The sequence below is a fragment of the Nicotiana tomentosiformis genome, chromosome 4, assembly GCF_000390325.3.
Source record: "Nicotiana tomentosiformis chromosome 4, ASM39032v3, whole genome shotgun sequence".
Classification (NCBI taxonomy): Eukaryota; Viridiplantae; Streptophyta; class Magnoliopsida; order Solanales; family Solanaceae; genus Nicotiana; species Nicotiana tomentosiformis.
Window position 1 is genome coordinate 126,320,854 of NC_090815.1, and position 67,314 is coordinate 126,388,167.

Sequence of the window (67,314 nt, forward strand, 5' to 3'; positions counted from 1 at the left end):
CTCGAATTAACTAATGGTAACTACTGGTAACAAGTAGAATAAGTAACTTGAAAATAAAACAATCTACTATAACAGATTAAATTAAACTATTGATAAGGGAAGTTGATTTTCTCTGTTTAGTGTACAATAAGTTAAATAATTAACCACGTCAACCTCCATTTTAGTCATTGACCAAAGTTCAAACTAACCATGGTTAGTAAAATAGCTCTTTTCCTTATTCCCCTATTTGTCTCACTTCTTTTTTCTTCCTTACTCTTTGTTTCCACCTTATTATTTCGTCCCTTCTCTGCTAAACAGCTGGTCCAGCCAATTATAATTCGTACTATTTTGTAGTATTATATATTATAGTTTCTTTTCTAATAAAATTGTTTTCCATGTTGGCAGCAAGAGGGAAAAAAAAATTGAATGAATAGATAAGCCAAGAAAAAAGAAAAAGGAAAAATTTGCTAGGTAGCTTCTAATATTTCATATATTTATATACTGTAATTGACTCTTGTTTTCTATTTCAACTGAAGTCTCTTTCTCTCTCTATGGTTTTGTATGTATGAAAAGATAGAAAGTTCTGCTTTTGTGTGGATTGATTCATAGCACCACAAAGAGCTAAGCTACATATGATTTATTTCTTATGATTATTGGCTCTAGCTTCTCAGAAAAGTAAGTTATTCATTTCTTTACTTTTTATTTAATTTTTTGCTATTGGTATGTTGTGTCTTCATGTTATGGTTTATTGGGTATTGGGGGGGGGGGGGGTGTTGTTTTATAAGGGTATATAGATATATGCAAAGCACCAGACACCTTAAAGATTTGATTTTTATTTCTGGGTAGTTGTGAAATTTGGATTTTGCTATCATATATTATAAGGCTATATAGATATATGCAAAAGAGAGCACTAGATACCTTAAAAGTTTGAATATTTCTCCCTTGGTAGTTTTCAAGATTAGAAGTGGAGTATTGGCGTCACGGGTAAATTGATGCCCGTGACCACGAGGTTACTAGTTAGAGCCGGTAAAATAGCCTCTCGCAGAAAGGCATGTTAAGATTGCGTACAATAGACTTTTGTGATCCGGCTCTTTTTCGGACCCGTGCATAGCAAAAACCTAGTGAACCGAGCTTTGGTAGTTTTCAAGATTGGATTTTGATATCATATGTTTATATAGATATATTTATGCAAAAGAGAGCACCAGAAACATTAAAGATTGGATTTTTATTTTTTGGGTAATTTTAAGAATTGGATTTTGTTTATCATATAAGTTTTTTTAAAGACTGAAATAGCTTAGTGGGTTGTGAAAAGATTGATGGGAAAGAAGAAAATTTTGAAGAAGACAAAGGAGTTATCAGTAGCAATAGCAGAATCATCAGCAATGAGTGGAGACTCTCAACAACAACAACAACAGATTACTCCTAGAAAAAGAGGAAGACCAAGGAAAATTATTGTAAAAGATGAAGAAGAGGCTACTGGAGAAATAAAGAAACTCAAAATAAATGAAGGTGAAGAATTAGAAAATAAAGAAGCAGCAGAAGGAGAAAAGAAAGAAGCAGAAGAACAATCTGAAGAGGAAAAAAATTTACAGCCACAAAAGCAGCAACCTGTAGCAAAGAGCAGAGCTAGAAGAAAAAGCAAGCCAAGAAAAAGCTGCTAAAAATCACTTTCAAAAATCTCCTTTTTCTTTGTAGGTAATTTTTGAAACAAAGGGAAGTATCAACGCCGAACGTTCTCTGGAAACAACCTCTCTATCTTTACGAGGTAGGGAGGGGTAAGGTCTGCATGCATACTACCCTTAGATTTCATTTGTGGGAATACACCGGGTATGTTGTTGTCTTAAATGAAAGTATCAAAGATGAACAAGTTTATTCATCTATTGGTTTTGTTCCTTTCCTGTTAGTTTTTTGGTTTTAGTATGTCCATTTTAATTGTGAGAAACATTTTGTTAGGAAGGGCAATGGTTAGCTATTATACTCTGGATTGAATTGTGATATTGACTGTAATGACTTTTGTGTAAAGTGTGCTCAATTCAAGAAAGTTGGATAAACACTCTGTATCGACAAAATTTCATGCAGTTTGGCACTTTTGATTAGGATGTGCTCTTCTTTGAAAAAGAATGAGAAAAGAAAAGAAAAAAAGGCAAAATAAGTTGCATGATCAGGATTATCAAGAGTTTAATTTTTATATATATTTCGTGAATAAAAGAATTTTTACACTATACCATTTATAATAAGTGGAGTAACAAGCTGAAAGCGAGACAGGTAATTTGTTATAGATTTGCGCAACTTTTTTTTTACCATCAGCATATATATACTATATAGTAAATCATTTTGGTATATTATACATAGCTTGCACTCTAGTACTTATTTAGCTAATTCTTAATTAAAGAAGATGTTAAAAACTTTGTCCGTTACAATTTATGTGATGTATGTTTTTCGACAAAAAATAATTTTTTCTAAGCACCAAGTCAAACAGTACCACATAAAGTAAGACGGAGGGAGTAAGAACTTTCCTTTTATTGGTTGCAGCTTTTGCTAAAGAGCAATTTGTGGGGATTTTGTCAAAAAAATGTAATGCTTTGTTTTTTATATGATTTGTGGCTCCTTTTCGTTTTGGCAGACGTGAAGCATCTTCCTTCTCTGCATTCTGCAGTGATAAGCTGATCATTTATTGTGTCTGCAATATGAGGCTGTCTCAATTCTCATGTAGCGATATGGTTTCATTCATATTTTTACACAGAATCAGACTTAATCAAATGTGAATTTTTTCTGCATCCAAATTTTTTTCTAAAGTTATTCTAGTCTCTTTTGTTTAGTCTATTTTATGTGATATTGTAGTATTAACTGTATTATACGTACCAATGAAGTTTACAATGAGTGCTAAGGGGTCGTTTGGTACGATGAATAAGTAAAAATAATCTTTGGATAAAAATTTAATACTGCCTTATTCTTTGTTTGGTTACTAATCTTGAGATAAGTTAATCCAGGATTAAAAATAGTACCGGGATAACTTATACTTGCCAGAGGGTGGAATAGTAATCGCACGATAAAGTATCCTAGAATAAAGTAATAAAATTGACAATTCATGATTAATACAACATATCAAATGGTCAAATAAGAAATAATACCAGAATAACTAATTACAATATAACTAATCTCAACATAACTAATCCCAGCATAACTTGTATTCAAACCAATCGATCCCTAAATTCTTTTCCTGTCAATATTGATGAAGGTGCTAACCAGCCTTGCCTCTGAGTATCAAGTGTTCATAGGAGGATAGAATAGATTATACATGTCTGAAATTTCTGATTTATACTTTCATCTCATATCATATCTTATCTTGCTTATTTCTTGATCAATTGATGTCAATAACCTGTCCCCATTCATATTTTTTAAATGGTTTATTTTCTATACAATTTTTTTTTTTTTAATGGTAAGCATTTCAATTTCCATAAGACTGGTTAGAATATTTTTGCTTTTGCAATACTAAAACAAGGGAATATATTTCTCTAAATTTCATTTGGTAAAACAAGTTATTTATGTGAAATGATAATGGTTACTCCTTTATCTAACATTTTATAGGAAATCATCAATAAACACAAAGTTATAACCTTAAAGAGTAATATCGATGTTATCCAACTGCATAGAACGAAAGCAAAAAATGAAAAACCGAACCATATTTATTTTGGTATGATATTGGTATAACATTTTTAAGACTGAACCCAAAATACCAAACGACCGATGACCACCACTAATACAAGCTGGCTCTTTCAAGGAGAAATGCAAGGAAAGCAAAATCTAACTCTGTGAAACAAAATTGTAAGCCATCAGAGGTAAAGAAAACTGCTTTGCACTTTCAAGAACCATTTTCTTTACGAGATGATTTGTGGTGTCGCTCTTTTTTATAACGCAATTGCTCTGGATCAAACCCGCCTTCCTCAGCTCCATAGACGGCCCAAGATGGTGTAGGCGCCATGTAATCCTTACTAGTAAAGGGTTTTCCAGACGCGACCTGTGGCACCATAGGTTTAAAAAACATTGATTACGCAAAAGGAAATGGGAATGTTATAGCTATAACCCATGTACTGAAAAGCTTGAACAAGAGAAGTAACCAACCAGGTCATGGAACTTCTCGTAGTCTATCCACGTGTACCACTGACCGTCTATCTTAAACTTATCGACTTTAGCCAGAAGAACACAGCAAGAATGCACGTGTTCACAAGCAACCTCATACCCTCCATTACTCTTTTTAGCCAAGGCCTCAGAGAATTCCTTCACATCAGAGTGCCAAGGGACATTCTCCATTGTCAACTTTGATGTAGCCGACCTGTGTAAAATCCTCCTGATTACTTAACTGAATTCACATGCACTGAGTTCTATAATCAAATCAACCTAGCAGAAGAGGGGGAAAAGAAAAAAAAGAAAAGAGGGAGAACTTACGATCCACAGTAAGTGACACCTTTGATTTCAATGAAATCAGGTTTTCCGATGCTGAACAGGCTAAAATATGCATCCACTTCTTCTGCATTCCACCCTTTAACAAGTGTCAAACGATACACAGTTCTTTGCTCCTTCTCCTTGAGAGCTTTCAAGGAATCCTAACAAAATCAGAATAACAGAAAATAAATATTGAGCCAGTCTGAATTGTCGCACACAAATAAGAAAAAACAGAAAATATGGTTTGTTTCCTGTGGCAGCCGAGTCTTTTTAAGCACTGATGTAAAAGTAAGCATTTTAAACTTTCCACTCACTGGTATATCACAAACTACAGTTTGATGCAGATTGCTATGGTTTACTAGAGTGCAGCTGACAACTTTAACTGTGTTTTCGGACTCTGCTTTCTCCTTCCTTTTCGATAGGGTCTGTTTTCCCCTTCCTTTTCGACATCCGTTAACTTAATGGATATTCCTCACATTTCTAGTTTAAATCAGACAAATATATGATACTTACAAGAAAACGCTCCCAGAAGTCTCCAAATAGTGGTCTGTCAATTGCTTTTAAGCTGTCCTTTGTACCAGCATCTACGCTAACATACAACTGTACATTTAAAGATGAAGCGAGATTTAGATATGGAACTCGGATGTTGACATACTTGAGAGATTGATAAAGAAGGACAATAGTACAGCCTTGCAGACCTGTGTGATTGGTTTCAACAACTTAATCTTGTCAGGGAACTGCGCATTAGTTACTAGAAAAGTCGAAATCCGCCTCTTGTGCAGCTCATCTACAAGTGAATTTATTTCTGGATACATAATAGGCTCGCCAACCAGTGACAAGGCGCAATGCCTAGGAGAAAGACCCTCAGACAAACGCTCAGCTTTAACACCTGCAAGGGTGGAATATTCTGGTCAATATCTAAGACGTCCTGAACAGAAAAGTTGATAAAATTATTAATTTAAAGATAATAGCTGATATGGTTCTAAAAGTTTTCAGCTTACTTCATATTTGGAGGGCCAAACAAGCAAAAAGGGTGGAAGGTAGAGGTGGAGTCAATATTTGAAGCTTATTCAGCTCCTTCTAAGTTATTGGATTCTAAATTAATAATTTGTACATATTCAATGAATATTTTTTGACAAGAATGGGTTGCTCTAGTGGTGAGCACCCTCCACTTCCAATCAAGAGGTTGTGAGTTCGAGTCACCCCAAGAGCAAGGTGGGGAGTTCTTGGAGGGAGGGAGCCGAGGGTCTATCGGAAACAGCCTCTCTACCCCAGGGTAGGGGTAAGGTCTGCGTACACACTACCCTCCCCAGACCCCACTAGTGGGATTATACTGGGTTGTTGTTGTTGTTGTATTCAATGAATATTTAAAACAAATACAGGATTTGGACTAAAACTACTGGGTTCGGCTGAACCCGCAACCGAAGCTCTAGCTCCGCCTCTGGTGGAAGGGCATCTGTTTTATCGAGGCAGATTAAGCAATTGAGAAAATTCTGTATCCACTTCTACATTTCATGTCCTTAGGGAGTAGGGTAAGTTAAGGAAGATGCAGATGAGGAAGCAAATGGAGAACCAGCAGTTAACTGTATCAGTTTTACCATTTTTTATTTGGAAATAAGAAGGCCTTGCCAAAAAAACACAACTCAACCAAGGTACAATTTCTTGGGTGGACACAACAAATTGAACCAACAGTCATGTTAAATACAATCACCAAAGGATTTCAACCAAACACATTATTTCTCATATGGCTTTACTCAACTTTCCAACATATAAGTGCATGTGCACCAAAAAACAAACCTGGAACGCCTTTCATCTGTTTTATCATTTTGGTATGCAAATCTATAGCTGTGTCCACAATCTCAATGGGGTCATCCATCTTCCACCTCCAGCTCTTCCCAACAGGGTTTGTGTGATGTCTCCAACAAAAAACACATTTGTTCGCACATGCTAAACTAGGAGTTGCTTCCATGCACCTATGCAACAGGCAAAAATGCAAATTCAGCTTTAGAATCAGCATACAGGATAGGAAGTCGATAGATATTGAGCTTACTATATGGGGCACAACATGTCAGTGCAATCGAAACTGATCATGTTTTGTACTTTTTGTTTCTCTTTTGAGGGTTCACTCAGCTACTTCACAGTAGATTTTCTACTGAGGCCCTGTTTGGGACAATTTAAACTGTCATATCATTTTATAGTTTATCCAATCAAGTTACATGCTTTATATGCACAATTCATTTTCCATTCTACTCCTATTCCATATAACAGACTTGTCTAACAACACTTTTTTTTGGGATAAGCACATGCAAACATAATCGCAAAATTTCATTCTCTTATTCACTGCATGCTTCATCAATGCTATAGTAAAGATGATCACATCCACCTGTGACCACAGAGCTGCAACTTGGACACAACGAGAATATTGTTGAAAGCTAAAATGCAATCCAGTCAACCGATGACCAAAGAACCAGTACACAACTCATAGATAGAATATAGTAAAAATGTACACGCTATAAACAATCACCTGTGACTCTCAATGCCATAAAACGAGTGCTTATAGCAACCTCCACGCCCTCTAAGTTGTGATTTTGTCCATCTACAAAGTTTCACACCACTATGTGAACCAATTATTTTATAGCCCTGCAATTTCATCACAAAATAAACTATATTAACTTAAATTATCCATCAGAATAATTAAACTAATTAATTTGATAACGACAGAAGTTAGTTATTTGACCACAATACCTGTTTCACCAAACTCGCCCTAATAACTGGAGTTACCATTTCTTTCTCTCCATTCACAATATCACCATTCAACTTCCCATTAACTAATTTATCTCCAACTCCTTTCTTTCTCGAAGGCCCTTTACCCGCAATATCCTCAAGATCAAGAATTTCTGACCCCTCGTCATTTTCTTCGAATTCATCATCATCATCATCATCATCATCATCATCATCGCCCTCACTCACAACTTCATCTTCATTACCATCACCAACTCCATTCACCATATACCCTCCATTTTGCCCTAAATTACTCAAAACCCCAACAACCCTCTTGCTCCACTTACCAAACACCTCATCCAAATTACCTTCATCCACATCACCCTCACCCACCTCTAAAACCTCAACCCCACCAAGTTGCCTCAATTTCTTCGAAAAATCACGCGCCACGGCATTAAATGTTTCACCATAAGAACCACTACCAACTCCAAAGATTGCAAATTTACACTTACTAAGCAATAAAGAACCAACCCTAAAATCATCAACACTCTCATTTAACCAATCAATAAAAAACCCAGCATTTGAAGGGGGTTTCCCGTTTTCCCAAGTGGAAGCTATAATTAATACAAAGCTTTCTTTGTGCAAATCCTCAGGCTCGTAATCTTTTGGGTCAACGAGGTCAAAGTCAAACCCATTGAGGTTTAACAAACTGTGAAGATTTTTTGCTAGGGTTTTAGAAGTGCCAGTTTGGGATATGAAAAAGAGTTTGCCTTTAGGGGTTTTAGGGTTAGGGTTTAAGGATATGAGGCGTTTGAAGAGATGACGGCGGGATTTGTAGAAGAAGTAGACTGTGGTGGCGGAGAGGAGCGTGAGGATGGCGAGGCGCGTGGGGTAAGAAGACAGGGATGGGGACATGGCGGGTATTTTCTGTTTTGTTCTAACAACGTAAAGTAAAAAAGGAGCTTTGATCTGTCCGATGTTACATCTCTGTGTATCAATGGCGGCACATGTTTTTGAGGAAAAAACGCTCTCTTTTGAGCTTCCCTTTCTTTTTTTTGGATGAATAAATAAAATATTTTCTTCTTTAATGGTTATCGAAATTAATTACCAAGCAGGAATACAGTTTAATAAACAAAAAAAAAATAAAAAAATTACCGGGTTAGTAATTTAGCTATCTATTTTCAAGAGTAACCTATTGAAACATAGTAATCCTAGTTCTCTCTCTTTTGTTTTATTATCATAATCATATACCCTATGTTTCAATTTAGATAATATATTTTTTTTATTAGTCCGTTAAAAAAAATAATATATTTTTATAATTGGAAATAATTCAACTTTAAACTCTTCATTTTACCCTTGATGAGAAGTTTTTCTAACCACATAAATGTCGCCCCACAAAATTTTTAACTCTTAAGCTTTTAAGACCACAAATTTCAAAATTCTTCATTTTTTTCTTAAATTCCGTGCCGAGTCAAATTAGCTTATCTAGATTGAAACGGAGTAAGTATTTGCATCATGAATTTGAGATGTTTAGTTAAGGACGAAAGAATCTCATTCCTCCCACATTTTTCTTTTTTCCTATTCACGTGTCAGGTTCATCCGCTATTTTTACTCTTTTCTTAAAGCAACTCCAACCTTGCCTCAAAAATGAAGAAATTTCACTCCAAACCTCCCCCATTTTTTGTCCCCAAAATGGGGAGTGAATAGTGTCTCCCCAAATTTGAGGATACACTATTCATCTCCTCATTTACTATTCTTCATTAAAATATTATTATTTTTATTATTTAATCTTTTAATTTATCTTTTTATATATACTTAATTATGTTTATATAATATATTTACCTAATTAATTTTTTATTTTAACTTTGACATATAATTTTGAAAAATTAACTATCGTGCATCTATTTTTTTTATGTAAAATTGGTAGTTAATTTTATTATGAGTTATAATTGTATGAAAAAGATATAACCATCACAAAAAATGAAAGGTGCAAATATAAAATATTTGATGTTGCTACATGATATAATGACTATATGTATTATACTGTACAACATGATAGTCCAGAATGAGCGTGATCTTAATGCACCAATTCAAGATGATTTGGAAGGTCCACCTCCAACAGTAGAAATGACAGTAGATGAAAATCAACGATTTCAAGAATTTTTAGCTCGACATAGAAGAATTAAGGACAAAGATGCTCATTTTGCACTTCGTAATGCATTAATAGATCATTTATGGGAGAATACCAGAGGTTGAAGTTGAATATTTATGTAGTATTTCGAATGAATTTTATCGTTATGTAATATGTATTTAATTAATCTTGTATCGCAATGATTTCACTTTTATTTAAATTAATAGTTAATCTATAATAATTGCTTACAAATTATATTATTTAAAATTTTATGGAATTGTTTTAATGGAAATTACAAATTAATGAAAATAAAAGATGGAATTTGTTTAATGAAAATTAAAAAATAAAATTGAAATGAAAGATAATAATATAATATAGAAGAGAGAGAGAAGAATATAAAAAGAATATTCTCTTTTAGGAGAAAAAATGGGGGAATGGTTGGAGTAAGTTGTTCCCAAAATGGGGGTAAAAGTTGGAGATGCCCTCAGGAGAATTGAACTCAATTAAATATTTTTTTGACATAATAAATTTGAGATTCCTTTCCCCAACTAATTCTTGAAAAGATATTAAATTTCATTTTAAACAAAACGAATATAAATTTTTAATTTAATAACTTTACTTGGAAATAGTTATTTCAAAATTATCAATATTTTTTTTGCAAATTGGAAATTTGTTGAGTTTTTGACTAAAATTATCCCTTATCTATAAGAACATGTCTATTTTTGTCCTCCAAATATAACTTAGAGCATTTTTAATCTCTTAACTTTGCTAAAGTAGAGCATCTTTGGTTTCACTAATAGACCCATGTTAAAAACTAACGGGTGATTCCCCTCTAGGTTATGCCTTCTTCATTTTCTTCCTGCCTTATTCGTTTCTTAGGATATGGTTAAACAAATTTGACCTTTATATCAATAGTCAAATAAACCATTCAAGCGTATGATTGGTTCATATAAATAGCAGTTAATTCAGGTGCATAACTTGTTAGAATCCATAATCAAGCAAACCATTAGTTGATACAGCAAAAGAAAAACCAGAGTTATATTCTTGTTCCCGTCAATAAAGCTTTCTCCAGATGGGCTTAGGGCTTTTGGTAAAGGGTTTATTTGGGGAAAATCAAGAATAGATTTGGGGGAATCAGGAATGGAGTTAGTCTTGCACCGTGGGTTCAGTGTTTTACAGTCACGTGAGAGCAGCGTTAGTTTTCAACATGGGTCTGTTAGTAAGACCAAAGATGCTCTATTTTAGCAAAATTAAAGGATTAAAGATGCTCAGAGTTATATTTGGGGAATTACGAACACTTGGCCAGTAACCTCTGACTCCTTAAAATGACCAAATTTTCTTTAAACCTTTGTCAATGACTGCTAATACCTATACCGACATTCTTGGTAGAGGATTCATTTCATGCAAATTCTCAGGTGATCAACTAATCATTTATTCATTAACAATGCAACAAAATAAGTAAAGAAACCACATCATAGTATAAGGTTCATATAATACTCTAACAACAGACATGAGGTTGGAACAAAAACATACTTAAAATTTATGCACAAATGTTCGATTCAATCAATGGTAAGAGCAAAAATAGATTACTCGCGCACCAGTTGCTACAAGACACTGTTACTTTTCCAGTATGTAAAGAGTGAGGCCAAGAAATTGGTACAAGAAATTACCATGTTAGCAATAATGACATTGTGTTACTCAACGAGGTATAGACAATCTCGAACAGATAAACAGCAGATCTTGCAAAGAATGATTGTAAGACTGGAACCATATGTGGTATCCTTCTTTGCTTATCCAAATAATCAAATGAATTGCCTCGATACTTCTGCAGGGAAGATCTGGAAAATGGAAAGCGAAAGACTAGCTCCATTAATCAAGGTCTCCACATGGTTTTTTGTGCACAAAGGATGCCTTCCTTATCTTTCGCGAATGTCATTCGTATCTCCCAATGCAAGCTTCTCAATATACTCTCTAGCGGATCAAGTATTTCGACCTTGTCACGTATAATTGCCCAACCACCGGGCCGCAATATGCGGTCCATCTCAACCACAATCACTATGGGATGCTTGCACCTGCAATGAAAGATCATGAGATCAAACCACGTCAGCTCTGCAGAAAAATTTAGTCTGGAAATGGAAAGTTTCGAGCTTTATTCCCACTTCTGCTTTCAGAGAAGGTTGTAACTTCAGATGCAGAAGTAATTCTAAAAGCTTGAAATGTTTATTTACCATTATCATACTTTAGCAAGCTAACACAAAGTTAAACCTATAGAAATTATGTAACTGAATAGTATAACTGATTTAATTTCTTGAGTGTTCCAAAATAGCAAGTGCGTAGAACATCAAGAAAAATGACAAGCAGAATCATATTCTATGGTTAGACTCTGCAAAATCCTATGGCATTCGAGGAAATATCCAGTACAATTAGTGTATGGCGGGATTCCGAAAAAGATTTTGGGTGTGATTCCTCTTCTCTCCTACAGATACTCGATGAGAGAATAAATAAAGGAGTCAAGGGAACAACAACAATTTTGAATAATACTTATCCTAGCTAGTCACCTTTACTCATCTACAATTGACAACGTATCCCTTTCCCTAAAAGCAAATGGATCTCTCTAAATAGTAGAACTTCATTCAGGTGAACATGGAAAACTAGTTCAGTAATACACCTTGAAATTTAGTGACGGCAGACCAAAAGTTTTCTCCTGGGGCAGAGCAAAAGGAGATCCATTGAAATTAGACATAATCAGCAATTACCACTTTTTTTCTGCATCAGGGATAATTACCATATAGTACGTTGCACTACTGAACCCATCTCGAGAAAAAAATATTATGATAATGAGGATGAATGGCTTTGAAAATGGGGAGGGTGCCATGCGATGCAGCCCCCTTGCATCTGCTTGAGTGTGAATCTCCTATCGCGTTAGTTATGATGACTAGGAATGAAATAGTCCATAAGCCTCGTGGATTTAATCCAAACATCAAGAAGTAAGTCGTCTTTAGTATTGCCAACAAACGTTCAATAGAGTAAACAAAATAGTGTCCGGCGAAAATTATAAGCCTTTATGCCAAATATAACCATGTATGCCGAGGCCATTAACAATCATTTCACAGTTTAACTGAAATGACCTACTGCGAACCACATTGATGTCCCAATGATACAGTTAAAGGAACAACTACTTGTGCACTAGGATTGGTGAAAAGAGGAAGGATCCATATAAATAAGTGGAAAACTGAACCAAGTGAGCAAATAAAGGGTAAAATGTCATGCTAACCTGTTCTTAAGCCTTGAGAAGAGATGATCTGCATGTAGAAGGTCATATGATCTTGGATAAGTACCAAAAGCCTCGCACCAATCGTGGTACGCGCCAACAAGTCCTCGTTCAAAGACTATAGGAAGGGTATTTGGTGCATGTACAGGGATCACATTCATCACCCACACCTTCTGCTGCGCAAGCGCAGCTGCGAATCTGTGTATTTTTACTCAGTTGTTAGCATTCTTGTTGTGGCACTAGAATGCAGTGTAATATTACAATCAGAACAAGTGGAAAACCAAAAGCATATTATTGGATAGGAAATGTTTCTTCCTCTTTCATCAGATGAATCAAGCCAGAAGACTTACCCTCCATTGATGGCTTTCATATCCATAACATTCCGAATGTTGGACCAATCAATACCCAAGCCAACTAGATAAGAATTGTTAACAATAGCGTTCCAGTGCTCACTGTCCGCGATCAATTTCTCTCTATTGTTCATCCAGTCTGGAAAAGTTTCAAGTCTCTTTGGCCATTCCTCAGGCCATTCTGTTCCTCGTTGTTCTATGGATTCAGGAATTGTATGCAAGCAAGATTTTATTGGCACGTACCTGTTCCGGGCAAATCAATTAAAATTTAACATTTGAGAGTATTAAGAAAGACGTACAGGAACAGTGATGAGTTGTGCACTTATTTTGCCAAGATCACTCGTCTATATGCAGTAGTGGAAGTATGTGAGAAGGAAAGTAACATTGACCAAAGAGCGCAAAAGAGAGACAAGTATTGCAACACAGGCTTTTGCAGCTCACCAGGAAGCATCTGGGTTCTCGTTCGCTTTGCATAGAGGTGGAACTTTTTTCCTTCTCAATTGATACATGTCATTTGCATGTGGTTTTTGGTACAACTTAATCCTGATATCACTGATTTCATCAGTTTTATCAGCAAGGATATTCCAACAAATTGAAGCTGTCAGTGTTGACATAGCTGGAGAAGAAGGTAAATATTATGAGAATGAGTCCTCCACAAAATGGGCTATCTTAAATACATGCTTAGAAAAAGTAGAGCACGCAAAATTGAAAAACTTACAAGGATGAACTATACCATAGATCACACAATGAAGGTTCATCTTTCAAGTTTCACACACGGAAAAAAGAATATCAGAAAGTTATTATTAGCAAGACAAGAAGCTTGAGATTGAATGTGAAAATGGAGGGGAGGATTTCATGCTTCGACAAAAGTATCCCGTGACAGTGGAGGGCAAGTGTCCACTGCAAAATGGGTTTTCTGTAGGAAAATACGGTGAGCTAAGGGCATGGTCACCATTCAAGAAGGAAGGTATTTACTCGTTGGACTAAAACGTGCAAAAATGTAATTAAATAGCCTTTAACTAACCCAGAAAAAAAAAACAGAAAAGAAAAAGCTGTTCTCCCTGACATAAATAGAGGACAAACCTTCTTCAACTTCAATGCTACTGTGCTTTGAAGACAAAATAAAATAACCTCCAGGCCTCAAAATTCTGTTCATCTCTATAAGATGCTTTCCCCCTGAAAGTAAACTAAGTTAAACCACCGGATATTATGGATAGAAGAAACAGAAACAGGAAAAAAAAGAAGCTCTAGCCTAATAACTTTAACACTAACCATTAGAATGCCAAGAAGCACGGCAGTCACTACAGTGAATAGCATCAAAGACGCCACTAGGAAAGGGAAGCCTCCGAGTTCCGAATGGGGTAACTACTGCTGGAAACCCACGCCCAAGCGCAACTTGTGCTAGGTCCACTAGGTCATCTTTTAAGCCTAGAGTAAGTGTTAATACACCTTTCTCAAGTACAGAAGCCGAAAAGCTTGAATCTTTACATCCAATATCCAGCACTACACGGATGTTCTTCCCCCATTCAATGTCTGGTACCATCTACCAATCTCCAATATCAGTTCACATATCAAACACAAGTAGAGATTTTGCAATTAAAATTTCAACTGACATCTAAATTAGTAAATAATCATACAACAGATAACAATATTATCTCAAACCACCCAGAAATACACCTTGATTCTGAATCTAGCAACTTCAACAGAAGAAAAATAATTAACAAAGATTTAATTACACATGGTCAAGGGAAGTTATCTTTATCTTCCCAATTAAGGGAAAAACATCATAACAAGAGAGTAAAGCACCAAACTCCTCTTTTTCAACTGTAGTATGAAATTCCATAGACAATGTGGACTCTGTCACTTCAATCATAAGCATGGATTTTGTTGTATAAGATAATCATGAGATCTTTGAGCACCAGAACTACTACAGATACATGAGTCGACAAAATGCTCACCTCTTCTATGAAATCTAGATAATGTTGAATTCCACCTTTGGGCATAGATTGGTTCAATGGAAAAGTGAGATATTCGCCAGACTCCACCACCCAGTTTTCTGTCTTAACAAACGCCGCTAATTTCGGGTGTGCCACATTTTTATATAGTATCTGTAAATATTATGAACTTAACACAAGCAAGAAAGAAAGAAAGAAAGAAAGAAAGAATTAAGCAGTATTTAATGAAGATGGGCTTGAGTTCTCATACCTTTGACTTACTTTCAGGCCAGCTTACTGGAGTCTCATAACCGTCAGGAGGAAGGGGAACAAGACACATTTGAGGTGCTTTAGGACAACTTCTTTCGTGATGCCGAAAATTACGCAACTTTCCACTGACACTTTCAATGTCAATGCAAGGAATGTAATTGTGCTTGCTTCTAGTACTACAGAAATTCCAAGTATAATGTGCTTTGGGATCAAATATTGGTCCTAAATTCTTCTTCATTTTCTTCTCAGTATCTCTAGATTTCTCATCCTCATCTTCCACTTTCTCAGCAACCTCTTGATCCAACTGCTCAGAATTAGTCAATTCACCATTACCTTCCCTTTCCTCATTATCATCTCCTCCTCCTTCTTCATCTTCTTTATTAGTTTCTGTTTCCTCTTTCTCTTTACCATTTCCTACTTCTTCTTCTTCTCCTTCTTGTTTATAATTTTTTGATTTTTCTTTAACATTCTCTTTACCCTCAACTACTTCTTTTTCTTCTTCTTGTTTCTTGTTTTCTATTTTCTCTTCCTCATTCTCTTTCTCCAACTCCTCAGTTTCAGATCCTTCCAAAAATTGATCTTTTACCTCATCAACTTTTTTGGGTAATTTCAGATCCTCACCCTTTCTTTTTCTGTCAACTCCACTTTTCTCATTTTTATGCCAACTACTACCAGATTTTGAAGGCAAAGAACCATCAAGTTTTTTCTTTTTTTCACCTGAACTTGATCTATGTTTCAATTTCTTATCTTCTTTATTAACTACATGACCTTTATGGGGTTCTGATTTTTTGGTAGAAGGAACTAAAGAAGTGACCTTTTTTCTATTTGCAGCTGAAATGGGTTCTCTAATATCATCAAAGTTTTCTCTTTGATAAGTTATTGAATAAGAAGAAGGTGAAAAAACAGACCAAATGAAAACAAAACAAAGACCCAAGATTACTACTGCAGCTAACTTTACACCTAGTCCATAAGATTGATATGAACCCCTTACCTTACGCCCAAATCTTGTTAAAGTTGTGTGCTGCTTCCTCATTGAAGTCGATGGAAATTCAGAGACATTCCCAGAATTTTAGCATATTTGCAGGAGTTGAAAAAACAAGAAAAGAAACAATCTTTTTCTGACCCAAACAAATCTTGGAAGCTGAAGAGAGAAATGATAGTGAAGTTCTAACTAGAAACTGCAGTTAAGTGAAGTAAAAGCAAGATTCATTAGTAGATAAAAAAATGTTTTTCTTTTGTTTGGAATTAGAAGAGCAGTCATTTTTGGGAACAGTCAGTATCTTGGTAAAAGGATAAGTTTAAACATAGAGTAATATTACCCTAGTTCACAATGTAATTAATGTTTATCATGCTGAAAAAAGATGGTCTTTAACTCTTTATATGGAATTGTTACTATTTGTTGGTTCTGTTATTATGTAGTATGGGATTGTCATTTACTTAGTTAAAGAACAAAATCTTTTTGGGTTTCAATATTTTTGCTAGTTAAAAAGAGAGGGGGACGGAGTTTTATTAGTTTGTCGGAGTCCCACATGTGACGACATATTGCCAAATCGAGAGTGTCGTTCAAATTATTATTTCTTCCGTTTAGTTTTATTTGTTCACTGTATTAAATATATATTCTTACTTTTATTTGTCTACTAAATAAAAAATAATAATTTTTTTTTCTGTTTTACCCTTATCATTAATTATTCATTTTCAAACTTATTTTTCAAGACTTTTTGAAAGGCTATTATTAGGGTATGAGTGTATGGTAAAATACATACTATATTTATTATTTTTTAAGGGGCGTGAAAGATTCAAAGTAGACAAGTAAAAGTGAACGGAGGGAGTATTTTTTTTGTTGATGTCAGTTTAAGGAGTTAATTATTTTTTTATACAAATTTTAAAAGGGTAAAAGATGATAATTTACTACGTATTTTTTACATAAAATTTTAGTACATAAATTTCGGGAAGAGATGAAGACAATGTATAAATTTAAACTTACAAATATTGTCTCTTGTAAAAAAAAATCCCCGTTATTTTTTAGGAGTTGTTTTGGTATGATGGATAAGCAAAAATAATCTTAGTATAAAAATTTAGTACCGTTTTATCCCTTGTTTGGTTACTAATTCTGAGATAAGTTATTCCAGGATTAAAAATAGTGTCGGGATAATTTATACCTAGCGGAAGGTGGAATAGTAATACCAGAATAAGTTATCCCAGGATAAAACAGTAAAATTGACAATCTCGAGATTAATACAACATACCAAACAATCAATAAGAAATAATACCAGGATATAATCTCAATATAACTAATCACATCATAATTAATCTCAGTATAACTTGTCTTCAAACCAAACGACACCTTAGGATAAAAAAAATACAGTAATAAAAACCTGTAAATCATTTTGCTTTAAAGTAGCGTAGAATCGAGTATATTGACCTCAAATGACTCGTTTTCCGAGCTAGGTTAATATAGTTTATAAGAAATTGCTGTCAAAAGATGCAAATTTTGAATGAATTTTGACTTGTTCTATTAATGTCAAAGCTACCAAGTACCAGCCATTATTTCTCTTATACAGAGTTAAATTAATCATTTCATCAACATCTCTGGCTACAATGTGAAATTTTCTGCAAAACCAACTTTAAATTTTAAATAAAGAAAAAGAGAATAACAAGCTTTTAAGGTTTAGAGATCCAAGAGGTAGGCATTTACCACTTCCTTCCTTTTCTTATTTTGGATGTATAGGTAGGCATATGTCACTATGTCTAACTAATGTATTCTGGCAACAGTTTCCCCTTAAATGAAGTCATTCTAAAAATTTAATCACATTAATAGAAATAAACAAGAAGTCATTAATAAGCTGTTTATTTTAGATATAGTAGATAGAAACAACACAAACCAACTTTCACACAACTCTCAAGATTCATTCATCTTTTACTACTCTCAAGATTCATTCATCTTGTACTAAGCTTACGCTATGCGTGAGGTCCAGAGAAAGGCCTGACCATAAGGGTCTATTGTATGCAAGTCTTACCCTGCATTTCTGCAAGAGGTTGTTTCCACATCTCGAATCTGTACCTCCTGGTCACATGACAACAATCTTACCAGTTACGCCAAGGCTCCCCTTCAAAGGCATCTCTTCCAAGTGCAGATTAATTTGTATTGGATCATAAATTATCACATTATTGTAAACAAGCGCCTAATGATATTGTGAGGAATTCAACTTCTAAAAAAGTTCATCAAATGACACACACATGGAAACTGATTAGGTTCTCAGTAATTGAACTTTGTATGTCTCAAAACTCTAGCAGTACACTGCATTACAATCCAAATCAATTTTCTTGTTGAATTGGCAGCCTCTTCCTCTGTATAGGACTATACTATCTATCTGCATTCGCGCTCTGTAGGACCAATCTAATCTAAGTTAAAATAATCATACAAAAATACAGGAATAAGGAACTGCTATAGTAGATTTTTCTCAACAAGTTTACATTGGAAACTATACATGTAACATGTTGCTATACTTGAGGTAGCTATTGAGAGATAGTGATTGAACAATCAGAGGGTCTCTAACAGCTGAGTTGTAGAATTCTGCTCCGAAAAGTCTAGTGAAGAATTCATGTTCACCTTTATCCTGCAAAGAGTAAGTTGATAACAAGTGATGTACAAGTAAATGGTGGCTCGAAATAGAACGAAAGAGTGTGAAGCTGGCACTGCCAAATCAAACCTGTTGTGGATGTTAACATATTCGTCGGTTTCATCCAATATCTCCTCCTGGCATAAAGAATGAAATAAGAGAAATCAGTAAAAATGAGAAAGTAGTATAGACATAGGTTGTGCCAGAATCTTTAAATCTTGTGGAAGTGCATAATCATGTGACAAAGTTCAGATGTGAAGTGCGATACTTTGGAAAAAACATTCATAAGTTCACGTCTCGGGGGTGAATCGATGAATACAATAGCACGAAAAGGACAAAATTACTAATGGAAGTCAGAATATTGTGCACCTGAAGAAGCTCCTCAATAACATCTTCCATGGTAATAACACCAACAACTTCTTGATCGGGAGGGATCTCAGGGATTGGAGTGTTTTCCAAATCCAAGATACAAAATGAGCAACCTCTGTGTCTCTTCTTGAAAGCAGGAGTAGGGGGAGGAGATTTCTTTGTGACTTGGTCATCGTCAGCCTTATGAAATCCGGTCTTAGTATCATGCAAGTTAGATTTTGATGCTGCATTATCAGCATCTGCAATAAGATGCAACATGACAGGTTATCAGTTCATACAACACTTAAAGTAACTGAGTCAAATCAACGTCAGCAATGTAATGGGATATTTAACCCAAAAACTAGGATAAGTAGCTACAGAGTAGAAAAAAGATTTGTTCAAATACCTTTATCATTTACTGGCGTATCTTTCATCTCGTTCAGATCTTTATATACAACAGCAATGTGGCTATGGCCCTTCTGAAACTCATTCAGAATGTCATACAGAGGCATGTTTTCAGAAACCCTGAAAATACCAATGCTGTGCAATTAGCTTAGAATAAACGTTGCATGCTAAATATTATCCGCTTGAGCTGTAAATTTTTCCCTCCACAAATATGAACTCATATTACAGTTTGCAGAATCTAAACTGCAGATCTATGAAAAGGTTGTGAATTAATCTAGAACACACTTTGTAATAGTCAGAACCTTAGATTCACTAGAGGATAGCTATGCAAAGTTTTCTTGTGTAGAGAAAACACAGTAGGATAATTGGATCAGTCAGTAGGCTATAACGAAGTTCGATAGAATTTAACAATAAATTGCAAAAGAAAGCTTAACATTTTTAAGTATAAAACCAAGACGCATGAACTATAAAGACGACGATCAACTGCTTCCCCTACTCTGGCTACATGCAGGTGAGTTCTACAAGTGCAAGGGCCATCGTGGAATTCTGCTAAACAAGTTGCTAACCCACAGCACCCTCAGTCAGTTTTTTCAGTAAACTTCAAATTACTGTATTTGGACGAACGAATTACATGATTATATCAGACCACCAGAGCTGGATGACTTAAAGACTACAATAAGTATAATTATTGCAACTGAAGCAACAAGGATGTCAACCATCAAAAGTATAAGGTTATATAAGGAAGAAACCAAGGGACATTAATGGACTTTGGATAACATAGATGCAATTATATTTCAGAAAGCTTTGTTTAATTTTGCTTTTTTTCTTTTCTGAGTGTCTCCTATTTCCTTTGAAACAAATAAGTATTATTTAGATTAATAGCTGGAGGCTTAGTTGATTGATTGATTATAATATATAAACATATACATTTAGGAAACGGTAAAACTGCTGCACTTATCCTTGCCTTGGAATTTTTCTAATCATCATTTTCCTCAGGGGAACCGACTCTCCGGGGTGAACTGCCAAAAGATTTTTAACCTGCCCATGAAATATTTGAAGACGGGTACAAAGAGCAAGCACAATATCAGTTAGTTACCGACCCACACACTTGTGCAGAAGTAACGAAGAAAAGAAAATAAGAACTCTTGATAAATGATCTTGAGAATTAAACTTCAACTCAATAAGTGAAACCCACAAGGTAAAAGTTGAGTTCTGCATGGAAAAGACATAATTACCAAAATTAGTCCAATAATATTTGTCGGTTTTCTGTAGTAAACAGGAACTCTACTATGCCCCATTGTCATTATAGCATTTAGTGTTTCCCTGCATGAGATAATAGGAGGAAGAGGGGGGGGGGGGGAGGTTAGAACATAACAAGATTGTGAAAGCTTGAAATAAGATTTAACAGCAAGTTATAAACTGCACAAGTTAAGCGTTCCGTCCAGATCAAGAGAAAAAGCCTTTGATATTGGAGTCATTGCATTTTTTGCAGTTTTTTCTGTCAACTGAAGTGCTCCAGCAATTATTGTCGTTTCATCATGTGTCAAATCTCCTCCTTTTCCAGCCTGTCATAGCAATAGGAAGCAAACAAGCTGAGACATACAATAATAAAAGGAACAAAGAGAATTTGAAAAAGGGGTTCAGCTCTAGCACCTAATCTTGGTGAGCTGAACTTGTTCGTTTAAGCAGCGACAGTATTCATGCATATATACGAATATTGCATGTTTAAAGTATATTTAAAAGTTGAGGAGTAGAGACTACTGATTACCTCATTGCCATGGAAATCCATAAATGTTTTTAGCTCAGCTCTTCGCAGAAGGGCAGCATGCCCCTTACCTAACATCCAATCCAAGACCTAGAAACAAAACCAAGGATGCATCTATAAGATCCTTTAACTAGAGAAAGCAGCATGAACAAATTTTCTCAATTTGATGCATTGAGGTCTTGGCGTTGGTTTCGTTTATCTTAACAAATAAAGCAATAGATATTCTATATATCCAATTATTAGCATGAGAAGTTTCTCTTTTATGGTAAAGATTAAAAAGAGATAGAGAGAGAGGGGATGCAGTTAACTCTGATATTATTACTATAACCAAGTAGAGCAGAATAGCAAATATATTGAACTCCTCTCTTTAAATTTATGATGCATTCTTTCCATTTTACTGCAAAAGCTACAGAAAAGGAACAGCTCATACACTTAATTTGAGTCCAGAACTATCTAATGGCTGGAGAAAACTTTACTATATTAGTGGATTCATGAAGTTTTATTTCTTAACCCCGTTATTTAATCTGTATCATAAGTACACATCGGCAACCAAAACATACGACTGGTGAAGCATTTCTCTCATCAAATAATACCACATTATAAGTGACATGGAAACTTAAAAACTCTACATGAGCCAATTATAGGATGTGATTGCGCTTTATACCTTACTAATTGGATAAGCAATGGGAAAGAATAACCAGAGAAGAAGCTGAACAAAGGGGGCTACTGTGGCTCCAACTGTCAGTCCATAGCGAGTACAGATTGCTTGAGGAATTATCTGCAATTGTAAAAGCAACAACGCCTAGTTACAGAACAAGACACGAGCAAAGGCCATAGCTAACAAGCTGAAAGATTAAGTTGATGAATAGAATAGACCACCTCTCCGAACATGAGAATCAATGTCACAGATACCAGTATTGCTGCCCATGAAGGTACAAGCTTGTCCAAGAATATAGGAAGAGACTACAAAGTGAAAGGAGAAAAGTAATAAATTAAGTCAGCACGGGTAATAAAAGGAGAACTGCAGCCAAATAAGTAATGTTACACAAACCTCCATTGCTAAAGAGTTGCCGATCAAGAGTGTGCAAAGCAAAAGGTGTTGATTTTTTACCACTGGAAGTATTTTAGCTGTCAAAGAAATAAAGAACTTTAAAAAAGCCGATTCAAGCAGACATACATACAACTCATATTGTGAGAATATAAAACTGCTCCTCTTCTAACTTATCCCAGTGCAAGCCATATTTCGATATAGGCGATTTATTGCTTGAATTATAGAATCATGATACAAGAAGTGGCTTAACTTTCTTTTTTGTCCATTCCAGGTATTACAAGAAGCATGTGCCTCCTTCTCCTACTCTTTCAAATATTCAATTACCTTCGTTCGGGTATATAGTCGACACATAATTTCCTTACTTTACGCTTTGCACGGTTTGCCTTACCAACAAAGGTTACCACATCAAGGTTACTGCTAGATAATTCATTCAGTTTCTTAGTCCAAATTTACTCTCTTTTACTAACAACAACAACAACAACAACAAACTCAGGGTAATCCCACCGGTGGGGTACGGGAGGGAAGGTAACGTGTACGCAGACCTTACTCGTTGTTTCACTCTCTTTTACTAACTCGTGATTTATAGACACCTTGCTTAAGTCAAGATTCAACCTTTTTTCACTTTCTTTAGAAACAATTAGTTCTGGGATAGCCAATTCTATACCTTAACTTACCCAGCTGAACGATCGAAACAAGAAGAAAAAAAAGAAAGAAAAAAGAAGCTTGAATACAGCATAAAATTAGTAAGAGAAAAGAAAACTCTAAGAATTGATCATATAGAAAAGTTCACAACTTTATAACAAAGGTAGCAGGTAAAGATTAGCCAATCAAAACTACTGACCATCAATATAGCTAGCAGATAGATAAATAAAAACCCAAATCAGCAAACTTTAGCACTTTCTAATAAAAACCCAAATCAGCAAACTTAAACATATTCTTCATAAAAATATATAGAGAGAGAAAAGAGAGTAAATTTACAAGCATGAAGACGATCTTGGGGACGGCCAGATTTGCTAAGAACTTCAAGGTCGACAAGTCCAAGAGACATAAGACCAAGTGTAAGACCTGCCATTAAACCAGCAAACAACACCAATCCTATCACTGCTAAAATATACAGAGAAAATTTCGTTCCACAACACGCCACATCAGCTGCCATATTTTACAAATACTCTATCCTCAAGTTCAAAGAAAGTCTTGAAATTTGCTAAAGTTTTGATTTTGTTTGGATTTTTGTAACTAAACCTCGATTTGATCAGACCCCAAATCGTCTGTTACCTAACTTAGAAAGTATTTATACTGATTTTTCTTTCTGTGTATCCTTGTTGTGTGAGCTGTTTTTTCCCATTCAAGAACTGTCTTTTTCCTCCCCCTCCACCCTCCCCACGTCCCTATATTTATACTGGTCCCTTAAAATAATTTTTTCAAACCAAGCTGTTGTGTTTGATGATAATGTAAAAGGCCATAACTCATAAGGAAGAGGAATGGTCAAAAAAAGATTTTTTGGCATAGGTGTATGTCCAATGTGATGGAAGAGCACTTATTCCCAGAATATTACTTTACTAATCAGTGAGTTACATTGTTTCTTCCGATGCTAAGAGGATTTTGCTTGGGTTATTTTTGTAACGGTAGAATTACGGGTTTATATTCTTGACGCACATGTTCTTTGTGAAGATGAGTGCACTGAAAAACTTTAAGATGTCACTCGTGCAATTGACATTATTTTTGTTACACTTTATTTTGTCTCACAACAAAATAAATTAATACATACTTCACACATCCTCACGTTAATCTTTTAGTTAATCATAATAAACTAATATAATTTAATGTAAATGTGCGGATAAATTTTTTTATACATACTTCGTTACATTTTTTCTTATAAATGTTGAGACCATTTTTTGCATTTGAAGCTCTTTGATTTTGGCATTCATATTCAGTAGTAGTATACAGTTTTCATTTTACAATTAATGATATGCTCGTATCAGGACTAAGGTAACATGTCAAAACATACTACAATCTTAAATGTACTTTTAGTATGAAATACATATGTTTAATTTGAAGTCCTCTTATACTCTATAAAACATAATAATCTATCGAGACAACGACACACGAAAATCTGGAAATCGTCATGAATTCTTATTTTATGACTCTAAAATTCAAAAAACGAGGAACGGTCATGGCGAACTGATGATTATTGTTCATTAGGTCGTTTTTTATGGGTCCAGAAAATTTTAGAAGATTCATGGCCGGTCGCCCGAATTCATGCAGATAGTGTGGACTACAGCATACGAAAATCTGTCAATCGTCATAAATTCCTGTTTTATGACCCTAAAATGTCAAAAAACGAGGAACAGTCACGGCGAAGCGATGATTATTGTTCATTACGTCGTTTTTTATGGGCCCGCAAAATTTAAGGAGATTCGAGGCCGGTCACCCGAATTCATCCAGATGGCGTGGACTATAGCATACAAAACTTTCGAAATCGTCATGCATTCTTGTTTTATGGCCCTAAAATGACAAAAAACGAGGAACAATCATGGTGAACAAATGACTATTGTTCATTACATCTTTTTATGGGCCCGCAAAATTTTAGGAGATTTAGGGTCGGTCGCCCGAATTCATATAGATGGCGTGGACTAAGCACACAAAATCTGGGAATCGTCCTCAATTCCTGCTTTATGGCCCTAAAACGCCAAAAAATGAGGAAAGGTCATGGCGAAGCGATGGCTATTATTCATTAGGTAATTTTTGATGGGCCCGAAAATTTTTAGGAGACTCGGTGTTGGTCGTTTGAATCCATGCAGATGGCATGGACTATAACACATAAAAATTTGAGAATCGTCCCGCATTCCTGTTTTATGGCCCTAAAATGTCAAAAAATGAGGAACGGTAATGGCAAAGTGATGGTTATTGTTCATTAGGTCTTTTTTTTTGGACCCGTAAAAATTTAGTAGATTCGGGGCCGGTCGCCAGAATTCATGCAGATTGTGTGGACTATAGCACACAAAAATTTGGGAATAGTCATGAATTCTTATTTTGTGGCTCCAAAATGCCAAAAAACGAGGAATGATCATGGCGAGGTGATGACTATTATTCATTAGGTCGTTTTTATGGGCCCGCAAAAATTTAGGAGATCCGGGATCGATCGACCGAATTCAAGCAGATGGTGTGGACTATAGCACACGAAAATGTGAAAATCGTCCTAAATTTCCATTTTATGGTTCTAAAATGTCAATAAATGAGGAACGATTATGGAAAAGCAATGACTATTATTCATTAGGTCATTTTTAGGGCCCACAAAATTTTAGGAGATTCGGGGCCGGTCACCCGAATTCAAGTAGATGGCATGGACTATAGCACACGAAAATCTAGGAATCGTCCTAAATTTCGTTTATGACCCTAAAACGCCAAAAACGAGGAATGGCCATGAAGAAACGATAACTATTGTCAATTTGGTCATTTTTAAGAGATTCGGGTCTGGTCGCCCGACTTCATGCAGATAGCGTGGACTACAACATGCAAAACTTTGGGAATCATCCTGAATAGGTGCTTTATAGCTCTAAAACGCCAAAATTGAGGAACAGTCATGGAAAAATAATGAATATTGTTCATTAGGACATTTTTATGGGCCCAAAAAATTTGAGATTTAGGGTCGGTCGCTCGAATTCATACAGATGGCGTAGACTATAACACACAAAAATCTAGGAATCGTCTTGAATTCCTGTTTTATGGCCCTAAAACGCTAATAAACGAGTAACGGTAATGACGAAGCGGTGGCAATTATTCATTAGGTCATTTTTATGGGCCCGCAAAATTTTAGGAGATCATGGTCGGTCGCCAGAATTCATGCAGATGGCGTGGAGTATAGCACACGAAAATGTGGGACCGTCTTGAATTCCTGTTTTATGGCCCTAAAACACCAAAAAAGAGGAACAATCACGGCGAAGCAATGACTAATTTTCATTATGTCATTTTTATGGGCCCGCAAAGTTTTAGGAGATTCGAGGTTAGTCGCCCAAATTCATGTAGATGATGTGGACATAGCATACTAAATCTAAAAATCGTCCTGAATTCCTGTTTTATGGTCCTAAAATGCCAAAACATAAGGAACGATCTTGGCGAATCGATGACTATTGTTCATTAAGTTTTCTTATGGGCCCACAAAGTTTAAGAAGATTCAGAGCCGGTAGCCCAAATTCATGCAGACGGCGTGGACTATAGCACATGAAAATGTGGGAATCGTCCTTAATTCTTGTTTTATTTGCCCTAAAATACCAAAAAACGAGGAACAGTCATGGCGAAGCGGTGACTATTGTTCATTAGTTCATTTTTTATGGGCCCATAAAATTTAAGGAGATTGGGGGTCGATCGCTCGAATTCATGTAGATGGTGTGAACTATAGCAAACTAAAATTTGGGAATCGTCATGAATTCCTATTTTATGGCCCTAAAATGCTAAAAAATGAGGAACGGTTATGGCGAAGAGATGACTATTGTTCATTAGGTCATTTTTTTATGGGTCCGCAAAATTTTAGGAGATTCAGGATCGATCGCTCGAATTCATGCAGATGGCATGGACTATAGCACACCAAAATATGTGAATTGTTTTGAATTCCTGTTTTATGGCCCTAAACACAAAAAAATGATAAACGGTCATAAGAAGCGACCAGATTAGAGTTGATGAAGTTGAGGGGGCTATGCGTAAGATGAGCAGGCAAAGGGACCAGGCTAGATGAAACCCCGGTGGAGTTTTGGAAGAGTGCGGGCAAGGCAGGCTTGGAGTGGCTCACTAGGTTATTTAATGCCATTTTTAGAAAAAAAAAGATGCTTGAAGAGTGGAGGTGGAGCACGATGGTTTCTGTATATAAGAACAAGGGTGATATCCAAAATTGCAATAACTATTGGGGTATCAAGCTGCTTAGCCATACTATGAAAGTTTGGGAGAGAGTGGTAGAGCTAAGGGTGAGGAGAAATGTGTCTATTTTCGAGAATCAGTTTGGGTTTATGCCGGAAGGTTCAACTACAGAAGCCATACACCTCTTTAGGAGATTGATGGAGCAATATAGGGAGAGAAAGAAGGACTTGCATATGGTGTTCATCAACTTAGAAAAGGTGTACGATAAAGTTCCGATGGAGGTTTTGTAGAGATATTTAGAGGCTAGAGGTGTACATGTTGCTTACGTTAGGTTGATTAAGGACATGTATGATGGAGTAAAGACCCGAGTGAGGATGGTGGGTGGGGACTCAGACAACTTTTCTGGTTATGATGGGGTTGCATCAGAGGCCTGCACTCAACCCTTTTTTGTTTGCTCTAGTGATGGACGTACTGACGCGCCATATCCAAGGGGAGGTATCGTGGTGCATGCTATTTGCAGATGATATTGTATTGATTGACGAGACGCGAGATAGTGTGAACTCGCAATTAGAGGTATGGAGGCAGACCTTGGAATATAAAGGTTTCAAGTTGAGCAGGACCAAGTCAAAATACTTGGAGTGTAAGTTCAGTGGCGAAACTCAAGGAGGGGAAGGGGAGGTGAGGCTGGACTCGCAGGTCATCCCTAGGAGAGGGAGTTTTAAGTACCTTGGGTCTATTATTCAGGGGGATGGGGAGATTGATGAAGATGTCACATATCGTATTGGGGCGGGATCGATGAAATGGAGACTCGCTTAAGGTGTTTTGTGCGATAAGAAGGTGCTACCAAAACTTAAGGGTAAGTTCTACAGAGTGGTAGTCAGACCAATAATGTTGTGTGGGGATGAGTATTGGCCAGTCAAGATCACTCATGTCCAGAAGATGAATGTAGTAGAGATGAGGATGTTGAGATGGATGTGCGGGCACACCAGGTTAGATATGATCAGAAATGAGGTTATTCGCGACAAGGTGGGTGTGGCCCCTATTGAGGACAAGATGCGGGAAGCGCGGCTTAGGTGGTTTGGTCATGTGAGGATGAGGAGCACAGACGCCCCAGTGAGGAGGTGTGAGAGGTTGACATTGGAGGGCCTACAGAGAGGTAGGCCAAAGAAGAGGTGGGGAGAGGTGATTAGGCAAAACATGGCTTAGCTTCAGCTGACCGATAACATGACCCTTGATATGAAGGTATGTAGGTCGAGGATTAGGGTAGTAGAGTAGGTAGTCTAGAGTGTTCATAACTGTAGTATTGGCACACAGTCTTGCTTTCTGTTGGTAGTAGGTTTTTATACCTAACCGTTATTTTCTTTCATTGTTGATCACCTTACTGTCTTGTTATTTTTATTCTACTTTTATATGGCTTTTTGGTACTGTCCCTTCTTTTCTATATTTTCATTAATGTGTTACTTATACTTTCCTGAGCCGAGGGTCTATTGGAAATAAACTCTCTATCCTCACAAGGTAGGGATAAGGTCTGCGTACACACTACCTTCCCCTGACCCCACAATGTGGGATAATACTGGGTATGTTATTGTTGTTGTTGATCATAAGAAACGATGACTATTATTTGTTAGGTCATTTTTTATGGGCTTGCAATTTTTTTAGGAGATTCAGGGTCGTTCGCCTGAATTCATGCATATAGCTTTGACTATAACATTGGAAAATCTAGGAATCGTCTTGAATTCCTTTTTTATGGTACTAAAACGCCACAAAAAAAGGAACGGTCATGGCTAATCGATGACTATTGTTTATTAGGTCATTTTTACGGGCTCGCAAAATTTTAGGATATTCGGGGTAGGTCGCCCGAATTCATGCATATGGTGTGGACTAGAACACGAAAATCTAGGAATCGTCATGAATTTATATTTTATGGCCCTAAAATGCCTAAAACATAAGGAACGATCAAGGAAAAATAATGACTATTATTCATTTGGTCGTTTTTTACGAATCCGCAGAATTTAAGGCGATTTGGGGCCAGTCGCCCAAATTCATGCAAATGACGTATACTATAGCACACGAAAATTTGGGAATCGTCATGAATTCCTGTTTTATGGCTCTAAAACGCCAAAAAATAGGGATTATTTATGAAAAAGCGATTACTATTATTTATTAGGTCGTTTTTATGGGCCCGCACAGTTTTAGGATATTTGGGGTCGGTCGCCCGAATTCATGCAGATGACGTGGATTATAGCATACTAAATCTTGGAATCAAGTTGAATTCCTGTTTTATGGCCCTAAAATATCAAAAAAAATAGGAACGGTCGTGACAGAGCGATGACTATTGGTCATTAGCTCATTTTTATGGGCCCACATAATTTTAGAAGATCCGGGGTCGTTCGTCCGAACACATGCAGGTGACGTGGACTATAGCACAGAAAAATCTAGAAATTATACTGAATTCCTTTTTTATGGCTCTAAAATGCTAAAAACGAGGAACGGCCATGGCGAAGCGATGACTATTATTCATTAGTTCATTTTTATGAACCTGTATAATTTTAGGAGATTTAGGGTCGTTCGCCAGAATTCATGCAGATGGCGTGGACTACAACACATAAAAATTTAGGAATCGTCCTGAATATCCTTTTTATGGCCCTAAAATGCCAATAAACGAGAAACGGTCATGGTGAAACGATAACTATTGTTCATTGGGTTATTTTTGATGGGCCCGCAAGATTCGGGGTCGTTCGCTTGAATTCATGCAGATGGCGTGGACTATAACACAAGAAAATCTAGGAATCGTCTTGAATTCCTTTTTTATGGCCCTAATACGCCAAAAAATGAGGAACGATCATGGCAAATTGATGATTATTGTTCATTAGGTCATTTTATGGGCTCACAAAATTTTAGGAGATTCGGGGCATGCCGCCCGAATTCATGCATATGACATGGACTATAGCACACGAAAATGTGGGAATCATCATGAATTTTTGTTTTATGGCCCTAAAATGCCAAAAAATAAGGAACGGTCATAGAAAAGCGATGGCCATCAGGTCATTTTTATGGACCCGCAAAATTTAAGGAGATTTAGGTTCAGTTGCCCAAATTCATGCAAATGACATGAACTATAGCACACGAAAATCTGGTAATCATCCTGAATTCCTGTTTTATTGCCCTAAGCGCTAAAAATGAGGATTGTTTATGGAGAGGCGATTACTATTATTCATTAGGTCATTTTTTATGGGCCCATAAAATTTAAGAATATTTGGGGCCGGTCGCCCGAATTCATGCAGATATCGTGGATTATAGCACACGAAAATCAAGGAATCGTCATGTTTTCCTATTTTGTGGCCCTAAAACGCAAAAACACGAGGAAAGGTAATGACGAAGCGATGACTATTATTTCATAGGTCATTTTTGTAGGGTCCACAAAATTTTAGGAGATTCGAGGTCGGTCACCCCAATCCATGCAGATGACGTGGACTATAGCACACAAAAACCTGTGAATCGTCTTGAATTCCTGTTTTATGGCCCTAAAACGCCAAAAAACGAGGAACAATCATGGAGAATCGATGACTATTATTCATTAGGTCATTTTTTATGGGCTCGTAAAATTTTAGGAGATTTAGGGACGTTAACCAGAATTCATGCAGATGGCGTGGACTACAACACATAAAAATTTAGGAATCGTCCCGAATTCCCCTTTTATGGCCTTAAAATGACAAAAAATGAGGAACGATCATAGCGAAACGATGATTATTGTTCATTAAATCATTTTATGGGCACGTAAAATTTTGGAAATTCGGAGTCGGGTGCCCGAATTCATGCAGATGGTGTGTACTATAGCACACGAAAATCTGGGAATCATCATAAATTCCTGTTTTATGGCCCTAAAATATCAAAAAGGAGGAATGTCCATGGCGATGATTATTCATTAGGTTGTTTTGAATGGGCCCGCAAGTTTTAGGAGATTCGGGGTCGGTTGTCCGAATTCATGCAGATGATGTAGACTATAGCATACTAAATGTGGGAATCGTCTTGAATTCCTGTTTTATGGTCCTACAAAGCCAAAAAATAAGGAACGTTCATGGCGAAGCGATGACTATTGTTCATTAGATTATTTTTATGGGCCCACAAATTTTAAGTCAGAGCCGATCACTCTAATTCATATAGATGGCGTGGACGATAGCACATGAAAATCTAGGAATCGTCCTAAATTCCTGTTTTAAGGCTCTAATACGCCAAAAAATAAGGAACGGTCATGTCGAAGCGACGACTATTTTTTATTGGTTCATTTTTATGGGCCCACAAAATATAAGGAAATTCGGGGTCGGTCGCAAATTCATACAGATGGTGTGGACTATAGCACATGTTAATCTGGGAATCATCCTAAATTGTTGTTGTATGGCCCTAAAATGCCAAAAAGTAAGGAGCGGTCATGGCGAAGCTATGACTATTGTTTATTAGGTCGTTTTTATGGGCCCATAAAATTTTAGGAGATTTGAGGTTGGTCGCCCAAATTCATGCAGATGACGTGGATTATTACACGCGAAAATTTGGGAATCGTCCTAAATTCCTATTTTATGGTCCTAAAACGCTAAAAAACGAGGAACGATCATGGCGATTCGATGACTGTTGTTTATTAAGTTATTTTTGACGGGCTCGCAAATTTTAAGAGATTCGCGCCCGGTCACCCGTATTCATGCAGGTGGCGTAAACTATAGCGTACGAAAATCTGGGAATCATCCTGAATTTCTATTTTATGGCCCTAAAATGCCAAAAATGAGGAACGGTCATGACGATGACTATTATTCATTGGGCCTGCAAAATTTAGGATATTCGGGACTGGTCGATTGAATTCATGCAGATGGCGTGGACTATAACATATAAAAATCTGAAAATCGTGCCGAATTTCTGTTTTATGGCCCTAAAATACCAAAAAAATAAAGAACGATCATGGCGAAGTGATGACTAATGTTTGTTAGGTCATATTTTATGGGCCGACAAAATTTAAGGAGATTTGGGACTGGTCGCCTGAAATCATGCAGATGACGTGGACTATAACACACGAAAATCTAGAAATTATTTTGAATTCCTGTTTTATGGCCCTAAAATGCCAAAAATAAGGAACGGTCATGGCGAAGTGATGATTATTATTCATTAGGTCATTTTTTATGGGTCCGCAAAATTTTAGAAGATTCGAGGCCGAATACAAAAATTCATGCAAATAACGTGGGTTATAGGACACGAAAATATAAAAATCGTCTTAAATTCCTGTTTTATAGTTAAAGGCAAGATGGCTTGGTAAGTAGACATCAACTATAAGTTCATTCTCTTTTTTTTTTCCCTCTCCTTTTTAATCACGATTTTGTTAGATCATACTACAAGTTAAGTAGAAGGCTAGATTATATCCCTGGTGTAGTTAGGAATACGTTTTGGAGACTGTACAAGTAAAGCTGACCAAGTTGAGCCTCAAAACTCACAAAATATTCTTCCCGCGACTAACAACGGAACCAAAATTTCCATTAAGGGAGTCAATAAAAAGAAGTAAATCAAGAAAGAAGCTAAAAGGTATATATATATATATATATATATAAAATTTTCTGATAAAATAATGTCGATCCTTGAATTATATAGAATGTCACTTCTTATATACATGCGGCTCCACCACTGCAACTCAAACTTCGTCCATTCTGAGAGAAAATACGTTCTCCCATATATTGATTTATTCAATATTTCCCTACTATTTTACTAAAATCTATGAGAAAACTTAATAACTTTACAAAATTTAGCCATAATAAGAAATAAAAAGTTGTTATGTTAATTACATGTAGTTTTATATGTAATTGAAGCACATTCCTACTCATCATTTTAGAATAAAATAAATATAAAATTATTTTCAGTAGTTAATTTTACGAGAAACCCGATAAGGAATCCGCCCACCTATGATTCCAGAAGTATTTCTTGTAAATTTAAACGTGCAAGAGAAAATAATCTTTTCGTTTAAGTATTGGTAAGTGTGGATTTAAACATTTATCAGTACTTTCTTGTTTTAGTATTAGTCTAAAAGTGTTGATTTTTGTCTCCAAATCTAATGAAATTGTTTGAATTGCAGGTGCACTGGAGAATGTGATCTCAATAAAAAAATATATCTCAAAGAGGAGATGTTCCAACTAAGATCAGCAGAGAGGAAGTGTGCAAAGAACAGTGTGGTCCGCAGAATTCTATATGTGGCTGCAAAAACAAATGCAGCCCGCAGAAAATGAAATGCGGCCGCAGACAAAGATCTGGAGCTTAGGGGAATTTCGGCAGAAGTGCTATCCGCAAACCAAAAAGCACGGTCACACTTGGTCCGCAAAACAGGTTCGCACTAACGATCCTGAAAGATCGGAGAAGATGCAACCGAACAAAGTCTGAAGCCTCTTCAAAGTGCGTCCTCAGAACTCATCCAACTGAAAGCACTCGCATCAATAACCTAGCAAAGTGCGGACCATATATATAGTGCGGCCGCAAAATCCTCCAAAGGGTATTTTTGTTAGGAATTTAGAAGCACTATAAATAGACGTGAAACACCTTTTTAGGACATCTCTTTGTATTGTAGCATCGACTGGTAGTTATTTTTCTTCTTTTCATTTTTCTATGTCCATTGCTATGCGTAGCTAGATTTTATAATGGTTGTGCTCCAACCCTAGTGTGTAATATGTGTTTAATATTAATGCTTGCTATTGATTGAGTTAATGTTATTTAGCCTTGTTTATGCTTTATAGTTAGAATTAATGGTTGCAAAGATTGATTCATTCCTATTTGACTTTGTTCTTACTTGAGAAAGAGGAATTTAGTCTAGAAAAATTTGCTAACAAGAAATTGAACTAGTTGAAGTATCGATTAGTTTAATTAAAGGATTTGAACTAGAGATGGGGATAATCTAACTTGGACTGATATTCAATTGTTTTGATTGTTACTTATTTGGACTTGAGAGAGCCAATTTAGGCATAATCACTCTTTAACCGAGAGGTATTGAGTGAGTACGTGTGTATTGCAAGTCATAACAAACTCCGATCTATCAAGCAAGCATAGATTTACTCTACCCATTAGGTTTACACCTAGGTTAAGGTTACAACCCTAGGCTTTTCTCTATTTGATAAAACTTCAAAAACATTTCAAACATTACTTGTTCATTAGTTAGTCAAATTTCTTAGTAGTTTAATTTAGAAGAATTGGTTCCCACTTTTGTTTGGAAGCTAAATCTAGTTATTTCGAGTTTCTCTCTTAAGTATTTACCTCAACACCTATTTTAAACTCCGGGTGGATTCGACCCCGACTCGCATTTGGTCTTTTATTATAACGATCGTTTCATATTCCTTAACTGAGGTGTGAATTGGACGTGATCAAGTATATAACTCTTTATTATTGGAAGTGTGAAAAAGGAATGAGGTGGACCTAAAATCATATTGCACCAAGTTGTCTCGAAAAATCTATAGATTCTTGGAATCGATGAAGACTTAGCTAAAGGTATGATACTATGGAAGAGAAAAATCCATATAGATTTTAAAGTGTTCTAGGATGTATCAGACCTTGTCTAGTAGAGTCTTTTTTATCGTTGGGAAGTCGACCACGTCTATAAGTATTTATTTACTTATTTCTGATTTGTCTATCATGTGCAGTGCAAAAATCAAGAAAAAGAAAATCAGCAGATAAGTGTTTTAATTTTCGAGTTTCTTCATCCTTTTTTTCTTAATGAAGTATGTTTATTCATTTTGATTCAAGTATAGTGTGTTTAATCTGCTGATATTTGCTACAGTAAACTCCTGCTACCGCTAAGTAGCTTCTGTTTTCGTTGATTTGTTACGTTTTAGATCACAAATTAAAGACAAATTATTCGTATAGATGAGTTGTTTGCCACGTACACGTCTATATATGTACCAAGAGCTTCCCAAATGCGCTTTACGTCTTGAATTGTTCCTTTTGTTCGTTACAAAATATATTCGTTGCTTTATAATTAGGAATTTAGTGGCTTAGAATGTCAATATACATGTATATTATAATGCTCAAACTTTTATTTCTGAAATACTACGTCTAGATAGTTATATCAATTTTTGTACAATATTGTGCATTTGTCTCAATAACTTGAACTATAGTTTTTTCCACTGTGTTTTGTGTGTGTGTTTATAAGTGAGTACAGTTATAAATATGAGCTCATGGAGGGAGTGCATATCATGCCAATGCAAAAGTGTTAAACTTTTCATGAAATACACATGATATTGAGAAAAAGACTAGTGAATTCATAGACTAAATATGTATATAACGTTCCAAGAACCTTATCCAAGTCAAAATCTAACTCCAAACAATGGAGCTATCTCACCGTGCACAAAAAAACAGATAACCTATCAAAGACACAAAAAAGGTTCGCATCTAGCAACCAAAGGCAACAAATGAGTACTTGATCATAAGCCAGAAAAATATTGGACCACCTTTCTCTCTTAATAGACCACATGTGGTGGATAATTGCGCCTACCTATTTTTTAATAGGCGTATGCGGTAACGAAACCAAAAATTCTACCAAGAGGATTCACAAAAAAATAATAATGTAAAACCAATATCTAAAAAGATCACTTTATGTAGAGGGGATTCAATCATATGCAAAAGAAAATTGATTTTATCGTACGTGCACAATACAATTTTTAGAAGAAAGGGATTGAATTGGACCTCCTTCTATACTTTAGCTCTGTTATTGGGCATATGGTTAGTATACATATGCATGTGTATCTCTATTATTTATGAATATATAATTTGGCCCTAAATTAGTGGTCGTGCTTTTGCACTTACTGCTCAAAAATCTACATCCACCCTTGATGATATCGTTAGGTTTGTGAACAGGTCTCTGAAAGTTGATAAGAGAATATCACACTATATTATGATGCCTTTCGGAAAATCATGTGAGCTTAGTCAAAGCTAACGATATTACACCATATTAAGAGTATATTTAAATTGTTTTAGCCCAACAACTTGTATCAGAATATAGAGATGGTGCAAAAAAGCCGGCTTATTGTCTTTACTCATTTGCAAGCTGGTATGCTAGCTGTCTTTACCCATTTACTGTCCCGTAGCTTGGAGGCGCACACACAAGAAGAAGTTCATGGCTATCTAGATACGAAAAGCTCGTGGCTTCCTAAATAAGCCTATAAGTTTTGGTGATGGATTATGGTATACTTAGAGAGGAAGATTATTGGATGTGTGAATAAAGTTTTTCCATTTGCAAGTTTATAAGAAAAAGAAGCTATAAATAAGGTGTAATGATACTATTAATAATGTGAAGCTTTTTGCAGAAAACCGTATAAGCTTAGTCGAAAGCGGACAATATTACACTATTATATTAAGAGTATCTTTCAGCCGTCTTAGATCAACATGTTGGATCGAGTATATGCTGTTTTTTTAATTTAAAAAATTCCTAACTCGTTAAAGATACTGTTAAGAGGGGGAAAGAACCAATTAGTAGTACAAAGGCCTGAAAATTGATGGTAGTCGTGGCCTGCTTCTTTACCTTCCTTTACTTAACACAGAGAATAGCTGGACACGATTGAACTATTTTTCTCAGACGTTGGTTGTGTGTGGCTGTCTTTCCTTATCCCTAATAACAACTTTTCTCCTCTCAACACTACTCTTTGTTTCTATTATATACATTGCATGGCTTATCTCTTTAGTTCTTCCCTTCTATTAGTCACTAAAAATCAGCATAACAATGTCTAATCAAGAAAATGGTAGCTTGCCAGATTTTATACTACCTGATTCTTTGTACACTCAAACCATCAGAGAAATTCATTCAAAAATAGAGCAAAATTGGGATTCTTTGAGACAATCGGCACGTCAAACTGCAGCAGGAAGGGCACTATGGAAACATGTGATCAATGATCCATTAGCAGAGTTACTTGCAGGAGAGACATACCTGAAGAAGTTGTATGAGAAGATTAAGAAAGACATCCTTAACAGCGCTAGAGAGGTTTCTGGAGTTATCATTGCTGTTAGGACACTATGGTTTGACAAAAGAATTGAAGCAGCTCTTAATTCCTTTGATGGAGGAGGAGCACAAGTTGTCATTCTTGGAGCAGGTAAGTGATGTTTCAACATGATCTCTTGCGCTGTATATACCTTGTGACATTTTAGATATAGAGATGTATACTTCTTGCAACTCCATGCCAATTGACTAGTTTTCATTTAGTAATTAGTAGCCAGTGGCAGGGACAAGAGGTGTCCTCCGACACAGCTTCACAACATCAAATTGGGACCGGATGTAAAGCCTTAAAATAACCAGTCCTAAATCCAAATAAACTTACAAGTCTGAAATGTGACAATACACTGATATCGCTTATGCAAAATCCTGCATACACCCCTGTTAGTAGCCAGTCACTGAACTGATCAATTGTCACTCACCCCATTACAGGAAATTAATATGTCAGTGATTCTCCAAAAGTTCTCATCCTCCTAGATCCATATACCAGCTAACGTTAACAAGATGCAACATATTCCAGCTCTGAATCTACAAAATACTAGCCATCAATTGGCAACACACTAATCTTGTCCGATGAAAAAAATTTAATCTTTCATTTAGTAGTCTTTTCATTAGGAGCAACTATGACTATGTTTAAATAAAAGAGTTCTAGAAAAAATAAGTAAACAACTAGGTAATTTGACACATCCATTAATATTAGATAAACAGAATGTTATTTAATTCCTACGAGTTATGGCCTCAATATGGAGATTGAACACTGAATGGACATAGATTGTCCACAACAAGAGGGTATGCATATTTCCCCTAGTATTTTCATTGCTCACCCCTCAGAAGCCATTCGATTTCATTTAGCAAAAATGTTATAGAGCAAACCAGTGATGTCTGTTCTTTTTCTGCAGGTATGGATACAAGGGCATATCGCTTGAGTTGCTTGAAAGACAGTAATATTTTTGAAGTTGATTTTCCCGAAGTTCTGCAAATAAAAACCACTATTTTAGAGGCAGCAGCAGAGGCAACAAACGAGCAAAACATGATGGTAAAATCATTGAACAGAGTGGCAGCTGACCTGAGAGAAAAGGACTGGCTTGAAAAGCTTCAAGAATCAGGCTTAAAGCTAAATAAGAATACAGTGTGGGTATTAGAGGGCATTCTCTACTATCTCTCGCACTCAAATGCAATGGAAGTACTGAAGATTATCGCAAATAACCGTGCCTTTGCTCATACAGTACTCTTAGCTGACTTCATGAACAAGCAATCAACCACAATGTCCAGCTCAAATTTCCATTTCTATAGTGACTATCCTGATCAGTTATTGCCATCACTAGGATTTTCTGATGTTAAACTTTCTCAAATTGGTGACCCAGATGCCCATTTTGGGCTGTTGCATGACCCACTAAATTTGTTCAACAAGTTGCGCAACTTGCCCAGGTCACTTCAAACTCACCCAGATGATGGAACACCATGTTGTAGGTTGTATTTGCTTCAGGCTTCTGGAGAGCCACCAAATCAAACTATTTTGTGAATATTCTAATAATAGTTCACCAATAAAGTCTAACTTGCTGTTAAGATTAGAAGCACTCCTCATTGATTGTAACTGTCATCTTACCAATTAGCTATACGTGTGACCATGTCATTTAAGCTGTGATTAGTACACTTTATATGTTTTCAAGATCTAGGTGGTTCTTAAAAGGGGTTTATGATATCATGTTTCAAGCACCCTATTTCCCCTCCAACTTCTAACTCTTGCAAGAGTTTAAAAAGAGACAACAGCGCACTATTTTGCCCAATCTCACATAAAGTTTGTTCTATTTCTCGAACAACATAGAATCCTTTAAAGAAGCAACTGCTATACATTGAAACATTATGTATAAAACATAAAATGAAAACATCCTTTGGCAGTATGACCAATTGGCGATTAAGAAACAGAGAAGCTCCATAAGAGTGAGCAATTTACCACCTGAAAAACACTTTCTTTGTGCAGTATTGAACTTAGTGACTACTGCCAAACTTGCAATTACCCAGTAGACAGTTAGTGATTCCAGTTCTTTGTACTATTGCTAAAAGTTGAATGTTTCATCCTGTCAGTGGAGGCAAGTTACATACTATTTGCAAATACAATTGAAGAACAGTTAGTCAGCCCTGATAAGCAAATAAGCATCAGAAGAGTATATCATACAAATCATAATTCAGTTGGAAAAGTTGATAGCCCATGTGGAAAGTGGATATATTCCATCAATGCAGTTAAGAGATTCAAATTAAATGCTAATCACTCATTTGTATAGAGTAAATCTCAAGAGTGGCTATTGTCAACTATGACAAAAACCAGCATAACTCATAGAGTTCACTTTATGTACAAATAGCCAGTTTCTACAGATTTTACTTCTGAAATCGTCGAGCTGACTCTGACATTGAAATGTCCATGGACATGGACAATTCATTATCTTTATAAATTGTTGAAGATGAAACTCTCATATATAACAATTCTCTTTTCTTACCCTATGTACTCAATTCTCTCAGTTCTGTTTGGTGCGCTTAAAAAAGCATAATCCAACTCTCATGATACATATTCTTATCCTATGTACTCAAGTCTCTCAGTTTTGTTGGCGCATAAATAAGCATAATCCAATCCCTCCGTACATACTACTTGGTAGGTATAGGCATTCCTGAAGTTTTGCTTGCATATCATTTCCTGGACTTCACAAGAATCATCTTTACTATATCACGTTGGAAATCTAGTCCCTAAGAGGTCAATGCAGCTTAGATAACTATCATATCAATCTATTGAAGATTTGAGCAAGTTCGGCAAGAAATTCAATAGTCTAATGGTACCACTAACAAATGTTGGACAGTTTTGCCGACACAACCAAGAAGCAAATATATCTAATATTACTGTTTTTTAATAATTATGAATATAGTGCTGGAAAGGGAGAAACTGTAAAGGTATACAATGACAGGCAGTTTTGGACATAAATATGGCTTTCTACAGTGAGCACTATGTGCTCCAAGAAAGTAGAGAAAAAGTCGGAAAATTTTGTGAGAAAAAAGTTACTAATCCCATTGAATACCAAGATTTCTTTCTTCCATACAATACACATTAGCTCCAAGAGAACAACCTTCCAAGCTCTGTTATTTAGTCTTTTACTGCCATTATATAGTTACCACAAAGCCATTATCACATAGACCATCTAATTGGCTAATTGTATCATGAGGCAAGAACTAATATGAACTCAGTCCACTATATGAAGTGGGCAGAATATCTAGTAAAGTTGATGCAGGTTATGTACCTTGTAGAGCAAAGAGCATCAAACTTGTAATACCATCACTTCTTCACATAGAAAAACAATAGCAAAGTTGATTTTATGCATCATAATTTGCTTGTTCGTAATTTCAATGAAAGTGAAGATATGTCTGCTCACTATAACTGATAGCAACTGAGGTAATGTGCATTTAACAGGAGAAAATCAAAACAATGAAAGAATAAACTTGAACATTAAATGGATGTACAACCTATTTTACAATTTTTCTTTTTGCCCTTCCAAACCTAAATGAAAAGCATCTCCAAATTGGCAAATGCAGAATTCATCCTGTTCCTTCTTTGACTTGAATAAGGATTCATCAAACTTCTAGGCATTCCTTGACACCTTGCTCAAGCTTGTCCAGACAAGTGACTGTATCCATGAGAGCATTTGCGACCTTTTGCCTGTAAAAAAGTAAAGCAGGTCCATGCCATAAGACAGGGACAAAGTAAGCATGAAATATTTAACTTTGTTATCAAGTTTGTCAGTCAAATATAAATGAAAAAATTTACTTGAAAAAAACCAACTCAAGTTTTGAGAAGAAACATATACCTATTAGAAGCAACTTGCATATCAATTTCATTTGCCATGTCACTGAGAGAAGCAAAAGACCTGCACAACCATGAAATACAGAAATATTGTGTCACAAAATTTCTGTCAAATCTCTCCAGTCTAAACAAACATGTGCATACATGTCTCATCGTAATAACTCAAGACTAGCTTTTAACGTCTTCAGAGCACGTTAAATATGGCAAACAGGCAGTAAATGTACACATCCTTCGTATCCTTATAGAAACTAAATAGTAAGTAATAAGGATAGTTCCATGGAAACACATAATATGAAATTTCCCCAGCAAGATGTTTTAGCCGCCAGCAGGTACTGAGAGTAAGATAAGCTGCCAAGCTACTAGAACAAAAACATATTCCAGAACATCTGCTAATAAACAGCTAATACAACTTCCACCATGAAATGCACACAGATCAACCCGCTTCTTGAAGACAAAATACGTTTTACAGGCTACCTTATGAGATCAATAAGCTTGGTCTCAGCTGCTAACTTTACCGGGTCCTTGTCAGCAAGCAAAGAAGAAGCATTTTTCACAACCAACCGGAAAGTGCAGACCTGAGAATTAGGAATCTTCCATATCAGCCACGAAGAACATACAATACAACACAGGTCAAAAAGGTATATCAACTTAAAAAAAAGAGTGAGCAATATCACTCTTTTCTTGCATTATTATTCACTTTGTTTCCATGGTTTTTTTCTCCCTATCTTCCACATTACTCTTAACAGTTGCATTACAACAAAACACAATCTAGAAGAGAGACATATTGTTTCACGTAATAGAAATTATTAACATGTCCACACCATTAATGCACTTAATCAATCAACCATAGCTCAACCCCAAACTAGTTGAGATCGGCCATATGAATTATCTGCAGGGACAGATGTAGCTTATCAGTTACTGGTTTGATCGAATCCATTATTTTCAACATGGAACGTGGATTGTTGATTTTCTCACTGTATGAAGCTCTATCTCACAGTTTATCCATGGAAGTAGAGAGAGGATATTTGGGAGAGAAGCTCACAGCTGTATTGATCTTAACGGAATACACATGTACATCCCTATTTATAATTAAATCCCCTAACTAACCAACTAATGGACAGCTCACATCCAGCTGTCAACTAACTATTAACAACTTAACTGCTCAATCAACTACTAATCTCAATACTCCCCCTCAAGCTGGAGGGTGTAAAATGTTGAGCACTTCTAGCTTGCCTAACAAGTATACGTGCTGAACTTTCCCAAGCCCTTTTGTCAGCAAGTCTGCCTGTTGTTCTTTAGTCCCCACATAATGTGTTTTCAGCTTCCCTTCCTTGATCTTGTCTCTTATAAAGTGACAATCAATCTCTATGTGCTTGGTTCGTTCATGAAAAATAGGATTTGCTGCAATTTGAAGTGCTGCCTTGCTATCACAAAACATGTCTACACGTTACTTGATCTGCACTCCCAATTCTGCAAATACCCCTAAGAGCCAAACTACTTCGTAAGTTGCTCCAGCTAGGCTTTTGTATTCTGCTTCAGCTGAGCTCCTCAACACAGTTTGTTGTTTCTTTGACTTCCAAGAGATCAGGGAGTCGCCAAATTTAACTAGGAATCCTGTGACTGACCTCTTAGTATTGGGACATGCTGCCCAATCTGTATCACAGAAACTAGTGAGGCTATCTGCTGCTCCACTATTCATCATTATGTCTACATATACTAACACTACCACTATGTCACCTTTTTCTCTTTTAGTAAACATAGAATAGTCATGTAAGCTTTGACAGTGTCCTGCATCAACCAAAGCCTCTGACAGTTTTATGTTCCACTGTTTTGAATCTTGCTTTAGACCATACAAGGATTTCACTAGTTTGCACACCTTTGTCTCCCCCCGTCTCCTGAAGCCTTGAGGAAGCTCCATATAAACCTCATCAAACAAATCTCCCTGTAAAAATGCATTATACACATCCATTTGAAAAATATTCCAGTTCCTTGAGGTTGCCAATGCAATGACAGACCTGACTGTCACCATTTTAGTGACTGGTGAGAATGTTTCATGATAGTCCAACCCCTCTTTTTTGCTATAACCTTTAGCAACTAGTTTTGCTTTTAACCTCTCAACTTCACCATCAGCTTTATATTTTACCTTGTATACCCATTTTGATCCAGTTGCATTTTTGCCTTTGGGAAGATCAACTATCTCCCATGTATTATTGTCATCTAGAGCCTTGATCTCCAGTTTCATAGCTTCTATCCACCTCTCATCCTTTGAAGCTTCCTGAAATGTTTGTGGTTCTATGATTGCTGAAATGTTGGCTACTAACTTCCTGCCTTGTGTAGATAGCTTGTGATAAGAAATGTAGTTTGATAGTGGATACATGATGTCCTTTTGCTTTCATGTTGTAACGTAGTCTTCAAGCCATAGTGGTGCTTTAGTAGTTCTCCCATATCTCCTCAGGTTAGTTTCTGTTAAGCCAGCATCAGGAGCTTCACCGGCTTCATTATCAGCTGCTAATACACTGTCAAACATTTCATCCATTTCTTCAACTTCTGCATTGTCAAGGTTTTCAACACAATCAGCATCAACATCAGCTTGATTAGGAACTGTATCAGATGTACTAGGAGCTGCAGTATGCACATCTGCAGGTAAACTGGGATCTGCATTTGTTGCATCTGCACAGGAATCTGCATTTGCTGCATCTGCACTGGAATCTGCATTTGCTGCATCTGCACTGGAATCTGCATTTGCTGCATCTGCACTGGAATCTGCATTTGCTGCATCTGCACTGTGCACATCTTGATGCACATGAGTTTGTTGATTAAGTGGTTGACTGTTCTGTTGATGAGCTACCTGAGTATCAAGAGATCTCCCCCTATCAGGGGCTGCATCAAACACAGGACAAGAATCAGAAAGGAACAAGTGAGAGGAAACTTCAGGTGACTTAGCAAAGGGAAATATGTGTTCTTTGAAGACAACATCGCGGCTCACAAAAAATCTGTTGCTGCTGAGATCCAAGAGTTTGTAACCCTTTTGAGTAGTAGAATATCCTAAAAAAACTGCTGCTCTTGCCCTTGCACCAAACTTGTCATCTCTGACAACAGTGGTGGCATATCAAAGACATCCAAACACTCGCAAATGATCAAGGGATGATGGCTTTCGATGCAGCAGTTCATGGGGTGATTTGCCCTGTAGAACCTCAGTTGGCAACCTATTGATCAAGTAGACAACCCCTCTACATATTCTCCTCAGTATCTAGTAGGAATTTGAGCTTGAAACTTCAATGCTAGAGCAATGTCTAGAATGTGCCTGTGTTTCCTCTCAGCTACCCCATTCTGTTGAGAGGTATACACACAACTGCTTTGGTGAATTATGCCATATGAATTGAACAAGTCAGTGCATACTTTGTTAAAGAACTCTGTTCCATTGTCAGTTCTAACCACCTTAAGAACAACAGAAAACTGAGTCTTTATTAATGGGAGAAACATTTTGAGTACAGTAGCAACATCACTCTTCATTTGCAACAAGTAAACCCATGTAAATCTGGTGTGATCATCTAAGATAGTAAGAAAAAAATGCTTTCTATCATGAGTAGGTGTCCTATAAGGACCCCATACATCCATGTGAATCAGTTCCAAAGGTTTATTACTAACAGTATGACTAATAGGAAACAATAACCTGCTTTGCTTTGCTAATGGGCAAATAGAACAGTCTTTATTGATAGCTACATCTAAAATTTTATCCAGTAGGAATGACATGTGCTTCATAGTCTTGATTGAAGCATGCCCCAGTCTTCGATGCCAAAGACTACTATCTACTGTTTTTCCTTGCACCACTGCACTCTTCACTAGATCCTTCACACTGCTTTGATTGTTTCTTTGCCTTACAATGTATAGACCACCTTGCTCTTTACCAATCCCCCCCACCTTGCCAGTGAAGAGGTCCTGAAAAATGCAAAAATAAGGAAAAAACAGGGCAACACAAGAGAGGCTTTTGGTCAGCTTGGACACAGATAACAAATTGTATTTGAAATCTGGAACATATAGCACATCTTTAGCCTTCATACTTTCAAGGAACTCATCAATTCCTATGCGTGTTATATTGGAAAAAATAAGGAAAAAACAGGGCAACACAAGAGAGGCTTTTGATCAGCTTGGACACAGATAACAAATTGTATCTGAAATCTGGAACATATAGCACATCTTTAGCCTTCATACTTTCAAGGAACTCATCAATTCCTATGTGTGTTATATTGGACTTAGCTCTATTAGGTAAGTGAGCTTCTTCTTTAGAACTCAATTCACTAACATTTGTTAAGGTAATAAGTGAAGCAGTAATGTGGTGAGAAGCACCAGAATCTACAATCCACTCAGTAGTGCCTAAGTCTGCCATAAAAGATGCGGCAATACCTGCCAAATTGGCTTGATCTGGTTGTATTGTGCTTCTCTGAAGAAGTGTCCACCTTTTGCAGATTCACCAGCAGCCTCACCTTCCACTACCTGAGATGTCCCGTCTACCACATTGTTCCCAATTGCATTATTGACAACAAACTTCTTCTTTGCCTTAAAGTCAGCCGGATAGCCAATCAACTTATAACAGTTCTCCTTCAAATGCCCCTTCATATTGCAATACTCACATTGCATATAAGGCTTATTTCCTTTGTATGGTTGTCCACGGCCTACATGCATAGCTATGGGGTCAATCTTCCCTGTTAAAGGTGGAAAAGGTTGTGACCTTTGACTCTCATCCTCTATAATCATAGCATATGCTTGATTCAAGCTGGGTTTTATTGTCTTCATGAGTATTTGCCTGCGAGCCTGCTCATATGATTCATTTAGACCACTGAAAAATTAGAGTAAACTCTGGCGCTGCAAATGCTCAATGTAGTCCCTTGACTTAGGACAATCACAGCCAGGAGAAGGAACAAGGGCATCATACTCTGCCCAAAGTTCCTTCAATTTGGTGAAATATGTTGCTACCAGTCAGTCCCCTTCGAAATTGTGGCAATCTCCCTATGTAACTGGAAAATGCACACACGATTCACCTTATCAAAACGTTCCATCAGATCCTTCCAAACCAAATGAGCATTTGATGCGTACACAATTCCACTAAGCATGTCCGGTGATACAGTGTTCATGATCCAAGACAGGACAATTGCGTTGCAGGTTTCCCAATCCTCATGCAATTTAGTCCTAAATTGATCCTTTCTACACATACCAGTCACAAACCCTAGTTTTCGCTTATCTTGGAGTGCAATTCACATTGACCTTCGCCAAAGCCCATAATTCTCAGATCCTGTTAACTTCATCGGAATTAGGATCGAACCAGTTGTATCAGAAGGATGGACGTATAATGGATGTGTGTGATCAATTTTTTCTTCGACTTCATCATCATTCGCCATTATCGCAGAACAGAGAAATCTCGTAGTGAAGAAGGAATTGAAGAATAGCTAAACACGAAATTGATTACTGAAAAAAAACCTCGCAACGAGTGTACGATCGAGTCACCACCGCTCTAATACCATGTTGATTTTCTCACTGTGTGAAGCTCTATCTCACAGTTTATTCATGGAAGTAGAGAGAGGACATTTAGGAGAGAAGCTCACAGTTGTATTGATCTTAACGGAATACACATGTACATCCCTATTTATAATTAAATCCCTTAACTACCAAATAACCAACTAATGGACAGCTCACATCCAACTGTCAACTAACTATTAACAATTTATAACTATTAACAATTTAACTGCTCAATCAACTACTAATCTCAATATATGTGTGTGCACGCGCGCAAAACACTAATATTTTAACAAATGATATTACTCATAATTTTAGAAGTATAATAAATTTAATGCTAAAACTTCTAAAGATTGAACCCATCAAGTTCAAATCATGCATGTTCCTCAGATCATGTGTATGCATGAAACTCAATTCAATTTCATATTTAAAGGATTTCTAGTTGGATCTTTTTTACATTATCCATCAACCTACTACATCCTTTTCAATTAATAATTCGGGGCCGGCTATGCTTTGCAAAATTCTCAATACACAAAGTGAAACCACTTGGTTTAGAACTAAGTATCTTAGCAATTTTAAAAATAAAATATGCAGTAGCGAGTTAAATGTGATTAAGAAGTCCATCAAAATCAGCAAGAAGCCGGTAAATTATTTTTAAATCAAAAGTCAAAGCAGAGGTCAAACCTCAACTCCAGTGTTTGATTGAAACTGAACAAAAGAATTTCTCTCTTGAGGTACACAATCCCTTGCAGCAGATCTCAACAAGCTCTGAACTTCTTCAAGTTCTTTTTCACCAAAATCAGATTCAGTTCTCGCTGTCAAATATAAAGCAATTAATCCAGTTCATGAATTGCAGAAATATGAAGGAAAAAAAACAATTTCCAAACAAACAGTATGTTAGGATGTACTGAGTAAGAGATAAGCGGAGCCGAGGATGTTTCTAGAAGCATCGATTGGAGCCAAAAGGTACTTGGCAGTCTTCTTCTTTTGATCTTTTAGCCATTCTTTTGGTCCTGCTGAGAACATTTTTGCAAAATAAGCAATTCAGTTAAAATTTAGGCTAAATTTCATTGTTTTCAGATAAATTATTCTTAATTTTAGGTTGAAGAAAACTAGTGATAAGTACATATGCCGAAGGAGAGAGCGGAGGCAGGATAAGTGAGAGGAGCAATGAGTGAGAGCCAAACGACGGCGTTCCTGCGACTGAAAAGCTTGGTTTCGAGCGACGGCAGTTGTGGCTGTACAACCGGCGGCGGTTTTAGTGGTTTCGGAGAGACTGTGGTGGTGGAGGAGGACGGGATAAGGGAGATACTCGGCGGCGTCATGGTGGTGATGATGACTCTGGAAAAGCTAGGATGAGCTGACGGTTGAGGCGTAACGGTAATGATTGTTTACCCGTCCATTTACGAGCAATTGATAAAAAAGGATCTCTATGTTTAAGGATAGGTATAAAATGGTCCCTTAAAATATACTTCTGATCATTTTTTATCCTCTAAGTTTATCAAAGTGAACCTTAGTTTTTCTTAAATTTTATTGTCCGTTAGATTTAGATTTAACAAGAATAGTGAAAAAAAGATTTAACCTAAATCACAAAGAAAGTTTCGTCAAATCCTAACAATTGAAGCATAAAAGTTGTAACATACACTAAAATAGATAAAATATGATAGAGATTGCATTTCAAAAACTGCATTAAACATAAAAGTTTGTAAAAATTGCAAATATTGCACCTCCATTCCTGTTAATTTTTTTTTTTGCAGTTCCCGTTAGATCGAACAATATGAGTTTATTAAATATTTGACAGGCCAAAATATGTTCCTTTTGACAAAATTAAAGCACTAAAACTTCTTACGAATATATCTAAGATACTATTTTCGACCTATCCAAAAAATAAGTGACAATTTTTGTCATTTTCTCATTCATTTGCTAACATATCATCAGAAAATAGAAAAATAAAAATAAAATATGGAGATGCGCGAGGTCAAACCGGGGACATATCACATATGTGATAAGTTATGTGTCATGTTATGTTTTGATAATCTAACAAACTTAATGTTAAGGACCAGATGGGGAACCTGCTCCACATCCTCAAATTGCTCAAGATCAATAAGTTTCAAGTCTGGGACATGTTCCAATACTCAGAGTTCAAAGAAATAACAGAGGGAACAGATAGACATTAGTTCCCTTGCTGACTTTACCAGTCAACTCCCCACAGCTATAAAGTTGTTGAAACTGTGCCTCAGCACGCACACAACAATGCATACAGTGCACCGGTCACTTTATGGGGAATGCCCTTGTACCAAACATGCTTACATCATTCGAGTGATGTCACTTCTGTAATATTAACATGAAGCAAAGGAAAAATATTACACTTGCACATTCCAGAATTCATCAAGCTTCCTCTCAAGTGTGTTGCCAACTTGTAAGTGACATTCAAGGCGTTAAGAACAAATAACAACATAACGAAGGATATATTTTCTGCATTGAGTCATTATATGTCCTTAGTTGTGTTGTACCTTTGTCAAAGTGATTTACTTGTAATTCCTACTTAGCTTAGTTAGAAGCATTGTGTAGGAAACCTTTTATAAAACCATAAACCTTGTGTTTGTGTCTTGGCTAGAGTTAGTCGAGTTGTAAGCTTTGTAATAGAGTTATTACAAAGTGGCTTGTAATAGAGTTATTATAAGTTAGTGAGGGATTAAGAGGTTAATTCCTAGGTTACAATAGTTTGTAATCTAAAGTTTGTTCGGTAGTGAAGTTGAAATCCTACGAGTGTAGGTCGTAGTTTTTAATCCTGCGAGCTGGGAGTTTTTCACGTAAAACTCTATTGTGTTATTTACTTACTGATGTATGTGTACGTGTGTGTTATGTGGGAACTAATAGAGAACCTGGTTCTCTATATAGTTTGGTAGATCCTTAGTTTCTATCAATTGGTATCAGAGCGGGTTCTTTCTATCAAGCTAACACCTAGAAAAGATCCTTATGGCTGCTCCACCAAACTTCGAAAAAGGTTAATCTACCTACATACCACCAAGATTCAATGGCCAATACTACGGATGGTGGAAGACAAGGATGCATGATTTTATCATGGCTGAAGATTCAGAGCTCTGGGATGTTATCTATGATGGTCCCTTCGTTCCTATGAAAACCATTGGGGAACCAGCAGTGACTGTTTCCAAGTCTAGGAAGGAATACAATGATACTGACCAAAAGGCTATAGAGAAGAACTTTCGAGCAAAGAAAATCCTCGTCTGTGGCATTGAGCCAGATGAATACAACAAGATTTCTGCCTGTCAATCTGCCAAAGAGATCTAGGAAACTCTCTAAACAGCACATGAAGGGACAACTCAAGTTAAGTAGTCGAAGATTGATATGTTAACCACTGAGTATGAACTCTTCAGGATGAAGGACGATGAGTCCATTCAGGACATGCACATTCGCTTCACCTCTATCATCAATGAGCTCTATTCTCTGCGAGAAATTATTCCAAGGAGCAAACTTGTCAGGAAAATACTCAGCGTATTACTTGGTTCCTGGGAAAGCAAAGTAAATACTATCACGGAGGCAAAGGATGTACAAAAGCTAACTATTGATGAACTCATTGGTAATTTAAAAACTTATGAAATGAAGAAGAAAAATGGTCATGAGAGAAGAGAGCCCAAAAGGGAGAAGAACCTGGTCCTCAAAATAGACAACAATGAATCAAGTGGTGAGGATGCTGATATAGCTTACTTGACAAAGAGATTTCAGAAGATGGTCCGCAGAAATGGAGGTATTCCAAAGAAGGGCAGCTCCAGCAAACCAAGAGGATATGACTTATGTCATAAGTGCGGGAAGCCAGGACATTTCATCAAGGATTGTCTCCTACTCAAGCAATACCAGTACAAGCACAATACAGACAAAGCAGCCAAGCGGAACCCGGTTCCTGACAAAAGATTTAAAAGAAAAGAAGTCGCTGACAATTTAGTGAAACAAGCTCTTGCTGCATGGGGAGATTCTTCCATCGAATTTGGAGAAGATGATGCACAAGGTGACACCTCCATGATGGCAGTCGAAAGTGAAGCACCTGATTATGATTCTATCTTTGCCCTGATGGAAAAATCTGATGATGATGAAGATAATGATGAGGATGAGGTAAACTTTCTTGGCGTTCAAAGAAATCTGAAGTCTTACTCTTAGAAAAAGCTTATATCTTTGGGAAATGTTTTAATTAATGCCTATCACAATCTTATAAACGATAAAAATGCCTTAACTATAGAATTGGGAGAGGTAGAAAATAAGAGAGATGATTTGGTAGTTGTAGAGGCCGACCTAAAAGAAACCATCGGGAATCTAATGAAAGAAAAAAATGTTCTGATTAAAAAGGTTAAAAACATAGAAAATGAGAGAGATGACTTGTTAGTAGTTGTTATGGACCTAAAAGAAATAATAGAGGGATTAAAAAGGGGAAACAGTTCAGGGATTGTCCAAAAGGGAAAGGAAGTTGCGAATGAGGCACACATTAAGCTTGAAAATGAACTCCAATCTATGAAATCTAGTCTATGTGCTGAACTTGAAAGAAATAGATAGCTTCAAGAAGATCTAGGCAGAGTTAAAAATGACCTCCAAAAATCTCTAATGTGGACCTGGTCCTCTGATACAATTCTTCCATGTATACAAGCAATAGTGGGAACATGTAGGGAGTCAGGTTCCAAAGGGAAAAGACTCCCTACAATCCACATAGCAAGTATGTTACTTTCCCTAATAACTGGCTTTGCATTTACTGTGGCAACACTGGGCACTTTAAAGAAAACTGTAAGGCTAGGATTCAGTCCAAATAGAAAGACAAGGTGTTTTTTGAAAACGTAACTACAACTTAGGAACCTGGTCCCTCCCTTTAAAAAGCGTATACTGCCTGCCTGGACAAAAAAAAGTTTAATTCGCCCTTTTCCTCACTACAAGGGACCCAAACTTATTTGGGTTCATAAGTCTAATCCTTGATTTTCTTATGTAGGGAGCAGTGAAAGGAAGCAACCAAAATGGTACATGGATAGTGACTTTTCTAAGCACATGACTTCGATGATTTCCTTTTACTCGAAGCCCTACAAAGAGGGAGTGTGTCCTTTGTCAATGGCAAAAAGGAATACATTCTGAGAGTAGGAAGAATTGGAAAGTCACTCACTCACTCAATTGAAAATATGGTGTCGCGCCCCGTTTTTCTCGCGGAAGCAAGCGGGCTTCGACGTTGTGACAACTCCCTTCCAGGATGGGAAATAGAATGCTAAAGGAGAAGAGTCGCCACCTAATGACTTTTAAGGTGCGTTAGGGCACTTATTATGAAAATGACTCTGTTTTACTAATCAACGTCACCAAAGATCGGGTAAGGGTTCAAGTTACCTCAAAGAGAAGATGTTAGTCACTCCTCGAGGTCCACAACTGTGGGTCCCGGCCGAACTTAAGATTATGTGGATTACGATAAAGCTAGGTGATCAAATAGACAAAGGGAATTCAGGAGTCAAAGAACTTTATTACAATATCAGATCTTAGTGCGAGTATAGGATACAACTATTTAGATCTAATAACAACATATAAAGAGGAGGGGGGTCCTAAGTTTTTTAGCCTAAAGGATCACCCCGTGCAACATAAATAATACTTCGTAACTCCCTCAAGATGGGGTGTTACTCGCATTATTCAATGGGCACTGACTATCATCTCCTGCTACCCGATTACTATGTTAAAGTTGTTACCTAAAGCGCACTAATTCAATTATAAGTCATACCTTATGCGTGCACTACCCATCCCATACCTATGGTCCAGGAGGGAATTGGACCTCTATTCAGGGTGGTTCTAGACTTAAACTTAGGCTGCTCAAAATGATAAAACTAGGCAACATACAAAACACATTGGACTTCAAATATGGCAATAAAAGGGGCTCAAGTTTGCCTCCGCACTTAAGCAGTAAATACACGCAAACACATATGCCAATCAGGAATCTGCAGAATCCTATAGACATGCTTTCTAGGCGATCAAAGTATGCAAGTAATTTCGGATGTAGGATATAGCTTATATACAGAATCATGTGGGTATCATTAGTTAATTGTTGAGAGTTTTAAGTTGCCAATCCTATATGTGCGATGCCTAAGTGATCTACGCAATTGGGTACAACAGAATCTACTAGGGAAAGAGTCCCAGAATTATTCGTAAGACGTGCATGAAGCAGTGTTTGAATGGTTTAGCATTAACCAATTATAACGAGCAATTATTTCCTATAGGAAGGATCTCTAATGCATAGTACTTCAGAGCTTGTTTTACTTATACTTAGTCCTATAAACAAGATTTCTAATGATCAATGTGGTACAATAGCAAATGAAGTGGTCAAAATCCTATAGGCATGATTTCTAGTGAATAACTGAAGTGAATTGCAGGAAAATTCATTTGTTCCTATAGGCAGGTTTCTAATGCGGTTGTAGGCAGTCATGCAAATTGAAAGAGTGCTCACTTCCTATAGGCATGCTGTCTATAAACACGTAGCAGTAGACATAGCATTTGAACTTATGTTTAATAGTAAACAAATAATGTGTGTATGTGCTCCCCCTAATGTCATGATCCCTACAATGCTCATGTAATCGAACAACACATATAGCAAACATATTACCAAGTCCTATAGGCATGTTATCTACCCATTTTGCATGTTAGTATTAGAATCTACCCCATTCCCTTTTACTAACACCCTAATCGTTTATACAAAGATTATTATTACAGACCCAAATTAATAATAAATTAGTAATATTACATGGCAATAGACAGGCCTATAGCAGGCCCAAATAGAATAACTAAATGCCCGGCCTTACTGGGCCTTCAAAACTTCTGGCATAGCAGACTTAGGCCTTCAACAAAGAACCACACGATCACATGTCCATAAGAGAGTTCAGACCCCTTTCAATGAGCCATAGCACCAAGTGTTGCACCACTTGGAACAACCAATATAGATATATAACATAACAAGGAAATAGAGTATTAGGGATATTTTTGGAGGTTGAGAGAATGACTAGGACCAAGCCCTAGTGTGTCAGAGTTCACAAGGGCCTCAATTGGACCCCGAGCAGTGCTCACACTAGGGAGGTCGACAATAGAACCTAGATAGCCTTGTCTTTCAGCCGGCTAAGAATGAGAATTCAGAATAGCATGAGTAGCAAATAAGGAGAGTGGATAGTGATAGAGGGACAGAAATTAAGTACTACACCAAGTTAAGCATACAGAGCAACTAAGCAGGCCAGTAGGTTCAGCAAGACAACAAAGCATAACATATATAGTCTCATATTGAAAGAAAATGGGGAAGCAATAGGTTTGCAAGATATGCATAGATTATCATTCAACCAATTGAGACCTAAGAGGTTCGGATTAAGCTAAGCATGTATCTTAGGGTCACACTAATTAGTATTTAGACATTGTGATAAACAATGGAAGAGGCAAGATATCAAATGAACAAAAACAGACTGGAAAACATATTAACATGGAAGCAAGATCATAGTTGAGGCAAAATGGAATGTTTGTCTTAAAATCCTAAGTGATGCTAGGGATCAGGATAGCAAGGAAAACATGTTTAGAGTAAACCTCAAAGCAGTGTTCCATATAGTTGTGGCTAGTACACAAAGAACAGTCAATCAGACACAAGACTCAACACTAAATGATTCATTCAAAGTAAAGGGAGGTTTCCATAGAGTTGTAATAGTATCCAAAGCAAGGTATGAATAAATTCTATAACTAACAACATATAGTCACAACAGTCAGATTCAAATCAAAATAGGCATGCGTTGAAACTCAAAACTGAAACATATTCAGATGCTAGAGGTACATAACTGATTCCATAAGAAAACAAAGAACTAACATAGAAGTGCAGACCATAGTGAAGAACACATACCAGCCTAACACAAACTAAGGATAAAGCAAAAACTATCTCATGCATTCGGCTATGATAGGATGACGAAAGAGTATTAAGCATTATCATAACAGTGCAATATCAGGGATTCACAACTAAATCATACTCATATAATGCAAACACATATAGGCACGCAGAAAGAAAGAAATTAACATTGTAAGGGTTAAAATCACTAACCAGTAGCAAAATTATGCAAGCAAAAGAATAATAAATATCTTAATAGCAAGAACCCCAGATCTCCGATGCTTCAGAGTTCATAAGAGCCTCGAGAAGGGCTCCGAGCAGTACTTGCACCGGAGGAGGTCGTTTAATGGCCTTGGCTTTCAGCCGACCTAGAATTCAACAGTTTCACAAAATATTCAAGTGTGTAACAGAGTGAATGAGTAAGTGAAAGAGGACAATAATGAGAATAATAGCAGTGATTAGGTGATTCCCCCCGGTCTCTCCAAGGGGTTTTAGGGGAGGGGTTTATAGAGTAGCATATTTAACACATACAATAGGGAAACATGGTAAATTAAACACAGAATAAGGAAAATATGGCATGCCAGAATCAATTAGAGTCAATTTAGGGCAAATAATACATAGAATAGGAAGTTCAGTAAATTAAATGGAGAATAAGGAAAAATAACATGCAAATAACACTTAAAATAAAGGAATACAATAGATTGAGTAGAGAATAAGGAAAATATCGGTCAAACACGAGAAAGGGAAGAGTATCAATCGAAAATTAGTAAATGAAAAAAAGAAAAGAAAGTCTCAAACCCTAGTTGGGACTGACGACTTGAATCAAATCAATAATCGTTCAATATAACATGTATATAGACAAAAGATCGTCCAGATATTCACAGAATCAAAGTAAATCAGTCTATTCTTGAGAAGTAGTTCTTGCCAAAAATAGGGCAAGAACTAAGTAACACCATAAACACGCGTATAATGATAGAGTATCACAAAATATGTAAGTAAATCATGGATTGATTCCATGTTTGAGTCGGAATCGGAGAGGATTAAGGGTTACGACGGCTAGGGTTTAATTAGAGAAGAAGAGAGATGAGAGAGGCAGAGAGAATAGGGGCAACGTCTCAGGGGAAATGGGGTTAGGGTTAATTAAAAGGGGTTAGTTTATTAGGGGTCGTTGATCATGTGAGATCAACGGCCAAGATGAGAGAATGAGAATGGGCGGGTTGTTTAAATGGGTATGGGTAGTGGGTTGCTGGGTATTTTAAAAGGGGTATTTTGGTTTTGGGCTTAAGGTAATTGGACTAAGGTTTGGGTAGATTGGGCTAAGGTCTGCGTAGTATTGAGTTCGAAAAATAGGTAAGAAATTGGGCTATTAATTAAATACCCCAAAATTTATCAAACTAATTTATGGAAAATGCTTAATAAATGAATGCAAATATTATTTATGCACTGAAATACTTAAAATAATAACTTTATATTATAAATATATAAATTTGCTATTTTGACATAAATAATATAGAATAAAGAGCCTTTATGTATGAATATAGGTCATTATTACAAAATTAGATAAATAGCTTAAAAATGCTAATGTAATTATATAAAATAAAATAAAATATTTGAAACATATATTATATGTTCAAAAATAATAATTTTAGGTAACTAAGTCATCACAAAGTAATTTAAAGGGATAATTACTAAATATTTATATAATTTAAATGCAAGAAAATTAATTTAAAGCTCTAAAAATAAATTATGAAAAATTATAGAAAATGCTTGTATAGGTTTGTAAACTAAATATTGATGCAAATATGCTATTTTGAAAGTGTATATGTATTTTGGAAAATATGAGAGCATAATTGGGTATCAACAGCTGCCGATCTTTACCCGGAAATGATGAAAGAGTTGTTGAAGGGTGGAAAGTTAGTATATGAAGAGGTAGTTCCTAAAGCACTTGTTGTTGACGTTGATGACGAGGTAGAGAAGGAACCCAGTTCCTTAGTTCGTAAGTCCTCCAAGAAACCTACTGTTCCAAAGTCTGGGAAAGAGTCATCTATGAGAGTGATGGAGGTTAGCAATGTTGAAATGGGAGAGTCTGGCAAGAAAGTGGCAGAGGAGTCTGTTGAGAAAGTGTTTGAGAAATCTGCAAAGAAAGAAAAGAGTGTGAGAAAATCAGTGAAACGGAAGGCTAGTGCCAATGAGGAATCTGCTTCCTCCAAGAAGGCCAAGGTGGGTGTGGCCAAGAATAGAGGAAGGGAAAATCTGAGAAACCAGAAGGTGTTGTGGGGCAGGACATTTGCCCCTGGTATTCTTGACATGGCAGGGATGTGCCAACTGGTTGATATCTATGACTTTCAATAGTGGACATATCTGTTCACAAATGAGAGTCCTAAGGTGTAAGAGGCAGAGGTGCGCAGATTCTATGCCGACTTCTTCACAGTCGAGGATGACAACATCTGCATGGAGGTGAATAGTTTTGACTTTGTGATGGATGAGGCTGTGCTGGGAACCATCTTGGGTGTGCCTACTGACGGAATATCCTCCATTGAGGGGACTTGTTCTTCAAACTTCAGAAATGCCATTTTGAAGGATGATGTAGTACAACAGGGGGAATGGTTACACAAGAAGGCCCTCATTCCAGTGTACCAGCTGTTATTCGAGATGCTGAACAAGGTCCTGCTCCCTCGTGCAGAAAGGCATTTCATTACGTCACGAGCAGACCTGTTCCTCATGGAAGCACTGGATGTATACTCCATTATCAATCTGCCGGGTATCATGATTGAGCACATGAAGAAAGTGGCATCTTTCAAGGATGGTAATCATGGACTGCCCTACGGGTTTCTACTCACCAAAGTATTTAATTTCTTCAAAGTCCCTTTGTGAAAGGCTACAGTAGGTACTCGCAAGCAGACCTTCTCCAAGACCACCTTAGAAGAGTGTGAGTGCATCGATAAGAAAGGAGGGGTTGGCAGCAATTCCACTATCTCTCAACTGATTGAAACTCAGAACATTGCCAATGAAGAGATAAGGAAGTTGAAGGCAAGAAATGTTATTCTTGAGGGACAGCTTAGTACGGCCCAGATGGCATGAGGTTCCAACAGCACACAAGGCGTAGAGGTTGCCCGTCTGACCAAGGAGAATGCTGATCTCACGAAACAGGTTGATGACCTGAAGGAGAGGTTACTCACTGAGCAAGGGTCCGCCAATGCTCGAATGGATATCCTCCTTAGAACTCTTGCCTCTTCATATCTGCCTCCCCCTTCCAGTGCTCCTTAAAATCGTTCCCTTCCCAGTGTCAAGTTCAAGTTGTTTGTCCTCTGTCTTGGTCTCCTTTGTTTGGATATGTTTAGTGGATGGTACTTCTTTTTCATTGTTTTATTTTATGAATGATCATGTAACAAAATGGTACTGCTCCCTGTTTATTTCCAAAGTTAATGAATGCCCCGTCCTTTTGCTATGCATGCTTTGCTCTTCTGCTCTATTTTTAGTCATGTTTATGTGTACACATATGGCATGAGTTAAGCCTGCTAGACTTCTTTCTGCTTATTGCTTGTTACTAATCTTTTTATGATGCCAAAAGTGGGAAAAGTAATTGAGGGGGAACATAGGGGAAACATGTTCAGGGGGAATACGAAATTTTTTGGTACTATGTATGGTACTCTGGTTCTTAGGGAAAATTTCAATTATAAGTTTGTCATCATCAAAAAGGGGAAAATTTATAAGTTATATGTCCTATTATATTTTGATGATCTAACAAACTTAAATGTTAAGGACCAGATGAGGAACCTGCTCCACATCCTCAAAGTGCTCAAGAGCAACAAGTCTCAAGTCTGGGACATGTTCCAACACTTAGAGTTAAAGAAACAACAGAAGGAACAGATAGACATCAGTTCCCTTGCTGACTGTACCAGTCAACTCCCCACACCTGTAAAGTGGCTGAAACTGTGCCTCAGCACACACACAACAGTACATATAGTGCATCAGTCACTTAATGGGGAATGCCCTTGTATCAAACATGCTTACATCATTTGAGTGATGTCACTTATGTAATATTAACATGAAACAAAGGAAAAATATTATACTTGCACATTCCATAATTCATCAAGCTTCTTCTCAAGTGTGTTGCCAACTTATAAGTGACATTCAAGGCGTCAAGAACAAAGAACGACATAACGAAGGACCTGTTTCCTGCATTGAGTCATTATATGTCCTTAGTTGTGTTGTACCTTTGTCAAAGTGATTTACTTGTAATTCCTACTTAGCTTAGTTAGAAGCATTGTGTAGGAAACCTTTTGTAAAATCATAAACCTTGTATTTGTGTCTTGGCTTGATTTAGTCGAGTTGTAAGCTTTGTAATCGAGTTATTACAAAGGGGCTTGTAATAGAGTTATTACAAGTTAGTGATGAATTAAGAGGTTAATTCCTAGGTTACAATAGTTTGTAATCTAAAGTTTTCTCGCTAGTGAAGTTGAAATCCTACGAGTGTAGGTCATGATTTTTAATCCCGTGAGCTGGGAGTTTTCCACGTAAAACTCTATTGTATTATTTTACTTACTATTATGTATGTGTTCTGTGGGAACTAATAGAGAACCTGGTTCTCTATATAATTTGGTGGACCTTTAGTTTTTATCAACATGCACACTACCATTTGAGGTACATTGAATATTATTTTACTAAAAAAATACGGTCACCTAATTAATACTGCTAAATATAACTCCATGCAATGATGCAAAGTGTTTTTCGTGACATGAATTACTATCCCTTGATTATTTACATTGGGCCAAACATATAATTACATGGATGTTAGATCTCGAATACCATGACTTGTCTTCAGATGGTCATGAATTCATGTCCTTCAAAGGAAAATAATTCATATGTGGAAAGTAAGACAAGTAAAGATCAAATTTATTAGGGTCTAGGTCCGTATCTTATCTTTGAGTCAGTTTATTTCTCTTGTCCACCTACTACACCAACAACTCCATTGATGGCAACAAACTTTGTATGACTGATTTTTTTGGGGGGGAAATTGCCAGAGAAATTCGCAGCCGCTACTCTTAGAATGTTATTGGGTAATCTAATCACTGTGCAATAATTCGCAAACTACACATGAAATATAAATCGTACTAGGCAAGTTCGGTATGACGAGCTCTGACTGAGAAGACTGCTGGTGAGGGGAATCAATTTCAGGTCTTCCATGTGGGAAACCACTCACCCAACCAACTAAGCCAACTCTTGCGGGTCTTTGTATGATAGAATATGAATGATATTATTGAGATATTTCACTACTAACTAATCAAGACAAAGGTTTGAGTAATCCACTTAGGTGTTAGCCAAAACCTGAATTGGATGATATTTATAGTCTGTTCATCGTTGTTATGGTGTATCTACCCATGTTAAAAGTTTTTTGCAAATAGCATGGTCTTGTTAAAACTCAACTAGAAGATTAAACGAAAAGTTGAAACTGTGAACCGTTAAAATTGGGAATTGGGAGCGGAAAAACGTTACAAGTTAAGATCCAATATCAAAGTAATAAGCAAATTTGAAAGGAACCACTTGCTAAAACATCTTTCGAATCAGCAACGCTACTCTAGTCTTAACTTCGACTAGAGATTGTATTAGAGGCTCACATTGACAAAAATTTATGCCAATTAAAAAAGGATTGTTACATAAATAGCGGGCCAGATTCTAAAAAGGAACTAGTCCACTATGGTATTTGGCTATAGTAGTCTTAACGTTGATTTCACATAAAATCAATTGAGATAGCAAAAAATATGGGACACAAATCAAATTTGAGAATAGACTAAAGAAGTAATTCAAGAAAAGAAAATTCTCATAGCAGTAAATAAAATGCTAGAGTAGCACCAGCAGGACATCAAAAAAAAAAAACACTCAAGATAGAGCAGGTAATTGTTGCCATATTACAACCATAATTAGAAATAATTAACATAAGGAGAACTTAGAAGTAATCCATATGAACACCAATAGCATACAAGCAAGCACCACTTCTCCCATGAAAATCAACAATCTTTCCTCTTGCTGCTTCAGAGCTAAAATAAGTTTTTCTCATGTTTCTATAAAATATAATCTGTTTTATTGCGTCTACGCTCCCACCAGCCTCTTCAACCACAACCGGACCATATAATCCTTCAACTCCAATCAAGAACTCATTTTCACCATCAATGTTTATCTGTAACATATTCAGAGTCATGCCAACAAAATCAAATAGTAAGAAGAATTTTTGTTGAAAAAAAATAGAAGTGGAATATTACTATAATTGAAACACTTTTTAAAAATTTGGTCAAACACTAATTGCTACTCAGAAGTGCTTTTCAAATTAATTAGTCAAATTTAAATTGTTTCTTACTAAAAGTATTTTTTAGAAAAGCATTTTTGAAAGATAAAACACTTCTCAAATAAGCTAATTTTAGAAGCTTGGCCAAACAGGCTATAAAAAGGAGAATTAGAAAGGAGGAGTATTAATTATGACACTCTTGAATAATTCATTACAGTTGGGAAGAAATCTAAAGGGTCGAGGGGATCAACAACCTCTGAACAAAACCAACAAAGATTTGATAGAGAGAGAGAAAAGTAGAAGAAATAGACACACAAATAAAAGCTTTGATTCATAATCCACCATTACAACATATTTAGCTAGCGTTTGGCCATAGAGTCCCAAATTTATTTTGAAAAATCTGATTTGGGTGAAGTTTGGTTTGAAGATGAAAATGTGTTTGGACATGATTTTTCAAAACATATTTCACTTTTTAGTTGAAAAAACATGAAACATGACTAATACCCCACAAGTTCTAAAAACTATCACAAATACCCAATAGTACCATTATCACAAACCATAGTCCTGAACATAAATAAGTTTGGTATAAAATTATCATTTTTATAATGAACTATATAAATCATTAATTACAATGAAATCCCATTAGAGAATTATGGCTCCTAATTAAAAAGAAAAAGTTAACTGATATGAGTATTCAGAAAGCCATTTAGCCTACAAATCAGAAGCAAAAGTAAGATGCACAAAGGATTGAGCTGATAAGGGAGCATATTCATCAAATATTTAGTTGGTCGTAATAAATGTGGGCTCTTTTACAAACTATAAAAGTTTAGGGTAATATTTAAAAATTTTAAAAAATGTAGTGATCATGTTTTGGCCCAAAATCACCAATTGAGGTGATTTTGGGATTTTGAATTTGGGATTTGAGATTTTGCCAAAATGTGGGCAAAATCTATGGCCAAACATGTGTTTGCCAAATAAATTCCAAATTTATTTTAAACTCATGGCCAAACGGGTCCTTAATGAAGCTAGTTGCAGCAGGAACTACGGAAAGACAATAGTACCAGAAGTAACGGAATGTAGGAAAATAACATCACGAGAACCAAAGGCACACACTAAACCATGATCTTTTTTCTTGGTAGGTTCGGAATAGATTATTTCTCCAATAGCATAACTTATCAATAACCCATAATTGATATTCTCCTTGAGAACTAGATTCCCAACATGTTCCCCGTACGGATCAGGCCTAAAAACAACCTTAACGGATATTATATTCCCCTTGTCTCCAATCTTGGAAAGAATAACAGAGATAGCACAAGCAAAAAGAAGTCCAATAACATTAACTCATGCCACTTGTGTACCCACAACATGATCAAAAACAAGAACTCAAGAAAGTAATATTACACAAAATAGATAGTAATTGCCCATCAAAGATAAACATAAAACAGAGGATCAGCTTTACCAACAATACCAACATTACAAATTCAAACAATTAAAATGCCAAAGTCATTAACATCAACATCAAAAGGGACGAAATATAGATGGGATAGAAGAGGGATTGCGATAGGAAGCACTAGGCAGGAGAAAAGAAGGATTAAGGAGCAAAGGCCTTGAGAAGTTTGTCAAATCTTTCATTTGCAGTTCTTTGATCAATGATCATTTGCTCCTTCAGGACCTCGACCTGTTTCCTCAGCCTTGCATTCTCAGCCTTTAACCGAGAATTCTCCCCTGCCAGGGAACCACTGGAACCAGGTTCCGTGCTGTTCCGAATGAGCTTGGACTACAAGGTAGCATTCTTAGCCTGAAGCCGCTTGATCTCTGCAGTTGCTGACTCCTGTGCCTCAATCAACTGGGAGATGGTTTAATTGTTGCCTACGCCTCCTTTTTTCAGCAGACATTCACATTCTTCCAGTGTTCTCATGGTGAACATTTGCTTCGTTATCTCCATAGTAGCTTTTCCCAATGGGACATCAAAATGCTCAAAGACTTTGGTGAGAAGGAACCCATATGGAAGATCATGATTTCCATCCTTAAAGTTTGCCACCTTCATCATATGTTCAATCATGAGCCTAGGAAGGCTGATAGAGGTGTAGGAAGCCAGTGCCTCAATAAGAACCAAGTCTGCGATGGAAGTAATGGATCTCCTCTCAGACCGAGGCAATAACACTTTGTTCACCATCTCGAACATGAGCTGATATTTTGGCTTAAGTGCTTTCTTATACACTCTCTCCCCTGACAGAGTATCCTCCCTTTTCACGATCAGCTTCTTGAAGGCAGAGGAAGCAGTTCCCTCAACTGTTCCCAGTCCATCTGTGGGCACTTCAAGTATTTTCCCAAGTGTGTCTTCATCCAGAACAAAATCATTCCCATTGACCTTCAAGCACAAAGTTTTCTCATCCACAACAAACAGACCAGTATAAAAGCTTCTCACCTCATCTTCATAGACCTTTGGACTTGGGGGTGAAAAGAGATGTCTCCACTTTTGGAAGTCCACAATGTCCACTAACTCTTTCATCCTGCCTGTTCAGCAATCTCAGGGTCAAAGACTCGACCCAGTAGCACCTTTTGAGTTTTGAGATTGGTCTTTCTTTCCAATTCTGACAGCTCTACCCTTACCTTTTTGGAGGAACCAGGTTCCTCGCTAGTACTCTTCCTCTTCCTGAGAGGCCTTTTCTCCTCTTTTTCCTTCAGCACTTCCTTATCATCTTCACATGGTTCCACCTTTACTAAGCCTGCACGATCGTAACATACTTGATATTCCTTCATAAAACATATACTTAACTAGTAAGTATCAAATAGTAATATTGTAAAGGCATAACATATACTTAACTAGTAAGTATTATATAGTAATATAGTAAAGGCATAAATTGTAGAGAAAAAGAAAGAGAAGTCATGGCACCATTGCTATTTTTTTTTGTTTCTTCATATTTCTCCGTTTCACTAGATAGAATGTGTTAAGAGAGTGACAAGACTGTATACGGTTAAAACCGGGCCCACCTGATTTTACTATTTGATCGAGACCGGGAGGTTGCATCAAAGGATAGCCTTATAACGGAACAGACTAAATCATGATGATAAGGTACCGAGTTCATAATCGGGGTACATGTCGAGATCGAGGCTAGTAACGATCGAAGCCAAATGAGATAGACATCGAGCAAGATCGAAGATAGCACAATAAGAGAAAGGCGAGATATCCGTAATTGGTCGAGGATCATAGCGTAAATCTCGAAAAATATCAAATCAGAAATGGTTAATTAGCTAATCATGTAATTTTCTTCTGTAATTGGAATTATACCATAACTTGAATTCCTCTACTATTTAAAGGGGGATTCTAATCATCTGTAAGACATATTGTTCACAGATATCGAAGCAATATAATTCTCTTTCTCGTTTATACTATCATTCATCAACTTGTTATATTTCAATTGTTCTTACATCAACTAGTTCGAGGGTATCCAAACTCGAGGGCTGAGTTCCATTCTAACACTAGTTTGCTTTACTTTATAGTTCATTTCTGTTATTAATCTTCATATTTAACAATTGGTATTAAGTGAAATCACGTATCCTTAGACCCACCTTATAAGTTTAATTATTATCCAATTTTAAGGGTAAACAGTTTGGCGCCCACCGTGGGTCCAAGAATAATAGTGATTGCTTAATACTGATTTCGATAACACACACTTCTTTACACTTGTTCTCGTAAGAATCTTTGTTTTCAGGATAAATATGTCAAACTCACAAGCAACGCCTACACGTGGTGACAACGGCCTCAGATTTCACGGGAAAAATGACAATATAGCCGCACTGGGGATCGAGACGCCTCAGGCTGACCTCGAGGGAGCACCAATTACAAATCCCGTCGATGTCAGTTTACATGTCGCCCTAAATGCAAATTTGGGTGTTGATCCCGAAGGTAGCGTACGCAGGGAAGTTCGATCAGGTGGTTGAGGTACGCAGGGCAGAGAAGATGTGGAGTTAGCCTCCAATTGATATTCGAAATGTTACAGTCTCAACAAGCCGCTATATCACAACTACAAAATTTGCACTGAACACCGAGTAGGATTGAACCAGAAGTAATCCACAGGACCGAGCCTGTGCCGGAAAGGTCGAACGCCAACAAATCAGGGATTGACCCCGCCGTTATGAAAATACTCGAGGAGCTCACTAAACGGATTGAATTGGGAGAAAGTAAAATCGAGGAAAATAATAAGAAAGTAGAGACATACAACTCCCGGATTGACCAAATACTGGGGGCACCGCCGATTCTAAAGGGTATGGATTCAAAGAAATTCGTACAAAAGCCTTTCCCTCCAAGTGCGGCTCCGAAACCCATTCCGAAGATATTTCGAATGCCAGAAATTCCTAAGTATAATGGGACCACCGACCCTAATAAAAGGGAATGACTTGGAAGATGATGAGATTAAATATGTTCTACTGAAGAAATTTGGAGAAACCTTATCGAAAGGAGCAATGATATAGTACCATAATTTGCCACCTAATTCCATCGATTCCTTCGCCATGCTTGCAGACTCCTTCATAAAGGCACATGCCGGAGCAATAAAGGTTGCGACTAGGAAGTCGAACATCTTCAAGGTGAAACAAAAAGACAATGAAATGTTGAGGGAATTCGTATCTCGGTTCGAGATAGAACGCATGGAACTACACCGGTCACAGATGATTAGGATGTTCAAGCCTTTACTCAAGGTTTGAACGAATGAAGTTCGGTGGTATCACGACATCTAAAGGAGAATTTAATTGAATATCCAGCGGTAACCTAGGCCGATATACATAATCGGTACCAATCAAAGATCAAGGTCGAGGATGATCAATTGGGGACCCCTTCCGGTTTTGTTTATCCAAACATGCCCGTCGGAAGAACTCAAAGGGATATCGACAGAGAACCCCGGTCGAACAGAGATCGGTACCAACCATACAACGCAGATCGTAGAAACAGTGGCTCAGGATGCAATCATATCCGAAATAATCGAAGGAACGATCGAGGACAGAGCTCTCGAGGGCTCATGAGCAAAAGTGGATTCGATAAACATGACGATCCCACAAAAGCACCACGATTATCGGAATACAACTTCAGCATCGACGCATCAGGTATTGTGTCAGCCATTGGGAGAATCAAAGATACTGGATAGCCCAGACCCCTACAAACTGATCCATCCCAAAGAAACCCCAATCAAATATGCAAATACCATGGTACACATGGTCATAGAATGGAAAACTGCAGACAACTAAGGGAGGAGGTGTCCTGTCTATTCAACGAGGGTCACCTTCGAGAATTCTTGAGCGACCGATCTAAAAACCATTTCAGAGACAGGGATGCAAATAGGAAAAACGAGCAGGAAGAACCACATCACGTGATTCATATGTTCGTTGGTGGGGTCAATATTCCACAATGGCCCGTGTTCAAATGAACTAAAGTATCAATCATCAGGGAAAAACGAACTCGAGACTATGTGCCAGAAGGCACTTTATCATTCAATGATAAGGAAGCAGAAGGGATCTCACAACCCCACAATGATGCTTTGGTAATCTCTATCCTTATGAATAAAATTCAGGTTAAACGTATTTTAATTGATCCAGGAAGCTCGGCCAACATTATTAGATCGAGGGTCGTGGAGCAGCTCGGCCTACAAAATTAGATCGTACCCGCAGCTTGGATTCTCAATGGCTTCAACATGAAGAGTGAATCAATTAAAGGTGAAATCATCCTACCAATAAATATAGCCGGAACTATTCAAGAAATAAAGTTCCATGTGATCGAGGGCGATATGAGATACAACGCACTGCTCGGAAGACCCTGGATTCACAACATGAGGGCGGTCCCCTCAACCCTTCACCAAATACTGAAGTTCCCAACACCGGATGGAGTAAAAATGGTGTATGGGGAACAACATGCTGCCAAAGAGATGTTCGCTGTCGACGAAGTAATACTGGTATCAGCGCTTTCGTCAACAAAGGGATCAGAGTCCAAAGGAAAACATGGAGCTAAATAGCAAACACAACTACCAGCCTTGACTCAGTCGAAGAAGCATGGAACAGACGAGGACGATGACTACTGGACCCCTTGATCCTTCATAATCCCCAAGGATTTCGACGCCACCAAATTGATAGACAAAGAGCTGGAGCAAGTCATATTGATCGAGCATCTACCCGATCGAAAGGTATACCTGGGTACGGGGTTAACCCCCGAGCTCAGGCAAAAACTCATTAAATTTCTTATCAATAATATGGATTGTTTTGCTTGGTCCCACCTAGATATGACAGGGATCCCGCCAGAGATCACTACATATCGACTGAGCTTGGACCCGAAGTTCTGCCTGGTAAAACAGAAGAGAAGGCCCCAGTCCGAGGTAAAATATGCATTCATCAAGGACAAGGTAGCCAAACTTCTCAAAATAGGATCCATTCGGGAAGTAAAATATCCCGAATGGCTAGCAAATCTAGTTGTAGTCCCTAAAAAGGGAAATAAAGTTAGAATGTGCGTAGACTATAAAGATTTAAACAAAGCATGTCCTAAAGACTCTTTTCCTCTACCTAATATCGATCGCATGATCGATGCCATGGCCGGCCACGAGATTCTTAGTTTTCTCGATGCCTACTCCGGGTACAATCAAATACAAATGAACCTGGAGGATCAGGAAAAGACATC

At 36.9% G+C, this 67,314-nt stretch overlaps 4 protein-coding genes across 8 annotated transcripts; 1 reads left to right on the forward strand and 3 right to left on the reverse strand.

Annotated features, from left to right (window-relative positions):
• Window positions 1-3,642: 3,642 nt before the first annotated feature.
• On the reverse strand, window positions 3,643-8,269 carry LOC111946218 (uncharacterized). Its single transcript, NM_001360634.1, has 8 exons — window positions 7,168-8,269; window positions 6,947-7,062; window positions 6,220-6,395; window positions 5,121-5,311; window positions 4,936-5,022; window positions 4,426-4,583; window positions 4,102-4,312; window positions 3,643-3,997 (listed from the first exon to the last, which is right to left on the reverse strand). The coding sequence occupies exons 1-8, from the start codon at window positions 8,056-8,058 to the stop codon at window positions 3,842-3,844; spliced, it is 1,986 nt and encodes a 661-aa protein (NP_001347563.1). The 5' UTR covers window positions 8,059-8,269; the 3' UTR covers window positions 3,643-3,841.
• A 2,521-nt stretch (window positions 8,270-10,790) lies between these two features.
• LOC104090695 (uncharacterized) lies at window positions 10,791-23,588 on the reverse strand. 2 transcript variants are annotated; one of them, XM_070199450.1, is made up of 21 exons: window positions 23,267-23,588; window positions 22,289-22,365; window positions 22,117-22,200; window positions 21,902-22,015; window positions 21,241-21,327; window positions 20,898-21,037; window positions 20,708-20,795; window positions 20,437-20,510; window positions 19,474-19,592; window positions 19,089-19,327; window positions 18,810-18,856; window positions 18,645-18,716; window positions 17,638-17,709; window positions 15,101-16,166; window positions 14,854-15,003; window positions 14,168-14,438; window positions 13,979-14,071; window positions 13,337-13,511; window positions 12,896-13,138; window positions 12,549-12,743; window positions 10,791-11,346 (listed from the first exon to the last, which is right to left on the reverse strand). In XM_070199450.1, the coding sequence occupies exons 1-21, from the start codon at window positions 23,442-23,444 to the stop codon at window positions 11,148-11,150; spliced, it is 3,783 nt and encodes a 1,260-aa protein (XP_070055551.1). In that variant the 5' UTR covers window positions 23,445-23,588; the 3' UTR covers window positions 10,791-11,147. The 2 variants fall into 2 exon arrangements, with proteins under 2 accessions (XP_070055551.1, NP_001347562.1); NM_001360633.1 differs by lacking the exons at window positions 17,638-17,709; window positions 18,645-18,716; window positions 18,810-18,856; ... (8 more) ...; window positions 22,289-22,365; window positions 23,267-23,588 and having other exon boundaries at window positions 10,876-11,346; window positions 15,101-16,460.
• Window positions 23,589-36,697: 13,109 nt separating this feature from the next.
• On the forward strand, window positions 36,698-38,774 carry LOC104090692 (uncharacterized). Its single transcript, XM_009595858.4, has 2 exons — window positions 36,698-37,236; window positions 38,036-38,774. Exons 1-2 carry the CDS (start codon window positions 36,870-36,872, stop codon window positions 38,656-38,658), a joined length of 990 nt encoding a protein of 329 aa, XP_009594153.1. The 5' UTR covers window positions 36,698-36,869; the 3' UTR covers window positions 38,659-38,774.
• LOC104090691 (uncharacterized) lies at window positions 37,789-47,910 on the reverse strand. 4 transcript variants are annotated; one of them, XR_011415637.1, is made up of 8 exons: window positions 47,618-47,906; window positions 47,400-47,507; window positions 47,176-47,306; window positions 41,455-41,555; window positions 40,985-41,044; window positions 40,644-40,836; window positions 38,203-39,238; window positions 37,789-38,109 (listed from the first exon to the last, which is right to left on the reverse strand). XR_011415637.1 is itself a non-coding variant. In XM_009595857.4 (6 exons), exons 1-6 carry the CDS (start codon window positions 47,814-47,816, stop codon window positions 40,752-40,754), a joined length of 684 nt encoding a protein of 227 aa, XP_009594152.1. In that variant the 5' UTR covers window positions 47,817-47,910; the 3' UTR covers window positions 40,442-40,751. The 4 variants fall into 4 exon arrangements, 1 of the variants encoding a protein (XP_009594152.1); XR_684988.4 differs by lacking the exon at window positions 38,203-39,238; XR_011415636.1 differs by having other exon boundaries at window positions 37,789-39,238.
• Between the last annotated feature and the right edge of the window lie 19,404 nt (window positions 47,911-67,314).

Coding starts and splice junctions, on each gene's coding strand:
- LOC111946218 (NM_001360634.1), bottom strand. CDS start 8,058: ATGTCCCCATCCCTGTCTTCTTACCCCACGCGCCTCGCCATCCTCACG. Junction 4,584..4,935: donor ACTTCTGGGAGCGTTTTCTT/GTAAGTATCATA, acceptor TGATTTTGTTAG/GATTCCTTGAAAGCTCTCAA. Junction 3,998..4,101: donor ACGAGAAGTTCCATGACCTG/GTTGGTTACTTC, acceptor ATGGTGCCACAG/GTCGCGTCTGGAAAACCCTT.
- LOC104090695 (XM_070199450.1), bottom strand. CDS start 23,444: ATGGCAGCTGATGTGGCGTGTTGTGGAACGAAATTTTCTCTGTATATT. Junction 22,201..22,288: donor GCAACTCTTTAGCAATGGAG/GTTTGTGTAACA, acceptor TTCACTTTGTAG/TCTCTTCCTATATTCTTGGA. Junction 18,717..18,809: donor TATGTTAACATCCACAACAG/GTTTGATTTGGC, acceptor TACTCTTTGCAG/GATAAAGGTGAACATGAATT.
- LOC104090692 (XM_009595858.4), top strand. CDS start 36,870: ATGTCTAATCAAGAAAATGGTAGCTTGCCAGATTTTATACTACCTGAT. Junction 37,237..38,035: donor AGTTGTCATTCTTGGAGCAG/GTAAGTGATGTT, acceptor CTTTTTCTGCAG/GTATGGATACAAGGGCATAT.
- LOC104090691 (XM_009595857.4), bottom strand. CDS start 47,816: ATGACGCCGCCGAGTATCTCCCTTATCCCGTCCTCCTCCACCACCACA. Junction 47,508..47,617: donor CGCTCTCTCCTTCGGCATAT/GTACTTATCACT, acceptor AAATGTTCTCAG/CAGGACCAAAAGAATGGCTA. Junction 41,045..41,454: donor AAGCTTATTGATCTCATAAG/GTAGCCTGTAAA, acceptor ATGGTTGTGCAG/GTCTTTTGCTTCTCTCAGTG.